This window comes from Strongylocentrotus purpuratus, unplaced genomic scaffold (assembly GCF_000002235.5).
Source record: "Strongylocentrotus purpuratus isolate Spur 01 unplaced genomic scaffold, Spur_5.0 spur5_scaffold_5, whole genome shotgun sequence".
Lineage (NCBI taxonomy): Eukaryota > Metazoa > Echinodermata > Echinoidea > Camarodonta > Strongylocentrotidae > Strongylocentrotus > Strongylocentrotus purpuratus.
The window spans coordinates 10672789-10733736 of NW_022145611.1; the positions used below are offsets into that span (position 1 = coordinate 10672789).

Consider the following 60948-nt stretch of genomic DNA (forward strand, 5'->3'; position numbering starts at 1 on the left):
CCACCATCCCTGATCCATGTGCAATATAAAATAGGGTGAACATGAATGCATTTGAGCTGTTTAAGAATCTTTGCTATCCTCGATATCCTGTGAATACCAGGCAGACACAGTTGCCTCTTTGATGGTTAAAACTGGAGCAAATCTGCTTACTTCCTGAACACATATTTTATTTGAATTTGAAAAAAGGGTTTGTTTAAAATCCTCCATGCATTTCACCATCAAAATCTGATAGTTGAGAAACTTTGCCACTTACCAAAACTTACACAATGGAGGGTTTATTCCTCAGGGAAGTATGTTCATTAGGGAGATACTATTTAACTTTTTAAATAAGATATACATTGCATGTCTCTTTTAGTGGAGTGAGTTAAATACTGATGGAAATTCCGGACTCTCCGGAGCAAATGAATCCATCACTAATTGGTGTAGAGATTAAGAAAAAAAACAACTAAATAATCATTGACTCATGCTCTATGATCATATTGGGTATTGTTTACATGAAAAATAAATATATTTGTAAAGAGAAAATATCCCCACTATATAAATGAAAATAGAAGAAGCTGGCTATGCAGATGATTTTTGTATTTGTTTCTGTTTCATTGAGTTTGGACATATATGCAAAAGGATAATGTCAAGGAAGATGTCGCTCAATGAATCTCTGTCTTCATGATGATGCTGTAAAAACACAAAAAATGTAAATATTTCCTTGGATGACTCTGTTGCAAATATGACAATGATGAAAATTTAGATTTGGTGCCCATATTTTACTCAGTAAACAGACAAGAGTTTGGGCAGCAATGGCACTCTATCATTCCATAGGCTTTTCATTTGGCGTCCACTTTTCATAATCGTCCAATTCCTCATTGTCTGTTCTTGATGGTAACACATCACTGCCATCTTCTTTGTTTCCTCGTTCTTTTATTCTATACACCTCATCCACTTCAGCTGCACCCTCATCATCATCAAAGTACTTCTCTTCCTCGTCCCATCCACGAATCGCCAGCGAGTCGTACTCCGTGTTGTTGTCAACCGCTCCGTAGTCAAAGTCTTGATCGCCTCCACTGAGGAACCTCTCCCTCATTATGTTTTGGAACTCTTCTCGCAGGAGGTGCTTCTCTGCTTCCGTGGCAGGGGTTGGTTGGCGCCGAGTCATGGGTGCCACATCTTCATCCATCATTTCATCTTCCTCCTCCTCCTCCTCTTCCTCATCATTGGCATCTCTCCCGACTTTGTTTTGCAGGGGATGATCCATGCCCTTGGAATGACCTGAAAACAACAACCAAATAAAAGTGTGTATGAGAATGTTTAGATCCTGTATACAAAGCTCTAAATTAGATTGTCTTTCAAATGCCGTTGGAATTTAGCCTTGTCATGTTTTTGGCCTGCAAATGGGACATAGTACCTTTAAATGATCATGACAATCAAATAACAAACTTAAAAAACAACAACAACTACTATCACTTATTGCATTTATTAGGGACACAAAATTCTGCAAAGCTGTGAAGAAAGATATATGAAGTATGCTTCTTAAAGGCAATGTGATACTATGTAAATCTTGTTTGCCATCTCAACTTGATGGGTGTGATATGATTAATGCACTTGTTATTTTCCCACACAAATATACAATTAATATAACTCCACGCTTACTCCAGTCAAAATTATTGACCAGATTTGATGAAGACAAAGACATTACACTGGACAATAAATTATTCTTTATTCTTATTACTGAGAAATCAATCATCACCTGTTCCTTTAAAGGTAAAGACCAGTTATGGTCATGCGATTGCAATGTGAAAGAAACGTTGTGGAATCGATCAGAAAAGGTTGATCATCTAGCATCTAGCATCTGCAAGGTTCTGGAATCATCAAAATGATAAGAAATTTGGCCCATTCTTCGTAAAGTTACAAGCACTATACACAGAAAGATGTATATGGGACTATCCTATATCTCTCATAGCCCATGAGAGAAACAAATTTACCAAATATATTAATTAGTAGGCGGTTTCCCGGCAAATTTTTTATCATCATGTATCAGTCAAAACATATTGTTTCACATGATTGGTAATGAGAGCTTCCATTTCATTTTTTGAAATTGGGGCATTTCCAATACTGGTCTTTACCTTTAACATCTGCCTTCTTCTCCTCCTTCTCGTCCTTGTCTTCGTCCTCTTCTTCTTCTTCTTCTTCTTCTTCTTCTTCTTCTTCTTTTGCCCCTTCCTCTTGATCCTGTTGTCTCTTGTAAAACTTTTTTATTTCCTGATCCTGCAGGAATGACATGAGGATCGTTGAAAACTTCAAGTCTGTCTGGTCAATCTTAGTCCTAGTCTCCAAACGCTCTTCATCCGTCAGATACTGTCCAATAAGCTGTTCGTACATGAGAGGATCTCTGGCTCTCATCTCGTCATCACTTAAATAACTCCCCTCCTTCTCCAATTTCTTGAGCGCTTCATAACGTCGGTTCTTCACGACCACAGACATTTTTCCAGCACCGAGTCTCCTCTTAGCTTCCTTGAGGTAAAACGATACCTCATACACATCAGAGACAGGGTTGAAACAAATGAGGTCGTCTTCACATAGGTATGGGTGGAAATTTTCAATGAATACTGCAGGAGAATGGTGAAACTGTTCAGAGAGGATTTTGATTCTTTCCCTTGTTGATAGTTCCACATCATCTCGTTGCTGGTTCTTGATGCGGGCATTGCTTAGTGCAATGTTCTCAAACATTCGAAGTTGGGCATTCAGCAGTTCATCATCATTTGGGTGGTCTGAGGTGTCTGGTTTAGGAGCTGTTATTGCTTCCATACTTTCTGGAACTTGGTTACTTTCCATACTGGAGACTGCATTTACCGGTATGTTTCCCTTTGATGTAGAAAATGACACAAAACATTTATTATAACATAAGTAATACAATAAATTAAAATGAAGATCTTTATCGTAATTACATACCATGAGTCATGAGCAGTAACAGTACCTATGCACAAATAGGTGTGGATGAGTACTAATATTTACGTATCAATCAAAAGTACACTCATACTAGGGATTGAAAGTCTGCACTGTACAGTCTGTACATGGAGGCTTTAGTGTTAAAGGTAATACAAAGTTTTGGGAAATATTGAAAATTGGCTGGATAGTGATTCTTCACAATTTTGATATATTTTTGATGCCGGGCAGGTCCAAGCTATTTGCTTTGTGACGTACGGGACATTCAGAGACTTTAAACAAGAAATAACAATGGATGACATTATTTATATGACTATCTTTTGGTATGAGTCTGTGGCTATTATGGGCTACATGTAGTTCATTTGTGGAAAGTTTTAGTTCTGACCAATTCATAAATTAATTTTTAATGTAATTAATGTGCTGCGTGACGTACGGGACCAGAGAATTTCTGACTTTTTCAAAAATAAGTTCATCATAAAAGTTCTCTGAATTTATTAAGTTATGAGATTTATGGTAATGATATCTTAATTCATTATGGAATCAAGCATTAATCACAACTATTACCATATTTTTCTGACCTTTCGTTATTATGTAATATACCAAAACATAAATGTGTGCATGTGACGTACGGGACACGTGACGTACGGGACAACTTTTCCCTATGGGAAAATGCATTGAAATGGAGAATTTTCGTCAAAATTTGTTAAATGTGAACAATTTTAACTTAAATCAGTGACAATTAGAGTGTTTTAGAACCCAATTAGATCCTCTAACCATCATTTAATATCATCTGTGAGGTAAATCAATACAAATATTACTTTAACAAAGAAAACAAATTGAATTAATATTCATACACACTATATTACCATTTTTATTCCATTTACCCATCTATCATGTGCAGTCATGCTTCTTTTCTCATTTCTTTTATCCATTACATTCAACATTGCAAAATGTTTTTAAACAATAATTAATGAAAAAGATGACTTGAACTTGAATTTTTTTATTCAAACTTGTTTGAAACACAGGGGCACACTCGGCACATCATATTTTGTCAAAGAACATTTCTCTTGTTCTAAGTATTTGTGAACAAAGATACATTAAAAATATGAAGTCTTTTCTTCATAGCTTGTTTGAATTATTTGATAGTCATATCATAGAATTTTGAAGGAATTCAAAGATAATGCTGGACATATTGTCTTTTTTATATCCTTTTATCACAGATTAGAACATGAATATGTTGCTGTCATATATTCAAGAATTTTGATGTACATTAATGTAGCCTACATGTTTGTGAAAGATGAATACAAAAATATAAATCTTGAATGTATTTCGTATTGATTAAAACATCTTATTAACACCACCAGATATAAGAAATTAAAACCCTAAAGGTTTGTGTGACCTTTTCCACAATTCAAAAGATTAAAGCAAAATCAACAAAAATGCATGAGTGTAAAAGTGATAAAAATCTTAAGTGGGTGAGAGTGTGAAATACTCAAAAAGGCTATCCTTCCTTAAAAGTTATGATTTAGTTTTTAGGAGATCAGAATTCCCGAGCTGGCTCCATAACATGTACAGTGCATGCTGTAATCCTTTACCATCATATAAAAATAGAATATAAAAAAACCTCACATGGAGAGCTTGATAGCATACATGTGCTATTCTTACCTGCAGCATCTATGAGTTGTAAAAGCCAGCTTCTGGTGCATCCACTACCATATAATTTCATTAGACTCATTCCAGGAACTAGTACACTATTATGATTTACGTATTTAGCATCCTGCCAATGTTGGAGACATCAACTGGCAAAATACCAAAGTTGATAATACCAGGGGTCTGGCTTGAAGACTAATTACATTAACAACAATTACATAAAACAACAACAAAAGTACAAGCAAGTAAATTCCTAGAAGGGATCCAGTTGTAATGTTCATATATCCCTGTATACAACAAGTTTCCTAACACAGTATATATTCTCCTTTTGGTCATTTCCTTTTTCACATCTCGCATTGGTTTTATATGGGGTTGTCCCGTACGTCACACACTTGTCCCATATGTCACATTTCTTAATTTGATTATGTAATCAACACAGAATTTTCGAAATTTTTGTTAAACCTATTTTTTGTTGGGTATTCATCTAAATTAGAACTTCCTAGAATATCTTTAAAAAAAAAAATTATTTTCATAATTAAAATTAAACAAATTATGATCAAATTGTGACGTACGGGACATCACACTTTGGAACCTACCTCATTTGCATAATTAATTAATTTTGAAAGTTTTTGTATTTTTTTCCTATTTTCTAGCATGATGGTCTTCATGTCCTGAGATATTTAATTTTAAACAAATAATTCAAATGAGATACAAAAATAAAAATGTAATGTCCCGTACGTCACGCTAATTAATACAAATCGAAGTTCGTGACCTTGGCACTCTTCGTATTTTGATAATTTTTTTAATTTTTTATCAGATTCATAAAATTCAGTTTCAGCTTTAAAATGAGGTATAGTTTGTTAAATATATATAAAGATGAAATTTGACCCCCAGAGGGGACAATAGCTTGGACCTGCCCTGCCCCTGTGGATGTATTATAAGCACTAGAAAATTTAGCCCCTAAAATAATTCTGCTTTCGAGAAAAATGGTATATAAAAATTTCAAATAGAGCCTACGGCCATACAATGGTAGCTGCGACCATGACAATTTCAGAATATGTAGTTGTGATACATACTTTTCAGAAGGGAATAGCCAATCGGTCTATTTTAGTCAAGAAACATTGTTTTATAGCTTAATTAATATCTTGACCTTAAGAGGGAGCTATACAACATAAAGAGTTTATTATTCACAATTTCATAACTTTAGACTCAATTTCATAACGAGGATCGGAGACATTACGGTAAATAACTTCACACAGGCGCGAGCCCGCCCGTAACCCACCATCGGTATATAGTCTACTTGTAATGTGCAGCAGTTTGCTGTGAAACCTGTGAAAAAGTAAATAGACCTATTAGTATTCAACGTTTATCCGAAAAATACTCCAAAAATAACAAGAAAATTGACACGAAACAGGTAATAAACATAACGACTTTTAACTCATGATCTTTATTTGGACATTTAATGAATATTTACTTCATTTTGGTATGTTTCAGTAGGGTATCTCCACGCCAGAGTTACGGGTCAAATTTTGGATAGGTTTCTGAACAAGCGCCGAATTCGAATTCGTGCATCATAAACAAGCGCAAGCGATGCCCAAATAGTTGGACACAATTATGAGTACGTGGGACAGCACAAAAGGTTAGTACTTAAAATGCATACAAATAACACATTCAAATGGACATAAACTATGACATTCTTCCTATATTTTTAATACCACTAACCTCATCTCTCATTTAAAAGACATTAGAGCACAGATACACGGGCGCAGAGATTCACTTCGCCGTCGGAAACGAGTCGTTGTCGATGAGACCTCTTGAAAAGGTGGATGATGTCTAAGATGATGTACTTTTACGTTTGAACGGATATGCCTAAGCCTAATACATGTACGTACCATACCACCAGGGGCGGCGGCGGCGGTGGGGAGGGGAAGGGGAGGGGGAGGGGGGAGGGGGGGGGGGAGGGGGAGGGGGGGGGGGAAACCAACAAATAAGGACCCTTTCTGGAGGGAAAAGGGCATCTTGAAAGGGATACCTCAGGCTCAAGCGAAAATAAGCAATTTTTTAGACATTGGTATTGTGATTATATTATCATGGATGATTTAATTCAATTATGTTTGTATCGGGCATCATACTTTGCAGTTGGGTGTGATATGGCAGGCGCGGATCCAGGATTTTCCATAATAGGGGGGGGGGGGGGGGGGGGGGGGGGCGGAAATTTGAACATTGCGCAGACCGTTTTTTCAACTCGACGTACCAATACTGACAAGGTCATATTAGAAGCACCATACCAGTACAATTTTTTGATTGGGGGGGGGGGGGGGGGGAGGGCTATAGCCTCTTGCCCGAAAAGTAATTTTCTGGTTGCACAATTCGGCTCATGAGCGATCGAGCGAAAATTTGAGCATATGTATTCTGTGAAAGTGTTATTTCCCAGATAGCAAAATATATGGGGCCCATCTGGGTTTTGTATGGGCTGACTAAAACCCACGTGGCCCATACAAAAACCAGATGTATACCAGATGGGCCTTCCCACCCAGAACCCACACATATGGGCCCCATGTGGGCCCCATGTGGGTTTTTGTTTGTGAAAATCGCACGTCGAACATCAGCTGGGCCCAGCTAAAAACCAGATGTATACCAGATGGCCCTTCCCACCAAGAACCCACAAGTACCAACACATATGGGCCCCATATGGGCCCCATGTGGGTTTTTGGTGGTGATAATCGCACGTCGAAGATTGTCTTCACCCATATGGGCCTTCCCACAAAGAACCCACAGGTATACGGAGCCCACGTGGCCCATTTAAAAACCAGATGTATACCAGATGGGCCTTCCCATCCAGAACCCACAAGTACCAACACATATAGGCCCCATATGAGCCCCATGTGGGTTTTTGGTGGTGATAATTGCACGTCGAAGATTGTCTTCACCCAGGTGAAAACCAGATGTATATCAGATGGGCCTTCCCACCAAGAACCCACAGGTATACGGAGCCCACGTGGCCCATATAAAAACCAGATGTATACCAGATGGGCCTTCCCATCCAGAACCCACAAGTACCAACACATATAGGGCCCATATGGGCTCCATGTGGGTTTTTAGTGGTGAAAATCGCACGTCGAACATTGTCTTCGCCCAGCTGAAAACCAGATGTATACCAGATGGGCCTTCCCACCCAAAACCCACAAATATATCCTATCATTTGCATAATGAGTATGGGGTGCGTGCACATCTATGTTTTTTTTTAGCAATTTATCTAAATTTACAGGATATTTCTTAATTACTGATGATTTAGTTATTTGCAATTCATTTCGAAAATACTACAAAATGTAAATTGCCAATTATTAGGAAATTTCACTACTTTGTTTAAATTACATTTAATTAAACATGAATTAGAAAAAAACACTAACTATAATCTAAAACAGATTCAATAAAATACAAGTATATGGAAATGTCTTATCACAGCAAATTAACCAAGTCTTCTTAACACCAATGCCTTTACATTGGAAATGTTAGACGATGTGTTGTTGCCATTGACGAAATTAATTAGTACAAGTGCTACATAACCTACTAATTATGTATGCTAATTGGAGCTTTCAATCAGTGGTTGAAAGTTGTGCCAAATGGTACGACTGGTCCAGTTAAACCCAACTGGTAACCCTGGAAATTGAAATGGGATAAATGAATTCAACTGGGAAAAATAGGAACCCATTTAAACAATATGAAGCCCATTTAAAACCACATTGGCCCATATGGGACCAGATCAAACCCACTTGGCCCATATGGATCCCATATAAAAACCCACTTATAGCCCATATGGGGCCCATATAGAACCCACTTGACCCATATATAGAATGTGGTAGGTCCCACATAAAACCCACATATGGCCCATCTGGTGCCCAATAGGCTAGGTAACCCTTGTGTATATTGATGGGCCAATTGTGGGGTACATCTGGGTTTCACGTGGGCCCATCTGGGCCAAGTGGGTACAATCTGGGCCGCCCATCTGGGGCCCTTCTATAACCCGGGTGCAGATTGCTGGGCCCCACATGGGGCCTATGTGGGACCCATCTGGGCCAAATGGGCCAAGTGGGCCAGCCCAGTTGTAACCAGATAAAACCCAGATGGGCCCCACAACATTTTGCTATCTGGGTTATCACTAAAATAAATGAGAAAAGATATCAAAAATTCATATTCGGGCAGCTCGCTGTTGCACCCCTCCCCCCCCCCCCCCATTACGCGAGAAGTGCAGAAGTTTTGATGTTTCATGAAATTATTAGATAAAGAAGAGGATTCGTTGTATCATTCTCGACTCTTAATCCTTGTTTGAATTCAGCCCCCCCCCCTTCCGCGCGTAGCGTGGAAGCTTTGACCTTTCATTAATTATTAGAGAAAGAAGACGATTTTTTGGTACCATTCTCGACTCTTATTCCTTGTCTGAATTACGTTCCCCCCCCTCCCCTCCCGCGCGAAGCGCGGAAACTTTGACCTTTCATAGTTTAATGAAATTATAAGAGAAAGAAGATGATTCGTTGTTCCATTCTTGACTCTGAATTCAGTTTCCCCCCTCCCGCGCAGACGCTTAACGTTTCATTAAATTATTAGAGAAAGAAGAGTATTCGTTGTACCATTCTTGAATCTTAATCCTTGTTCGAATGCAGTTTCCCCCCTCCCGCGCGAAGCGCGTGGAAGCTTTGATGTTTCATTAAATTATTAGAGAAAGAAGACGATTTTTTTGTACCATTCTCGACTCTTATTCCTTGTCTGAATTCAGTCACCCCCCCCCCTCCCGCGCAAAGCGCGGAAACTTTGACCTTTCATAGTTTAATGAAATTATTAGAGAAACAAGATGATTCGTTGTTCCATTCTCGACTCTGAATTCAGTTTCCCCCCTCCCGCGCAAACGTTAACGTTTCTTTTAATTATTAGAGAAAGAAGGCGTTTCGTTATACCATTCTCAACTCTTAATCTTTGTTTGAATGCAGTTTTCCCCCTCCCGCGCGAAGCGCGTGGAAGCTTTGATGTTTCATTAAATTATTAGAGAAATAAGAGGATTCGTTGTTCTATTTTCGACCCGTAATCCTTGTCTGAAGTCAGTTTTCTATCGCCCGCGCGAAGCGCGGAAGCTTAGACGTTTCATTAAATTATTAGAAAAAGAAGACGATTCGTTGTATCATTCTCGACTCTTAATCCTTGCCTGAATTTAGTTGCGGCCCCCCTCTCGAGCGAAGCGCGGAAGCTTTGACATTTCATTTAATTATTAGAGAAAGAAGACGATTCGTTGTACCGTTCTAGACTTGTCAGAATTTTCAAAAATGTTTCCTTGTCTGCTCTGTTTTCGTCCTACATGTATGTCCTCTTACTGCCCCTACCACCCTTGGCTACGCGCCTGCTTTACAGGGAAAATGAAACAATCATGATTGTGTGATAGCACACAATTAGGTTAGTAGAAATGAAAGGGGAAAAAAGAAAGATCTATTACACCAACCATGGATAAATCACGGCCGGGAGCGTCATATCATAGTTTTGTGTTATCGGGCGAGGCAGGCGCGGATCCAGGATTTCTTAGGGGGCCCAAATTTGAAATTATGCGAGCCAAATATTGGTACGTAATGGTGACCAACAGTGACGTAATGCCGGGGGGGGGGGGGTCGGTGTAGGGAGGGGCGAGTTTTCCCCACCCTCCTCCACGAAACGCGGAAGCTTTGACGTTTCATTAAATTATTAGAAAAAGAAGACGATTCGTTGTACCGTTCTCGACTCTTAATCCTCGTCTGAATTTAGTTTTTCCCCTTCCGCGCGAATTTTACGTTTTATTAAATTATTAGAGAAAGAAGACGATTCATTGGAGAGTTCTCGACTCTTAATCCTCGTCTGAATTTAGTTTTTCCCCTTCCGCGCGAATTTTACGTTTTATTAAATTATTAGAGAAAGAAGACGATTTGTTGTAGAGTTCTCGACTCTTAATCCTCGTCTGAATTCAGGTTCCCCCTTCCCGAGCGAAGCGCGGAAGCTTTTCATTAAATCATTACAGAAAGAAGACGATTCGTTGTACCGTTCTCGACTCATAATCCTCGTCTAAATTTAGTCTCCCCCTCCCCCTCCTGCGCGAAGCGCGTAAGCTTTGTCGTTTCATTAAACTATTAAAGAAAGAAGACGATTTGTTGTACCGTTCTCGGCTCTTTATCCTCGTCTGAATTTAGTTCCCCCCTCCCCCGAGCGAAGCGCGGAAGCTTTTACGTTTCATTAAATCATCAGAGAAATAAGACGACTCGTACCGTTCTTGACTCTTAATCCTCGTCTAAATTCAGTCCCCCCTCCCCTTCCTGCGCGAAGCGCGGAAGCTTTGACGTTTCATTAAACTATTAAAGAAAGAATACGATTCGTTGTAGAGTTCTCGACTCTTAATCCTCGTCTGAATTCAGGTCCCCCCCCTCCCGCGCGAAGCGCGGAAGCTTTTAAGTTTCATAAGATTATGAGAGAAAGAAGACGATTCGTTGTAGAGTTCTCGACTCTTAATCCTTGTCTGAATTCAGATTTCCCCCTCCCGCGCGAAGCGCGGAAGCTTTTACGTTTCATTAAATCATCAGAGAAATAAGACGACTCGTACCGTTCTTGACTCTTAATCCTCGTCTAAATTCAGTCCCCCCTCCCCCTCCTGCGCGAAGCACGGAAGCTTTGAAGTTTCATTAAACTATTAAAGAAAGAATACGATTCGTTGTAGAGTTCTCGACTCTTAATCCTCGTCTGAATTCAGGCCCCGCCCTCCTGCGCTAAGCGCGGAAGCTTTTCATTAAATCATTACAGAAAGAAGACGATTCGTTGTACCGTTCTCGACTCTTAATCCTCGCCTGAATTCAGGTCCCCCCCCCCTCCCGCGCGAAGCGCGGAAGCTTTTACGTTTCATTAAATCATTAGAGAAAGAAGACGATTCGTTGTACCGTTCTCGATTCTTAATCCGTGTCTGAATTCAGCCCCCTCCCCTCCTGCGCGAAGCTTTGACGTTTCATTAAATTATTAGAGAAAGAAGACGATGCGTTGTACCGTTCTCTATACTCTTAATCCTTGTCTGAATTTCAAAGATGTTCTTTGTCTGCTCCTTTTATTTCCTACGTCCTCTTCCGATTTGGGGGGACCGCCCCCCCCCCCCCCCTGGCTACGCACCTGCGCACAGTGGGCCAGAATCGCCTCAAAGTGTGCCAAAATTCAAAATTGGCGAATGTGAATTTTTATATTTTTTCATTCGCTTGGGGAAGAAAACATTCTAAAGAATATTTGTCCACCCATATTTTAATATTTAGCGAGTTTTAAAAGTGTCATATACCCCTGCGAACATGGGAAAATCTATATGTTGCTCCAAAAATGATAAAAGTGGCAACTTTACAATAGGTGTTGAGAATTTATGAAGGGAAAAGCAATCAACTTGATACTGCGTGCACTTCTTGCCTATTGGTAACCCAATTAGAAAATACAATGACCAAATTTATGAAAGCTTCATTTTGGGAAAAATAAGCATTAAATTTCACACAAAAAAGAAAAAATTGCAAATTTTTATAAAAGTAGCATGTTTATTAGGATTCCGGCCGATTCCCGCAGTGATGTTAATCTCAAAATGTCCGCCAAAACCTAAGCTTTCCATGTATGGTATTTCTTTTTGCGATTATTTGCTACTCTGCATGTGCAGGCACTTTTCCTCCCCACGTCCATCGATTATTATTAGGCATAATCGGTACACATTTGTACTGTTTCGTTTACGCACAGCCGATTCAACGCTCGTTCGCGTAACCATGGCAACGCACAGTGGGCCAGGGAGGAACCAAAGTGCGCCAAAACTCATTTTTGGTGATTTATTTCTCTTCAATTCTCTTCTTGACCAGTTGAACTGTAATACATTGAGGAATACCTCAGTAAAATATTTAATTCCGGTAAGCACAACTAGGGAATAAATTTACTCCTTCAAACAGCAAAATCCTACATATTCACAGTTTTAGTGCAAAAGTGACTTATTTTTATAGATCTTTCAATTTAACATGAAGTTCTTAAGTTATTGATATGAAATTGCTCTCACATATTCCTGATAGTTTATTTTGTTGCATGAATTGGTTAAAATGTATAGAAACACAATCTTCATGATATATTAAAGGTTAATTCACTGAAAAATTGACTAATTATCCATGTTTTTAATAAATCTAGAGGAAACGTTTAGATTTCCGCAGAGTTCCGCTTATATTTTAATACCACCATTTTGTCTGATGTCTAAGCTTTAAGTTGATACCAAATTTGGCTGCCCGATCTTGCCCGTTGTCATGTTAGAGCCGATTCCCCTTGCCACATTGTCTCGAAAAATATGTTTGTTTTTAGTCCGCGGCTGAATCATGAAGGATTCGCGGTCATAAATCACGGCGCTTGGGGGCGCGTGACACTTGTTCTGACACCGCGGACCAAAATAAACACATTTTTCGGGGCAATGTTGCAAAGAAAACGGCTCTAACATAATAACGGGCACAATCGGGCAGCCAAATCTGGTATCAACTTAAAGCTTAGATATCAGAGAAAATGTTGGTAATACTATTTAAGCGGAAATCCCTGGACATCCAAACATTTCCTATGGATTTATAGAAAATAAATCCCCAGAAATTAGTTTTGGCACACTTTGGTTCCTCCCTGGCCCACTGTGCTGCGGTCAGATAAACACATTTTGATAACTTGTCCGGCCCCGGAAGCTCAGGGGTTTAGGCGTTTAATTAAGGTCAGATGATCATTTTTTTTAATACCTATTATTTTGTGACACTGGCAGGTCACTATTTGGGGGGCGGATCCCCCCCCAAAAGAGGGGTTTTGGGCATTAAATTACCGTCAGATGAGCATCTAAGGGCCCGCCGTTGCACCCTAGGTGGAATCCAGGGGGCAGAGCCCCGGAAGCTTAGGGTGTTTTAGGCATTTAATCACGGTCAGATGAGCATATTTTGATGCCTCATTTTTTAACACTGGCAGTTAACTATTCTTTCTTTCTTGCTCTCATTCTATTTTTTCTTTTTAATATGCTTTTTCAAATAAAGTGGGTGGGGGGGGGGGGGGGGGGGGAGGGGAGGGAGTTCGAGGCTCCCGATCCCTGCCGTACCTCGGGCCCTGACATGTAGGAATCTCAAGAATCATATTTCGTGCCTGGCTGTAAATTTAGGAATTTGTCATTTTCCAACAAACACATATACAAACGTATAATTTACTAAAAAATGAGGACAAATCTGGGAAATTATGTCATTTCAGCATTATTTGTAATCCACCGTTGTGGAATTAGAAATAAACCACGTTTGAATTTGATTTCTCCAAAGCACCCCCCCTATTAGTACGCCAGTATCTCCTCTTTTCCTTTATTCTTTCCCTTTCCTTCCTTTCTCCTATTTTTTTAATTGGGGGGGGGGGGGGGGGGTCAACAGCCTGGGAGGCAAGGCCCTTTCGGTCCCCCCGATTTCCTTCTTCCCCTTTTCTTTTCTTCTTCTTCTTCTTCTTTCTTTCCCTTTCTCTCCTCTTTCCCTTTCCCTTCTTTTCCTTTCTTCTCTCTCTCTTTTTTTTTTTTTTTTTGCGGAGGGGGGGGGGGGGGGGGTGGGAGGCCAAGGCCCGCTCGGCCCCCCAGGATCCGCGCCTGGGGCGAGGGCCGGGGCGTAGCGGCCAATCGAGATTTTGCAATGTTGAATGCTGAAATTATGCATTCTAGAAAATACCTATGCCTAATATAATGTACCTCCTTTCCGCTATATTTCTTTCTAGCTATATTTCGAAATTTCCTGGGGGACGTGTCCCCCTATATCGGGCCCAGGATTGCCGCTGAAGAGTGATGACCTTTGTAGCGCAGGGGCTGTTTTTAACGTTTAACTTTGAATCCGCGGCTCGAGATTTTATGCGGCCGGCCCCGAATAAATATTTTTCGAGAGCGGTACAACAAATCTTCTTCTTTCTCTAATAATTTAATGAAACGTCTAAGGGGGGGGGGGGGGAACTGAATTTAGACAAGGATTAAGAGTCGAGAACGGTACAACGAATCGTCTTCTTTCTCTAATGATTTAATGACACGTGAAAGCTTTCGCGCTTTGCGTGGGAGAGGGGGGGGGGACTGAATTAAGATAAGGATTAAAAGTCATAACGGTACAACAAATCGTCTTCTTTCGCTAATGGTTTAATGAAAAGTAAAAGCTTCCGCGCTTCGCTCGGGAGGGGGAAACTAAATATTTTTCGAGAGCGGTACAACAAATCTTCTCCTTTCTCCAATAATTTAATGAAACGTCTAAGCTTCCGCGCTTCGCGCGGGAGAGGGGGGGGGGGGGGGGGAAATTGAATTTAGACAAGGATTAAGAGTCGAGAACGGTACAACGAATCGTCTTCTTTCTCTAATGATTTAATGAAACGTCAAAGCTTCCGCGCTTCGCGGAGGAGGGAGGGGGAAAACTCGCCCTCTCTGCACCCACCCACCCCTAATTACGTCACTGTTTGTCACCATTACGTACCAATATTTGGCTCGCATAATTTCAAATTTGGCCTCCCCTAAGAAATCCTGGATCCGCGACTGCATGGTGCTAACTTCAGTTAATTTAATCTCCTTGTTGTGATCATGCGTGCAGGCGTGTACTATAGTTCAATGTGCTTGTCACTACATCAGGATGTAGTGAATAAATATATATTTCTACTAGTTTTTAAGAGTCCTATTACGAGACTACCATAGGGCCTAATGTTTACTCCGAGTCACAAAGACAGAAAGTTCTTCGTTCTCTCCAACCATGAGTTATATGGGAGGAGCTAACTCCAGTCATTCTGAGTGTCGAAGTGATGCAGTAAGGTCCAAATTACATAACATTGCAGCAGAAAGTTTTGAGTTATTTTGTGGAACAATTAAACTACAGTTCGGTAAAAATACAATATCTATTTCCATATATGTTATTGGATATAAACTAGAATGCAAGGATGTATCTTCATGTAATTTCAGTAAAGTTTGGTAGAATTTTATATGAGTTTCGTGAAAATGATGCATGTACCTTTTAGGAGTAGACAAAGAGATGAGTGTGACAGTGTGTCTAATGTATAGTGTATGATTATAAGCTGAGTTCTAGGTCTTTGTCAGCAGAAATTACAGTACATTTTAGTGTTTCAAAGTAGCACAATTCTGCAACGATGTAGATGATTACTCGTTTACTATTATAGTTCATGTCAAATTTAGAGCAAAACTAAGTGTTTATAGGAAAGAAACAATTTTCTTTGTTAGTTATTTATGGCACCATCATATCCATATGGTAACAATGGTAATTCAATTATTTGATACCATGGTTACCTTGGTTGGAATGGTGTATGCATAATTTGGCAAAGAGCCAAGGGTACCATTGTACACTTTAAAAAAAAAATATGGGTTGGCATAAGAACTTAAAGGGATAGTTGAGCTCTGTTTTCAGATCGCAAATACCTTTAAAGTCCATGGTTATTGCTCTTATTCTTATCTATGCATTTCTAGTGCTCTGTTAGAACCTAAAATTGCTATTTTAGACCCCAAGATGTGTGACATTTAGCCAATACGACCATACGAATTCAGCTCCACTTTTAAAAAAATATGGTGACCGTTAATTAATTATTTAATTAAAAAGAAACAATACATGGGCCGGCTGGTTGTGCGTAATATAACTAACACGGAAATGCCAACAAAAAAAGCCAACATTGGCATTGGCTCTGAAATACGACGTAAAAGGCGCTATTTCGTTTGAACGGCTTTTTCACATTATCTAATATTTGTGGTGGAACACAAGTATTAGAAATCGTTATATTTATGGATATTCAGCCGTCTCTGAACCGATTTTGATCAAACAAAGATGATTTTGTCATTTAAATTGTATGTTCTTTCAAATTTGACACTCAGTTTTTCATTATCTCACAAAAAAAAAAAATCATTTTGTGTAGCGCCCTCTGCACCAGAACTCAACTATCTCTTTAAGTGACGGACCACGTCTAAATGTGGCCCTGTTCACACTCATATTTTTTCTTGTATGTACTGCGTAATACTGGTAAACATAGAGATTTGATCCAGTTTAAATTCAATCTTGTGTCATATCATAAATAGTCTTAACGTGTAGTAATCGATATATATATATCTTACTAATTTAGCTATAGGGTTGATTCATACTTACATACTGAAACATTTGTTTATTATTTGGTTGTTCGTTTATTATCATTACAGATTGTTATCTAAAGGTTTTACCGAAGATATTAAGGTGAAGTTTACACCATTGTTGGAGTTGCTGAATAAAACAGAAGTTTGTTGGAATTTAGCAAATTGTTTCTAGTGTTAATATAGGCCTACATCAGTGTGCCTTTGTGAATACTTAGAGCAGTTGGACATTTATTGTTAGACGACACTCCTCCATATAAAGATTTATGAAGGTAGCCATATCCATAATGATATTAAAATTCCGTTGTAAAATCCCTTTCAGGTTTGAAACGATTCTATGGTCTACCTTTGTTATGCATACACGGTAGATTGAGCACTTGGACTGAGAGATAGTAAGAGTATACTGTTCATAGATCAAGGCCGGGTTGTGCACTCCGACTGTATACGTGAGTTCAAATAGTACATCCTCTCCCCAGTTAAACACGATTCGTCCTAAATTTCCGCCAGCATCCACATAACAATCAATGCACTCGTAAAATCATCGCAGGTCTGTACCATTCTTGATCTAGAGGAGCATACCAAGCATTTCAGCTAAGGGAAATCCTGTTTCAAAATGGGAGGCTTGCTAGATTCACGGATGGAAGTACCTCATCGTCCTGACTAAATTCGTTTGGTATCATTTTTTGTGTGGTATGTGTTCACGCTTGGATGAACAGGAGGCATTGTTTGCGAGAGTGCAAAAATCGGCTTGCGCCAAAATGATGCCTACAGCATGTATTATGGTGGGATTTGCGGAGTGAGAGAATGGATTGAATGTATCAAATTAAATGCATTGCATATACCTTTTGCAGAAGCAAAGTCACACACACATACACACACGCACACAAATTTTCGTTGATATTTGATATTCGATATTTGATATGTGTGGCATGATTCATTTTGTTAGGGATGTTATTTGGATCTGCAAAGACCGAATTAAAACCCAAACCCCAATAGGCCATTTTCGTAATGTAACCAAATTTATTGCATATAAGTGTTTGTGAAGTGCCTCAATATCTGCTAGACTCCTGCCATTAGTTTGCTTTTTCAGGCCTCCCTACTTCAAGGTGAAATTCCTTCTTGGTCCTTCTCCCTGTACTGATAGGAATAATAGTATTTCAATAGTCAGAATGCAACTGCATATATTAAGTGTTGCTAGGTAGGTCAAGCCATACTTGTCCAACCTGACAACAACTAATGTATGCAGTTTGGATTCTGTCTACTGAAATACTATTATTCTTATCAGGTGAATGAAATAATTTGTATTGAGGCACTTCACAAAGACGTATGCATTAAATTTGGTTACATTACGAAAATGGCCTATTGTCCCAAATCAAACATCACACAAGCAACTTTGGTGCAAATCGATTTTTGCACTCTCGCAAACAATGCCTCCCGTTCATCTAAGCGTAAACACATACCACACAAAAATGATACCAAATGATGTGGGATAAAACACTCTTTCATAAGATGTATAATCATTTACTGTTCATAGATGATTTAAACAATAATTAGCAATTTTCTAGGTGTAAACTTTTTTTTGACTCACACTGTACATGTTGATGTTTATGATTATGTTTAGGTTCGAAAAGATGCCATGATCTCCCTTTGTTATAGGAATATACGGTAGACTGAGCAGTTGGACCGAGCTCCCTGTACTGAGGTAGTATGTTTTCGATGCGACTGTTCATGCGATTTCACATAGTACATACTCTCCCCAGTTAAACACGATTCGTTCTAAACTTCCGCCATCCACACGTACCACTCGTAACATCATCGCAGGTCTATACCATTCCTGGTCTAGAGGAGCATACCAAGCATTTCAGCTAAGGGAAATCCTGTTTCAAAATGGGAGGCTTGCGAGATTCACAAGATGGAGGGAAGTACGTCATCGTCCTGACTAAATTCGTCGTCCAGTTCGTTGAAATGGCGACGTCAAAGTCGTTCGGAGTCTTGATTCCTACCATGATATATGTGTTCTCGACTGAAGCTTCATATTTAGGCCTTGCGTGCAGCATGCCTGCGTCCATGATGTTTTTAGGATGTGAGTATACATCTTTTATGATTTGCATTTCACAAATATCTTACTACATTGTTTATTACCCAAATACCCACTTTGGAGCTCAACTTGGACTTCCATGCGATACTTCTTTTGCACAGTTGGCAAAATACAAAGAAAATGCAATAAATTATCAATAATTCATTGCATTTTCCCCCAGTCTCCAACAGGAAAAATTCCTCTGTAGGGCCATGCATTATGGTTCAAGACTTCAAGGCATGGCCACATAGAGGATTTTTTTGTTCTGTTGGAGATCGGGGCATAATGCAATGAATTATTGATAACTTATTGCTTTTTTGTGTATTTGTGGGGGCGGCCCCGTACACTAGGCCCTAGCCCCCACAGCGTACAGTCATGATTCAGTTGCTAAGCAATGGCGTCGTTACTGTGAGGCCCCAGGATCAAAACCGTGTCAATGTGCTATAAATTGTGCCCTTTTATGAGGCATGAATCCTCATTACTGTCATTTATGACTTAAGGACGTAGGTCCCCTAGTTGATTAGCATAGTAGCACACACATGCTACACAAATTATCATTCAATACAATCTCAGAATGTATACTATTATCTAAATCTATTAGCAATAAATCATTGTCAAAATCATTCCATAAATTGGGGTAACAATCATTATTCCACCATTATGACCAACAGTGTATATCTCTTGTCTATCTCGTACATCAAAAGGCAGGAATACATCTTACATGTCAGCATGCCTAAACTTATCGTTCTGGTGAGTTTTCCCTAAATATCTAGCAAATACTATTATGTACTGTACAGTCTGAGACATATTGGTCAAATCCAAAATGGCCGCCATCTGATAGTTACAGGTCAAGTGTAGTTACGAAAGGAAATGGGCTAGTATGATAAAAAGTTTATATAGTAAGGGGGTTTTCGGGGTCATAGAATCTGATTATGATGTGCTTGTATCAATTACAAGTTTCCTTGGGACTGTTATGCATGCTGGCCATATTGGCCAATAAAAAATGGCCGCCATCCGAGGTAAAGGTCAAGCGTAGTTCCAATAGAAAAAAGACCAGCATGATAAAAGTTGATAAATTCACGGGGTTTCCGGAGTCGGATAATCTGATTGTGATGTTCTTTTATCATTCAATTCAATTCAATTCAAAAATGGTTTTTATCATAGCAGAAACATGGTTCATACAAATACAATTTTACATAAAGGACAGCCTTGGCTGGAATATTCATGTTTACATGTTCGGCACAATAGATAACACTTTTAAATACATGTATATACATGTAAAAAACTAGCAATATCAAAAATAAGACTTAGATTATGTAACTAAAATCCATAAACACATTGCACGAGTTTCCAGAAATACAGCTGTAATTGTTTACAAATGTCCTATAAAAGTCAATACAAGCATGGTAAAAAGATTAAAATAGGTACATTAAAACAGCCTGCTGAGGGGAGGCGACAAGCACTTAGTATACCTGAAATGACAGTGGGCTATTTTTAAATCTTTTTGTTTTGAATTGAAATTGTTGCTAAATGGGAATACGGCGAAGAGTGATATTGGTGTTTTTTTCTTAGGTAACCAGGTCTGACAAATAAAGTTATTTGAAAGGGATTTTGCGAATTTTCTACAAAGTGCTAGTCTCCTCTCCGCAAGAGTTGGTAAATTGCATACTTGACATGCATTAGAATAGGTAATGTAACTAGGCCCTAAAATAATCTTACATACTCTACGTTGTATTTTTTCAAGATTATTATTTTGTTCTATTGTAAGACTGCTATGGAACGCTGGAGCACAATATTCTAAAATTGGTTGTATATAACCTACGTATATTGTCACTAAATCCTTAAAAGGTAAATTGAATTTCTTAAGTTTCCTCAACATGTACAGCTTTCTATTGCACCTTTTGACTAAATCATTAACATGTAAATTCCATTTTAAATCAGATTGTATAATAACCCCAACAATTTTGAGAGTTTGTACATTGCATAGAGTAGAGTCATTAATGGAAAGAACTTCAGGAGGAGCAGGATTTTTCATAAAAGTAACTTGCAGGGTAAAACACTTCAATCTCCCTGCTTTGCCGCTGCCTGTTATTAAACCTTGGGATGTCTACTGGGAATTGCAACATCTTAACAGACGGAAAGCTCCCGGTCCAGATAGCATCCCAGCTCGGATCATTTCCGAATTTGCGTTAGAACTGAGTAGCCCTCTTACGGCCATTTTCAATGGATCTATCAGAGAATCGGTGGTGCCACACCGCTGGAAACGTGCAATTGTGGTACCTATCCCCAAGACCTCCAAACCCACCATAGGAGACTTGAGACCGATATCGCTCACAGATCATTTCGCAAAGATCCTGGAGAAATTCATCTCAAAGTGGCTGGTGGGTGACATTGGATCTGCGATTGACAAGTCACAGTATAGGAAGGGCTACTCGACTGCACATTATCTGATAGATATACTAAATACCATCCATCGGAATGCCGAAAATCCGAAAACGGTCACAACACTGGTGGCAGACAGTAGAAGCAGTGCAATTTAAATATCAAAGGATGGTTGGTAGGGGCTCTTCCAGGCCCCTCAAGCTGTGCCATATTGTACGGATCTATTGGAAAGCTAAATAAGCCCAATAAATAATTCGTATATACATACTTATATATATATATATATATATATATATATATAGTTCTCCTATGCAGACTTTCCTCTCTGAAATGCATATAATAAATTCGTTTTCGAGGGTTGGCAAGGAAAACAGACCATGAATAAAGAAATAAACAGCTTGGTCGATTTGTTTTGAAGCATTATCTTCAAAAACCCAGACAGCTTAAACTGTATTATCCTTAAAAACAATCTCTCTTACATTGTTATGTCACTAGTCAAGTTTAGCCCAATTTAAAACTCAATGATCTATTAAATTAAATTAATCATTAAGAACTATTAAAAATAATCATTGAATAACAAAGAAGTATTTTGATATTTCCACTAACCTAGACAATTTTGATTGAATTTTGAAACGCTACTATTACGACTACTCATAATATTATTATCGCTCATTTAGGAGCGCTAAAAACAAAAGTACCATAGTTCTTACAAAATCGCAGAATGCGAAGAGAAACTTAAAATGTCTACGTTATCAATTAATATACCATTACAATAAATTTCGGCGATTGCACTCTCTTTTTAAGATATTGGCACATAAAATGCTGGACTTAGCCCATGCTGCAATCATAATTATAAACCTTTAGTTCAGTCAGGAATAACATGACGTGTATAAGAGTGTTCGACGCCCCCCCCCCCCCCACTGACAATAATAATAATAATGATAATAATGATAATAATAATAATAATAAATAAATACATTTTTAAAAAAATTGCTTATTCACCGGCTGGCTGGGTCGCCGCTAAAGATTTTCTCACGAATGAGGCCCCCCTTGATAATCGTTAAAGGCAATGTGAAATTAATAAATATAATATTCATTTATTCAGCCTAATCAAAGCTTGACTAAATAAATTTAAATTATAGTTTGCTTTAATTTAAATAGTGAATGACTTTAATAGACCTACTAGATAAATTGGCTTGACTAAATAAAGTAATAATCCATTAAACACGCGCTTTGGTGGATAAAATTTTGGAAATGCTTTTTCAGAGTAAAAAGTGTCCGTGGATCCTAGCCCCTGGGGACTTGGATCACGATAATACCGATAATACTTAACCGATGACCAGATTCCAAGTAAAGTTTACTATAAAGAACCAATTCCAACATTCAGAAATGATTTTCGGTGACTGATGTGTCAGATGTGAACATTCACAAAGGAAAGGCCAGCACACAAACAAATTACAGTCCCTTTCTAAGTTCTCTTTATGTTCATGTGACCTTTGGAAAAGTTCGTTCCCGATTTTGGCGCATGCGCAGTGTGCAATTACGAACTCGCTTCATAATCATCATAATCAGATTATCCGACCCCGGAAACCCCATGAATTCATCAACTTTTATCATACTGGTCCTTTTCCTTTTGAAACTACGCTTGACCTTTTACTCAGAGGTGGCAACCATTTTCGATTTGACCAATATGACCAGCATGACAGCCCCAAGTAGACCTCAAATTGGTAAAAGAACATGATAATCAGATTTTGTGACCCCGAAAACCCCATAAATATATAAACTGTTATCATACTAGCCCATTTTCTTTCATAACTACACTTGACCTGTAACTCAGATGGCGGCCATTTTAGATTTGACCAATATGACCAGTATGGCAGCCCCAAGGAGACCTCAAATCAATGAAAGGCCAATAGTATGGTATAATCTACCTCTGGGCCAAATTTGGTGCTTTTAGAAGAATCTGCACCAAAATATCCCTAACAGCCCCTACTAATTCCGATGGTTCGTATTTCCGATAATGAAATAGGGTCCATTATTCCGAAGGTTCGTAATTCCGAAAAAGAAATAGGGTTTGTAATTCTTAAAATAAAATTCGAAAATGAAATTTTCATTTTCGGAATTATGAACCCTATTTCATTTTCGGAATTATGAAATTTTTTCATTTTCGGAATTATGAACCCTTTTTAAAAAATTTTTTAAAGGAAATTCGAACCTTCTGAATTATGAACCCTTATTCATTTTCGGAATTATGAATCTTTGGAAACATGGACCCTAATTCATTTTCGGAATCAAAAACCTACGGATAAACGAACCTTCGGAATAATGCAACAAATGTTCGGAATTATGAATCATGGGAAATTTGTGTTTCGGAATTATGAACCTTCAGAAATACGAACCTTCGGAAAAACGAACCTTCGGAAAAACAAGTGCCCCCAAATGCGGTAAACATAATTATGCTGCTTCTGGCTGTCTGTTTCGTGAAGTAGCAGGGGTTTTCGGTCTACTGGGATCACCCCATTGTAACTTAACCGTTTCCATTTCGCATTCTGCAGCTTTACCCGTTGCGTATATTCTGAAGAGCGGCTACATAACACCTCGAGTGATGGCGGTCACTGGAGCTATCATATCATCGTTAGGGATCATCATTTCCGGTTATCTCACATCTGTAATCCCTCTCGGATTCTGCCTCGCCCTAACAGGTAAATACATAGATAGCGAGAATTTTGTTTAAATCAATCAATAGGCCTAATCTACTAATTCAACACTACGCTGTAATTGACTGAATTGTGCATGTTTTATATTAGTAATGAAATACATGTATCACACTCCATCATATAGGATCGTTGATATCCATGTGTACATAATTCGTATAAAATCAGCACATCATACAAATACATACGCATAAAATAAATAAACGGCGGATAACATATTTTGAAGCGTATTATCAAAATACGCCTGTTCTTTCATGGGGTCCGGATATTCAAATATCTTATCCAATCATGGGGAAATATGAATTACAAGTAAATTCAATATAAACATTTCAATAAACATAACATAAACGATATAACTGAACAAAAATATATAATATATTTTGGAGTCTAATAAATTCAATTTACATGTATAATTCATATTCAATGTATTGTATAAGGCACACAGAACCGCACGAACCCTGAACAAATAAAGTAAAGGGAAAGAGAGGTAAACAGATTCTTGAGCACATTTGTAAGATACTTGAAATAATTTTTCAGATTAGATTTGAAATTTTGAATCGTGTAAGCACTCCGGGTATTAGCTGGTAATTTGTGGTACAATTAATGAAGCTCCTCTGTAATTAAATATTCTTTTTACAATTATTGGTTCTCGGCCTAGGGAGATTCGGGGCGTGTTCACACCGCAAGGGGGGGGGGCCGTGGGCGGACCGTGGATCGCGCTATCGTAGCGTGACCCACGGTCCGCCCATTAGCATTCGCCGGATCCACACCGCAGTGAGATAGCGCGGTCTATCGTAGCACCCCCTTTTTTGAGAGGTCCTGTTGCCATGACGCGTGACGTCATGAGGTCAGAGCGGTCAAAGATTTCGCGCGCTATTACGAACCCGGAGTGTTGAGTTGTACTGATTCAGATTCAGATCGCACCAAAATAGAATGAGTATAAAATTCCCCGCGTGTTGAACGATGACTTCGGACGGCCTGCTATCGTAGCTCGGGTTCACACTGGCAGAGATAGCGGGGTCTAGCGCGCGCTTGACCACGCTCTCTCTCGTGGACCACCCCCAAGAGGTGCTCCAGTGTTGGCTCGCCGTGGCTCGCTGTTGAAATGAAATTGCTCCTGTACTTCAACATCTATTTCAGCAATCACTCGACCTGGGTGACCTCCCGCAGGACTGGAGAAGAGCAAACATCACACCTATCTACAAGAAAGGGCCCACAACAAATCCAGCGAATTACCGTCCGGTCTCTCCGACGTGCGTTTGCTGTATAAGCTCCTGGAACGCAATCATTGATTCAAATCTTATGAACCATTTATCAAAATGGGACATAGGCCTACCCTCTGACAACCAGCATGCTTTCAGAAAGGCAAGATCTTGTGAAACTCAGCTTATCTTGACAACCTAGATCTTACAAACAGTGTTAATGCTGGACTGTCAACTGATATGGCTATACTTGATTTTTCAAAGGCCTTCGATGTGATGCCTCAGCATAGCCTTCTCACTAAATTGGACTTCTGTGGAATTAGATCCTTAACCAAAAAGTGGATAATATCATCCTTCCTTACTAAGAAATCCCAGAGGATCATGATTAACGGCGAGTATTCTGACTGGGTTCCCGTCCTCAGTGGGACTCCACAGGGTACAGTCCTCGGGCCACATCTGTTCCTCCTTCATGTCAATGACATTGATAACGGTGTGAAGAGTACTACCATACTCTTTGCGGATGATTGCTTAATCTACAACACCATAATATCACCCAAAGATGAGGAAGTACTGCAAAAAGACCTTAACACCTTGGTCAACTGGGTTCTGGGGAATGATTTTCGACCCGCGGAAATGCACAACACTTACTAGGCGAGTCACGAGGGGCAGGAAACCAAACAGAACATCCAACCAGATAATGGGAGTCAATCTCGAAGAAACCACACTCACCAGATATTTGGGTATACTCCTACAAAATGATATGAGATGGAACAAGCAGGTTAAAAATTGAAGACGTAAGGCCATGAAAGTAGTCACATTCTTGAAAGAAACTTCTATCAATCTTCAACAAAACAAAAACAAAGGAGAAGCTGTATTCTATGCTGGTTAAACCTCATCTTAATTACGCTTCTTCAGCCTGGGATCGGGCCTGGGATCCATATACGATCACCAACATCAGCAACATTGAGAGAGTCCAGAATACAGCAACTAGATTCGTCAAAATCACTTATACAAGCTATTCAAGACTGTCACTGATTTGCAAGCACATCGCCTGTCTAATTATTAAGATATTTATGAATGGAAATCGAAACCAAATTTTGCGTTTTCCTAACGGTTTTCATAACACTACAGTCTATTGGGAAAAACGAGTACGATAAAACCGGTCACTCAAAGATTTTTACTTTTTGGGGGCACTTCTTGATCATTTTTAAGCACAATTTTTTTCAGGGCTTCAAAAAACCATATCACAGACACTGATAACACGTAGGACCGTGCATCTCAGATTTAACATTGTTAAACGATGCCTTTAAAAGCTTCAACATCTACAATAGTACACTTTCTAAAAGTAACGTATTTTAAATTCATATTATTATCATCACAATTAGATTTCCATACATTGAAACTCATTGAATGGTCACTTAATAAGCCGCTGTGAATCACGATTCAAGGACACCTACCCCCGGATAACCACCCCCAGGCACCTACCCCTCGGACAACTATCCTAGGATTGAACGTTCCTTTTTAGACCTACATGCTTTCTCTCGTCATATCAATAAATAGATTATGTGATTTTGTTGTGGCACAAAGTGGCACCTTACATTATGAATATTTGTAAAGGTAAGGTCCAATGATGAGGTTTTGCACCCCTGTCTTCTCGGAAAAGGATGTTCGTCTCTATTTCATGCAACTGCTTATTTAAATGCACATCATAACACAAGAAATCTTGCATACAATCATCTCGTAAAGCTCAAATTATTTTGCCGAACGTAATGTTAGCATGTGTTTCTAACGCTTACACTGTGTTACCACAATCTGTCACAAAACATTTTGACATGCCATTTTTTAAAATAATGTTGCTTGATGAAGCCTGTATGAATTATTGCAACCCCTCCCCTCGCCTCCTCCCCCACCCCGGAAATGTTCCGCCACAGCAGTAAATGGAAGTGTATCCAAGTTTGGAAAACTTAGACTCTACTAAGATTAATAATATTTTCATAATTTACTTTCTTTCCACATACTTGTCTCAAGGATTTGGACTGTCGATGGGGTACCTACCAGTCAAAGTCTTACTCAACGACTACTTCCAGGATACATTCATACTTATGAACGCTTTAGGCAATCTAGGAAAACCTGCAGGTGCATTAGTTGTTCCAGTCATCATCGAAGGGGCGCTAGATGCGTATGGGTTCAGTGGTGCCATGCTCATCCTTGGAGGGATCAGCTTGCATGCAATTCCTGCCAGTTTAGCTCTTAGGACAGTAAAGGGTTCTCCCAAAGCCACAAGTATTCAGAAAAGAGAAGGTTGTCAAGAACCTTTAATCGATCCTAATGGTGATAATAAGAGTGTTCTTATGGCTGTAGATGATGGTGAAATAGTTAGCTCGGACGACCTGGCTTCATCGTCAAAAGAAATTAGCCAATATCGAGAAGATCACATTGAGAGAAAATCTGCAGACGTTTTACCTTGGAGGCTACGATTGTGGCGGTGGTTTCGGCACTGCATTATTGTGGAAGAACCTCTCCTGTTACTTTCACTTCCTATTCTTTTCCTCACGTCCTTCGTTGCGCAATCATGGATTTTATTTCTTGTTCCAAGAGCAATATGGCACGGAATTCCAACTTCTAAAGCCGTTTTGTTGTCATCAATTGGAGGTGGAGGTGGCGTCCTAGGGAGAATTCTATGCATTGCGATTCTCTTCTTCTTAAGAGTTGACTTTATTGTCGTTTCCCTGATCCTGAGTGTGATATCATCAACTACCTTCTTAATTGACAATTAACATCGTTCCCAGTCATGTGCGTCACGGCGTTTGTCCAAGGGTTGTGCGTCTTCAGCTCAGGAATATCTTCTGCTGCCTTCCTCAAGGGCTCTGTGTCTAATAAAAACTTCACTATTGCCGCAGGGATCTTTGGTTTGGTGACCGGCATCGGAGGGAATGTCGGAAGTTTGTTGTCAGGTAAGCTACAAGTAAAAATAGATTTTGATAAGTTAACTTAGATAGGAAATACAATAAAGGTTTGGTGTTTTTGTTGAAATTGTATAGACTGGAAAGTTGATATTTCCAAGCATAAGAATCTGGCCCTAGAATATTCTACTCGTGCCGTGATGGTTATAGAGTACCGAGGTGTTAAATCTTACTGGCCAAGTTGTCAAAGTTGCTGGTTCCAAACAATTTTGTGCTAAACAATGGAGTGGTCATCACACAAGCCCCAAACACTGAATTTACCATGCTCTGGCCCGTTTTTTGAATGATTTCGCGGTTAACCTCATGCGCAGGGTCTGTTGTTTAAAGCCAATAACCTGGACGTCGAGCGAACATGTCGTTAGCACTTCGGTACTTTAAGCCACTGCTTATTGTAATTGGATGGAAGATCTCAAGTGTAAAGATGTTATGGTATGTTGTTTCTACAGTTAATGAAAACAAACACCATATTAACCTTGCAGTCATATTACTTTTTGTCTATTAAAAAGTCACGGAGCATAAAAATGTGTAACCGTTGTTTTTATAGTCCCTTCTTTCTTTTACTTTTCGTCTTATTTTGTAGGTATGATCAAGGACAAGACTGGATCCTACACAATAGTGTCTCTTGCTCTTGGTTTCACCAACTGTCTAACTGTGATCCTCACAATTGTCTTCTTGGCTGCCCGACGGGGACGGGATCATCTCACATTACAAGACAAACGAGAAAAATGATCAAGGATTTGATGATCACCGCATCTTGCTCTTAGAAATGTTGTGGTCTAGTCGATAGGTCAACAGACTGTAGATCAGAAGTTGCGGGGTTCAACCCCCCCCCCCCCCACTCCGAGAACGGAGGGACACCATGCGTGTTACCAAAATATCCGGTAAAGGGGTACTGTGCGACAAAGTCCGGCCCGAGAATATTGTAAAAAAAGGGGGTGTATTAACTTTTATCTCTCAACTCTTTGGACTCCTGAGAAATTATTCCGAATTTAGGGGGGGGGGGGGTACATTGAGCATTTTCCGGATTTAGGGGGGTCTCCAAGGCAGGAAAAGCCCGCGAAATGGGGGTTCGGAAATGTTGGTAGTCTTTAGATAGGGAGTGCTTTCAAAAGAGGGAACAAGCATACGCGTACCCTCAATAACACTGAGTGGGGGGGGGGGGGGGGGGGGGACGGGGGTTCAAATCTCAAACCCGACACTAACGTTCTTTGGCAAGACGTTAATCTGTATTTGCCACTCGAGACCGAGGTGTTAAATGGATACCTGCGTAGAATGCGGAAGTCAATGTAGTTTGCTAAGCAGTGTGAGCGTCTGTAAAATGGCGCCTGGCTGGAATGCTTCATAGGGAGTGGAGAATGTGAATACTTTGTGTACGGGCAAGCCTTAATCGAATTACCGGGGTAATCATGATCAATAGAGCGCATAGAGACATCGTTGGACAGTTGAGTTCTAATTGTTTAAGACCTTAAATGCCTTCAAAGTGCATGGTTATTGCTCTTATTCTTATTTATAACATTTCTAGTGCCCTTGTATAGGACCTAAAATTGCTATAAAGGTAATTTTAGACCCCAAAATTTGTGGAATTTAGTCAATACAATCATACCAATTAAGCTCTACTTTCAAAATAATATGGTGACTATTAATAACGTGGTCAGGAGTTAATATGTCACCGGACTGTGGATCACTAGGTCCGCGGTTCAAGTCCTATCGCGGCACTTATCTCATTTGGCAAGACATTGATCTACATTTGCCACTCTCCTTCCAGGCCGGGTGTTTAATGAGTACCCGGTAGGATGCGAAAGTTAAAGGGATAGTTGAGTTCTGTTGCAGAGGTCGATACACAAATAATTGTTTGTGAGATAATGAAAAGCTGAGTGTCAAATTTGAAAGAACATACAATTTAAATGACAAAATCATCTTTGTTTGATCAAAATCGGTTCAGAGACGGCTGAAATATTCATAAATATAACGATTTCTAATACTTGTGTACCACCACAAATATAAGTTAATTTAAAAAAGTAGTTGAAAAAAAATGAAATAGCGCCATTTACGTCGGATTTCAGCCAATGCCGATGTTGGTTATATTTAATACGCACAACCAGCCGGCCCATGTCTTGTTATATTTAATCATATAATTAATTAACGGTCACGGTATTTTTTTAAAAGTGGAGCTGAATTGGTGTGATCGTATTAGCTAAATTTTACACATTTTGGGGTCTAAAATTACCTTCATAGCAATTTTATATTCTAAAAGGGCACTAGAAATGTCATAGATAAGAAAAAGAGCAATATTTGCGGTCTGAAAACAAAACTCAACTATCCCTTTAATATGGTTGGATTAGCAAGTTGCGCTTGTTAAATGGCGACTGGGTAGAATGCTCCGCAGGGAGTGGAAAATGTGCCTGCATTGTGTTGCGGGTGTTGCAGTTTTTAACTCATCCGGCCCGAAGGGCCCGATGAGCTTATGCCATGGCGTGGTGTCCGTCGTCCGACGTCCGTCCGTCCTTCCACAGTTTTCAAAATGCTTCTTCTTCGTTATTTTTCAACCGATTTTGATTTTGATTGTATCATAATTATGATCGGGCTAGGAGGGGGATTTTAAACTTCTACACAGCATCGTGAAATTCATTATCTATGCTAATTTATTCAAATTTATTCGAAATTACAAAACCTGCTTCTTCTCCCTCATTTCTTGACCGATTTTGATTTTGTTTGTCTAAAAATCTGGTAGAGCTAAATTTGGAACACTAAACTTTTACACAGAATTTTGAGATTTAGCTCCATTGATTATTTATGGTAATTTATTCAAATTTATTCCAAAAATAACAAAAAATGCTCCTTCTCCTTCATTTCATTTTTAAAGTTTTGTGCAAAATATTAGGATGATTATTTGCAAATTTGATCTCTCACAGAAAACACTTGATTTGTGGATTAAAAAGAGGAGAAAAGAGATGTTGAAAATTAAATGTTCAGAACGCATTTTGTTTTCAGCAAAGCGCTACTCCTGGGCGCTACTATAGCGCAAGGCCAGGATAGGCCTAGGCATGGCAATCACACTGCATACCCCCCCCCCCCCTTGCACACACACTTTGGATAGGTAGAACTATGGTAGTAGGGTCCATAGTAAAACAATGCTCAGTTATTGTTTATGCTGGTGGCCAAATCTGGCAAAAATTTTATAAATGATAGAAAATATATTTTGCCATATTTTTCTGTTGACAATTTACTGACTATTTATACCTCTGTCCTTTCCATATTATAATAAAAGGTGAGTATGTTTACATTTATCTCTTACTAAGTTCGAGTCCTGCTTATCATAAAATATATATTTTTCAACCAATTTTTCATTCCATTTCCTTTAGTTTCTATTTAATCTTGTACAGCTAAATGAAATTATGTCCCTTCCAGGGCATCACATTTTTATTTTTTGAACAGTTCAAAAGTGTACAACATAAAATTTACGATATTTGTTGTTGCGAGATGCGGATGAGCGCTACGTCATTGACGTTCTGGTTCATAATGTCACAACTTTTGTTGTGTGTAGCGCCCTCTATACCAAAACTCAACTACCCCTTTAATCGCTGTAAAAAAGCGGAATATTAGTTATAAATTCAACAATCACTAACAGTTATCATCATTTTATTGACATATTGGTAGACAAACGAGACAAATAATCGATCACTTGGGGGTTGCAGTATTTGTTGCTCACCTTTTTAACATTATTTATAATTTATTACATGATACAAACATGTTCTTATAGACAATCGATAAATAGTAAAATCAAATTTACTAGTTAACTCATCAACAAAATTACGTAACATATATTCCCCTTTCTTACTTTGAAGAGCAAGACGATTTTTAGTTAAACAAAGTGTACGTTCCATATTTTCTAAATGTTCAAGAGATCGTAGAAAAGAGCGAAATAGTGAAACATTGTTTTGCGTTTTACACGTATTAGTATAAAATATTTTACCGAAATAATAGTAGTATTGACAAAATAGAAATAATTATTAAACGGAGTACGAAAAAAAAAAACACATTGTGAACAAAACATTACGTATATTTTGTTACTCTTGGTGACCAGCTGTGTAACTGTGATCATCAGCGATGATCTTGGCTACCGGGGGGGGGGGGGGGGGGGGGGGGACGGGGGTTCAAATCTCAAACCCGACACTAACGTTCTTTGGCAAGACGTTAATCTGTATTTGCCACTCGAGACCGAGGTGTTAAATGGATACCTGCGTAGAATGCGGAAGTCAATGTAGTTTGCTAAGCAGTGTGAGCGTCTGTAAAATGGCGCCTGGCTGGAATGCTTCATAGGGAGTGGAGAATGTGAATACTTTGTGTACGGGCAAGCCTTAATCGAATTACCGGGGTAATCATGATCAATAGAGCGCATAGAGACATCGTTGGACAGTTGAGTTCTAATTGTTTAAGACCTTAAATGCCTTCAAAGTGCATGGTTATTGCTCTTATTCTTATTTATAACATTTCTAGTGCCCTTGTATAGGACCTAAAATTGCTATAAAGGTAATTTTAGACCCCAAAATTTGTGGAATTTAGTCAATACAATCATACCAATTAAGCTCTACTTTCAAAATAATATGGTGACTATTAATTACTTAATAACGTGGTCAGGAGTTAATATGTCACCGGACTGTGGATCACTAGGTCCGCGGTTCAAGTCCTATCGCGGCACTTATCTCATTTGGCAAGACATTGATCTACATTTGCCACTCTCCTTCCAGGCCGGGTGTTTAATGAGTACCCGGTAGGATGCGAAAGTTAAAGGGATAGTTGAGTTCTGTTGCAGAGGTCGATACACAAATAATTGTTTGTGAGATAATGAAAAGCTGAGTGTCAAATTTGAAAGAACATACAATTTAAATGACAAAATCATCTTTGTTTGATCAAAATCGGTTCAGAGACGGCTGAAATATTCATAAATATAACGATTTCTAATACTTGTGTACCACCACAAATATAAGTTAATTTAAAAAAGTAGTTGAAAAAAAATGAAATAGCGCCATTTACGTCGGATTTCAGCCAATGCCGATGTTGGTTATATTTAATACGCACAACCAGCCGGCCCATGTCTTGTTATATTTAATCATATAATTAATTAACGGTCACGGTATTTTTTTAAAAGTGGAGCTGAATTGGTGTGATCGTATTAGCTAAATTTTACACATTTTGGGGTCTAAAATTACCTTCATAGCAATTTTATATTCTAAAAGGGCACTAGAAATGTCATAGATAAGAAAAAGAGCAATATTTGCGGTCTGAAAACAAAACTCAACTATCCCTTTAATATGGTTGGATTAGCAAGTTGCGCTTGTTAAATGGCGACTGGGTAGAATGCTCCGCAGGGAGTGGAAAATGTGCCTGCATTGTGTTGCGGGTGTTGCAGTTTTTAACTCATCCGGCCCGAAGGGCCCGATGAGCTTATGCCATGGCGTGGTGTCCGTCGTCCGACGTCCGTCCGTCCTTCCACAGTTTTCAAAATGCTTCTTCTTCGTTATTTTTCAACCGATTTTGATTTTGATTGTATCATAATTATGATCGGGCTAGGAGGGGGATTTTAAACTTCTACACAGCATCGTGAAATTCATTATCTATGCTAATTTATTCAAATTTATTCGAAATTACAAAACCTGCTTCTTCTCCCTCATTTCTTGACCGATTTTGATTTTGTTTGTCTAAAAATCTGGTAGAGCTAAATTTGGAACACTAAACTTTTACACAGAATTTTGAGATTTAGCTCCATTGATTATTTATGGTAATTTATTCAAATTTATTCCAAAAATAACAAAAAATGCTCCTTCTCCTTCATTTCATTTTTAAAGTTTTGTGCAAAATATTAGGATGATTATTTGCAAATTTGATCTCTCACAGAAAACACTTGATTTGTGGATTAAAAAGAGGAGAAAAGAGATGTTGAAAATTAAATGTTCAGAACGCATTTTGTTTTCAGCAAAGCGCTACTCCTGGGCGCTACTATAGCGCAAGGCCAGGATAGGCCTAGGCATGGCAATCACACTGCATACCCCCCCCCCCCCTTGCACACACACTTTGGATAGGTAGAACTATGGTAGTAGGGTCCATAGTAAAACAATGCTCAGTTATTGTTTATGCTGGTGGCCAAATCTGGCAAAAATATAACAATTTTTATAAATGATAGAAAATATATTTTGCCATATTTTTCTGTTGACAATTTACTGACTATTTATACCTCTGTCCTTTCCATATTATAATAAAAGGTGAGTATGTTTACATTTATCTCTTACTAAGTTCGAGTCCTGCTTATCATAAAATATATATTTTTCAACCAATTTTTCATTCCATTTCCTTTAGTTTCTATTTAATCTTGTACAGCTAAATGAAATTATGTCCCTTCCAGGGCATCACATTTTTATTTTTTGAACAGTTCAAAAGTGTACAACATAAAATTTACGATATTTGTTGTTGCGAGATGCGGATGAGCGCTACGTCATTGACGTTCTGGTTCATAATGTCACAACTTTTGTTGTGTGCAGCGCCCTCTATACCAAAACTCAACTACCCCTTTAATCGCTGTAAAAAAGCGGAATATTAGTTATAAATTCAACAATCACTAACAGTTATCATCATTTTATTGACATATTGGTAGACAAACGAGACAAATAATCGATCACTTGGGGGTTGCAGTATTTGTTGCTCACCTTTTTAACATTATTTATAATTTATTACATGATACAAACATGTTCTTATAGACAATCGATAAATAGTAAAATCAAATTTACTAGTTAACTCATCAACAAAATTACGTAACATATATTCCCCTTTCTTACTTTGAAGAGCAAGACGATTTTTAGTTAAACAAAGTGTACGTTCCATATTTTCTAAATGTTCAAGAGATCGTAGAAAAGAGCGAAATAGTGAAACATTGTTTTGCGTTTTACACGTATTAGTATAAAATATTTTACCGAAATAATAGTAGTATTGACAAAATAGAAATAATTATTAAACGGAGTACGAAAACAAAAACACATTGTGAACAAAACATTACGTATATTTTGTTACTCTTGGTGACCAGCTGTGTAACTGTGATCATCAGCGATGATCTTGGCTACCGGGGGGGGGGGGGGGGGTACAATGTGCAAAACAGCTTAATTTAAAGGCTAATTAAGAGTTTTCACGATAATGGGGTGTCTGGATTCCAGGACATTGGTGTATCCATGCAGTATAGAACGAAACCGCCAAAGCCTCCTTCTTGTTGGGGCCACAACCCCAATAAATGGAATCAAAAGTGCCGATTGTTGGGCATATAATTACGCGGCCTCATGTACATTTGCCGCAAGATGTCGTGAAAATAATTTTCCGCCACAGCTTTTGTAAAGCTATAGCTTTATTCATGCATTTCACGAGTTATCAAAAGATATTAATAACTATTTAGCAATGGATTGAATACATACTGAGGCAAAAATGACCAAATCTAAGGTATATTTGGCCATCTTGTGTCCCATACGCTACCAATTACATGTATCTTGAAATAATAAACGTGACGAATATTGAAACTATAGTTTATTTCTTGATAACTTTCTTCCTCTTATTCTTCCTTCCCTTCTTCAACTTCTCCTACTTATCATTATTATATTATTTTCTTTACTCTTTTTTCTATTTTTCTTTTCTTCTCAAATTCACACTCATTATACGTCTCTAGAATCTCATACTATACTACCCCGTTTTCGCCTCCTACAATACACCCTCATCCCACTATTTAAGAAATTGTGTACACCTAAGCTTTTATATATAATCAAACTACAATTATGTTTCCTTATGCAAAGATTCAATACCCACACTCTGTTTTTATATTTAATTAATATGTTTTCATTAAAATCTCTTCAAATATTGGTAAAAGGGGAATGAGAGAGAGAGAGAGAGAGAAAAGAAGAAAAAAGAAAGAGGGGTGTACATCAAGATTCACAGATATAGATAGATATATAGATAAATGGTATTTATTGATTCATTTCCATGTATCGCAGTTAAAAGTAACTGAATTGTGCATATGTGGTACAATGTAGTTGGATTTCAGTTTGATATGTGAAGATAAAAAAGAAGATGCACATTTGAATGTTGGATGGCTAACTTGGGATGCATTGTCGAATCAGAAGAAAGAGGGGGTGTACATCAAGATTCACAGATATATGTGGTACAATGACTTGTAGTTTGATTGCAATGTCACAGTTTTATATTGTTTTGATTGCCCATTGACTGTATTTTTACACATTGTTTTAATTGATGTTGGAATTTAGAAGTAAATGATTTGAATAGAATAGCATAAATAATCTATCTTACAGGCTGAAACATTTGTTTGGTATATATGTTTGTTTGTTTATTATCATTACAGATTGTTTTCTGAAGGTTTTACCGAAGATATTAAGGTGAAGTTTACACCATTGTTGGAGTTGCAGAATAAAAGAGAGGTTTGTTGGACACAAGCAAATTGTTTCCAGTGCTCATTTTCATCGGACATTTATTGTTTGCTAGACGAAACTCCTTCATATAAAGATTTATGAAGGCAGCCATATACCGTGTGAGTCAAAGAAAAGTTTTCACCTTGAAAATTGCTAATTTTTTTAAAAATCATCTATGAACAGTAAATGATTATACATCTTATGAAAGAGTGTTTTATCCCAAATCATTTGGTATCATTTTTGTGTGGTTTTGTGTTCACGCTTGGATGACAAAGGGAGATCGTGGCATCTTGTCAAACCTGAAAGGGATTTTACAATGGAATAATATTATTATGAGCATATACATGTACAGTGTGAGTCAAAAAAAAAGTTTACACCAAGAAAATAGCTAATTATTTTTTAAATCATCTATGAACAGTAAATGATTATACATCTTATGAAAGAGTGTTTTATCCCAAATCATTTGGTATCATTTTTTGTGTGGTATGTGTTCACGCTTGGATGAACAGGTGGCATTGTTTGCGAGAGTGCAAAAATCGGCTTGCGCCAAAGTGATGCCTATACAGCATGTATTATATTTGGATTAGCGGAGTGAGAGAATGAATTGAATGTATCAAATTAAATGCATTGCATATGCCTTTTGCAGAAGCAAAGTCACAACCACATACACACACGCACACACATGTTCGTTAATATTTGACAATCGATATTTGATATGTGTGGCATGATTACTTTTGTTAGGGATGTTATTTGGATCTGCACAGACCGAATTAAAACCCAAATCCCAATAGGCCATTTTTGTAATGTAATCAAATTTAATGCAAACGTCTTTGTGAAGTGCCCCAATACAAATTATTTCATTCACCTGATAAGAATAATAGTATTTCAATAGACAGAATCCAAACTGTATACATTAGTTGTTGTCAGGTTGGACAAGCATTATGGTTTGACCTACCTAGCAACACTTAATATATGCAGTTGCATTCTGACTATTGAAATACTATTATTTCTATCAGGTGAATGAAATAATTTGTATTGAGGCACTTCACAAAGACTTATGCATTAAATTTGGTTAAATTACGAAAATGGCCTATTGTCCCAAATCAAACATCACACAGGCGCAAATCGATTTTTACACTCTCGCAAACGATGCCTCCTTTTCATCCAAGCGTGAACACATACCACACAAAAATGACACCAAATGATTTGGATAAAAAACTTTTTCATAAGATGTATAATCATTTACTGTTCATAGATGATTTAAAAAATAATTAGCAATTTTCTAGGTGTAAACTTTTTTTTGACTCACACTGTACATGTTTATGCTTATAATATTCCATTGTAAAATCCTGTTCAGGTTCGAAAAGGTGCCATGATCTCCCTTTGTTATAGGAATATACGGTAGACTGAGCAGTTTGACCGAGCTCCCTGTACTGAGGTAGTATGTTTTCAATGCGACTGTTCATGCGATTTCACATAGTACATACTCTCCCCTGTTAAACACGATTCGTTCTAAACTTCCGCCATCCACACGTACCACTCGTAACATCATCGCAGGTCTATACCATTCCTGATCTAGAGGAGCATACCAAGCATTTCAGCTAAGGGAAATCCTGTTTCAAAATGGGAGGCTTGCGAGATTCACAAGATGGATGGAAGTACGTCATCGTCCTGACTAAATTCGTCGTCCAATTCGTTGAAATGGCGACGGCGAAGTCGTTTGGAGTCTTGATTCCTACCATGATATATTTTTTCTCGACGGATGCTTCATCTTTAGGCCTTGCGTGCAGCATGCCTACGTCCATGATGTTCTTAGGATGTGAGTATACATCTTGTATGATTTGCATTTCACCAATATCATACTACATTGCATTAACCCAAATATGAGTCAAAATTTATTGAACTTCACAATCATTGAAAGATGATCTAAATAGGTCAGATTTGTCGAATAAATTTTGTGAACGTGCAAATCACGTAAGCCCATTAAAATGTTATGTCTTTGTTTTTTTTATTTCTACTCAGGGTGCATGCATAATACCTTTATTTAGAAGTATGTATATCACCCCCTCGTATCATTCTCTGGTGTTATTTTTCCACAATTGGCAAAATGTCACAAAACCTTCGAATAAAATAACATTCAGACCTTCATTGGCACTGTTTGTAATTTGTATTTTGAAACTACAGCCATCGGAAGTATTCTCAGCAGTCCCATAATTTTCTTTAATTTACTTCCCATACATAGAATAAGGAAGGTCGATATTTTGATTAAAGGAATCCTAACCACAAGAATATTTTTAGTTAATGAGAGATTTATTGTATTGTTGCCTTAATTGTCCATTAATCTACAAGATTCCCCCACCAAAGTATATGAACGAGGTATAAAGGAAGATATTTTTTCATCATAATGTACATTTTCTCAGGACATCTTGCATCGCCATTTTCTAGATAATGTGACGTACTATGAAGTCATTTATCAAGTAAATGTATTCAAATTTATGGATGCTTCTTCCCAGGTGTGTATGGTGATGAAGTATTTCATTCAATTGCTATTATTCTAGTATTACATTGTCAGAACGCAAATTGCATTTTCAACCGCTTTACTTTAGTATTTATAAAAGAATGACTTAGGATGGTGCCCCTCTTATGTTTTTGTCACCAGATCTCATTTTTACCTTCTCAGCATCGATTTACCCTCATTGAAAAATAAACGTTAGATTGCTGAATTAAAAAGTATTTGAACTAGAGCTTGGTGCACGGTACATAATACAAGTTTGTCTGGTACATCATATTATCAAGAAAATGGCTGCACGCATGACATGTTAATAGGCGTTACATCATGCCAAGAATATCTTCATTTATATATCTCTTGTACACTTTCTTAAGGAGTGTTGTACATAAAAGACAGGAATATATCTTACATGTCAGCAGGGCTCAAATTATTTTTTTGTCCACGGGGGCTCTTTCAAAATAAAAAGCGCCCCCGTGAGCCTTCTCACGGGGGCTCTTTTAGTACAGACGGGGGCTCTTTTTCCATTGAATTGGTGGTACCCATGAAACTCCTAAATAATTTTGCTATTTCATCATTATCATTAATAGTCGGCATTATTTCTCTTACAACTTTACAAGTTATAACATGAAGCTAATGGTCAGATCTCTTCCCTTTGTACGAAGTTTCTGGTCCAAGCCCGTATACATACGTATTACTCAATCTGTATAGTGGATATGATCGTCGCAATGTAGTATAGTCAAATTGAAGTTTCCTTTGTTCGTTAGGACTAGTTATCTTAAACATATACAAGTATTATATCATTTTATGAACACTTGTGAATGCCAGAGGGAAAGACCGTTGCAATCGACTGAACTTTAGCCTATTTTTTTTTTTTTTTGTCGCGCCCATATCGCCTTTGTAGTTGATTAAAAGCTGAAATAAGGAAGTACTTGAGCTCGAAAATATATATCTTCACTGTTCTCACGCGGGGGTGATGTCGAAATAGAAACTTGGCCACAAAACACAACTACACTTCACAAAAGTAGAGACCTAGACCAGACCCCCTGATTTCGCGGAAGAAGAAAAAATGGTTTTAATGGTATGGTCGACATAAAAACTCTGAGCTCATCCTGTTTTCTATTTAATTATGAATCGAAAGAGAAAATTAGCGCCACCCTCGTAGTTAGTTTCGAAAGATGGATGATGTATATACTGGGCTGTTATCTTATTCTTATTTTGTCCTCGTTGCACGTGCGTGCTTTTCTATTATTTTTTCAAGTCATGTCGTTTAGTGGAAGCACCCGTAGACATGTCGATTGTACCTTACTATATTTAATTTTGACTACATATTATTTATTGGGATTTAAATATGAATCTGAAAGTTTATTCCTCGAATAACCTTATCTGGATTAACATGACTTTGACATAATATAGTTGTCCTCGCGGTGCACTAAAAGTATAGCACGTAAACAGATTTCGACCTTCCCCTCTTTCCATATTTTTTTTTCTCGCTTCCGGAAACGCATTTGTTTTGCTTGATCCAAACACAGAGATATATTAATTTATGGAACTATTTTTTATAGACTGTAAATGCTTAACATAGTTATTTATAGATGATTCTGCGAACTGTATTTAATAACATAATATTAATGAACAATCTCAGATTTACATGTGTGTGCACTGCAAATTCGTTGTGTAACGACTTTACACAACATTGAATGGTTCACTCCTTAAACACGGGTTGTGTTAAGTCGTGTAATAAAACATTTCACAACTTTACACCCTGCAACATCTTTGGTGATCTTCTTCTCAATATTGATTTACTGGTCGAGTTACATTATTTGTTGGCCTTTTAGAATAACCAGATTTCAGAGGATTCACACTTTTCACAACAAAAAACTTCTCCATGTTTCAGTCCTTGCGCCATCTAAGTTCCATTTCATTGGTTTAAGGTTTGAAAATTGATACTTAATATTGTGTTAAAGTTATATCAGAAAAGATCATCTTTATTTTATAATTCCACGGGGGCAACTTTTAATTTTTCAATCGCCCCCGTGAGCAACCTGACGGGGGCGATTATGGAGCTCACGGGGGCGAATCGCCCATCGCCCCCGTGTATTTTGAGCGCTGCATGTCAGCATGCCTACGCTTATTGTTTTGGGTGACTTTTCCCTAAATAACTAGCCAATACTCTAAGTTACTATCTGAGACTTTCGGTCTATTGGGTCTTCTGTTTTATTTTAAGAGCGAGGATGGCAGGAGCAGTATACATGAAATTATGTGCTGCTTCTGGCTGTCTGGTTTGTGAAATATCAGTATCGGCATGATCGGGGTTGTCGGTCTCCAAGGATCACCCCATTGCAATTTAACCGTTTCCATTTCGCATTCTGCAGCTTTACCCGTTGCTTATATCCTAAAGAGCGGCTACATATCACCTCGAGTGATGGCGGTCACTGGAGCTATCATATCATCGTTAGGAATCATCATTTCCGGTTATCTGACATCTGTAATCCCTCTCGGATTCTGCCTTGCCCTAACAGGTAAATACAGAGATTTAACAAATATTTAGTTTAAATCAATCAATATAGGCCTGTCATTGATTGAATTGTGCATAAACGGTGGATAACCCATTCCAGGCGTATTATCAGAATACGCCTGTTCGCTTCCATGGGGTCCGGATAAAAAAGCTATTACATAAAAATCAAATATCTTATACAATCATGGGGAAATTTGAATCGAAGGTAAATTCAATATAAAAATTTCAATAAACTAAACATAAACGATAAACTGAACATGTATAATATATTTTGGAATCTGATAGATTCAATTTACATTTAGAATTCATAATCAGTGTTTTTTTTATAAGGGATACGTACAAAACCGCACGAACCCTGCACAAATGAAGTAAAATGAAAGAGGGTAAACAGATTCTTGAGCACATTTCTAAGATACTTACAGCTAAATCAATTTTATTTTATTTTTATTTTTTATTTTTTTTTGCAAATTGATAATTTTTCTCCTATTTTTGTTGTAGTGGGGGCTGTTAGGGCTAAATAGGGGTTGTTTGGTGCAGAGTCTTCTAAAAGCACCAAATTTGGCCCAGATGTAGCTTATAGCATACTCTTACGATTTCTGCCGGACGCCCAGAAGGGCGCCCTCTGGGTATGCCATATTGGGCAAATTCAAAATGGCCGCCATCTGAGTTAAAGGTCAAGCTTAGTTCCAAAAGGAAAAGCGCTTGTATGATAATAGTTCATATATTTATGAAGTTTTCGGGGTCAGAGAAACTGATCACGATGTTCTTTCATCGATTTGAGATCTCTTCGGGTCATACTGGTAATATTGGTCAAATCCAAAATAGCCGCCATCTGAGTTACAGGTCAAGTATAGTTGCGAAAGGAAACGGGCTAGTATGATAACAGTTTATATATTTATGGGGTTTTCGGGGTCAGAGAGAGTGATCATGATGTTCTTTAATTGATTTGAGGTCTACTTGGGGCTGTCATGCTGGTCATATTGGTCAAATCCAAAATGGCTGCCGTGACCTTTGAGTAAAAGGTCAAGTGTAGTTCCAAAAGGAAAAGGGCTAGTATGATAAAAAGATTATATAGTAAGAGGGTTTTCGGGGTCAGAGAATCTGATTATAATATGCTTGTATTAATTACAGGTCTCCTTGGGGCTGTCATGCTGGCCATATTGGCCAAATAAAAAATGCTATTGCCCTCGGCACGCCTCGGGCAATAGCACAATTCTAACCTTCACTTGAGCGTATAAAAACAACTATTTCTCTCAAAGCAGTCATTAATACTATAACCTCTGGGCCAAATGTGGTGCTTTTTAGAAGAATCTGCACCTAAATATCCCTAAAAGCCCCCACTATTGTATTTTTGTCCATTGTATGTTTATCCTGTTTTCGTTTTCTCTCGCTAACAATCTCCGCTTTGTACTGTCTTGTGTATTCAGACAGTACCCTAGGATAGAATGTCCCTTTTTACAGACTTTTTCTTGTTATATTCAATAAAGGAATTATGTGATTTATTGTTTAAAGTGGCACCTTACGTTATGATAATTTGAAAAAGTGAGGTCCAATGGGCACATTATAGGGCAGAAAAAAAAAATCATCAGAATAGGTAACTGCCCTGTTAGGACAGGCACTATTTTCAATCACTGAAGGGAAACTTTTTTCATGGCTCGAGGGATATTTAATTATATTGGGAAATGTTGAGGTTTTGCAACCCTGTCTTCTCGAAAAAGGATGTTTGTCCCTATTACATGCAAATGCTTATTTAAATGCACATCATAACACAAGAAATCTTGCATGCAATCATCTTGTAAAGCTCAAATTATTTTGCCGAACGTAATGTTAGCATGTGATTCTAACGCTTACACTGTGTTACCACAATCTGTCACAAAACATTTTGACATGTCATTTTTAAAACAATGTTGTTCGATAAAGCCTCTACTAAGATTAATAATATTTTCATAATTTACTTTCTTTCCACACACTTGTCTTAAGGATTTGGACTGTCGATGGGGTACCTACCAATCAAAGTCTTACTCAATGACTACTTCCAGGATACATTCATACTTATGAACTCTTTAGGCAATCTAGGAAAACCTGCAGGTGCAATAGTTGTTCCAGTCATCATCGAGGGGGCGCTAGATGCGTATGGGTTCAGTGGTGCCATGCTCATCCTTGGAGGGATCAGCTTGCATGCAATTCCTGCCAGTTTAGCTCTTAGGACAGTAAAGGGTTCTCCCAAAGCCACAAGTATTCAGAAAAGAGAAGGTTGTCAAGAACCTTTAATCGATCCGAATGGTGATAATAAGAGTGTTCTTATGGCTGTAGATGATGGTGAAATAGTTAGCTCGGACGACCTGGCTTCATCGTCAAAAGAAATTAGCCAATATCGAGAAGATCACCTTGAGAGAGAATCTGCAGATAATGACGTTTTACCTTGGAGGCTGCGATTGTGGCGGTGGTTCCGGCACTGCATTATTGTGGAAGAACCTCTCCTGTTACTTTCACTTCCTATTCTTTTCCTCACGTTCTTCGTTGCGCAATCATGGATTTTATTTCTTGTTCCAAGAGCAATATGGCACGGAATTCCAACTTCTAAAGCCGTTTTGTTGTCATCAATTGGAGGTGGAGGTGGCGTCCTAGGGAGAATTCTATGCATTGCGATTCTCTTCTTCTTAAGAGTTGATTTTATTGTCGTTTCCCTGATCCTGAGTGTGATATCATCAACTACCTTCTTAATTGACCCACTGCTAACATCGTTCCCAGTCATGTGCGTCACGGCGTTTGTCCAAGGGTTGTGCGTCTTCAGCTCAGGAATATCTTCTGCTGCCTTCCTCAAGGGCTCTGTGTCTAATAAAAACTTCACGGTTGCCGCAGGGATCTTTGGTTTGGTGACCGGCATCGGAGGGAATGTCGGAAGTTTGTTATCAGGTAAGCTAGAAGTAAAAATAGATTTTGATGAGTTAACTTAGATAGGAAATTCAATAAAGGTTTGGTGTTTTTGTTGAAATTGTATAGACTGGAAAGTTGATATTTCCAAGCATAAGAATCTGGCCCTAGAATAATTCTACTCGTGCCGTGATGGTTATAGAGTACCGAGGTGTTACATCTTACTGGCCAAGTTGTCAAAGTTGCTGGTTCCAAACAATTTTGTGCTAAACAATGGAGTGGTCATCACACAAGCCCCAAACACTGAATTTACCATGCTCTGGCCCGTTTTTTTGAATGATTTCGCGGTGAACCTCATGCGCAGGGTCTGTTGTTTAGAGCCAATAACCTGGACGTCGAGCGGACATGTCGTTAGCACTTCAGTACATTAAGCCACTGCTTATAGTAATTGGATGGAAGATCTCAAGTATAAAGATGTTATGGTATGTTGTTTCTACAGTTAATAAAAACAAACACCATATTAACCTTGCAGTCATATTACTTTTTGTCTGTTAAAGAGTCATGGAGCATAAAAATGTGTAACCGTTGTTTTTATAGTCCCTTCTTTCTTTTACTTTTCGTCTTATTTTGTAGGTATGATCAAGGACAAGACTGGATCCTACACAATAGTGTCTCTTGCTCTTGGTTTCACCAACTGTCTAACTGTGATCCTCACAATTGTCTTCTTGGCTGCCCGACGGGGACGGGATCATCTCACATTACAAGACAAACGAGAAAAATGATCAAGGATTTGATGATCACCGCATCTTGCTCTTAGAAATGTTGTGGTCTAGTCGATAGGTCAACAGACTGTAGATCAGAAGTTGCGGGGTTCAACCCCCCCCCCCCACTCCGAGAACGGAGGGACACCATGCGTGTTACCAAAATATCCGGTAAAGGGGTACTGTGCGACAAAGTCCGGCCCGAGAATATTGTAAAAAAGGGGGGTGTATTAACTTTTATCTCTCAACTCTTTGGACTCATGAGAAATTATTCCGAGTTTAGGGGGGTACATTGAGCATTTTCCGGATTTAGGGGGGGTCTCCAAGGCAGGAAAAGCCCGCGAAATGGGGGTTCGGAAATGTTGGTAGTCTTTAGATAGGGAGTGCTTTCAAAAGAGGGAACAAGCATACGCGTACCCTCAATAACACTGAGTGGGGGGGGGGGGGGGACGGGGGTTCAAATCTCAAACCCGACACTAACGTTCTTTGGCAAGACGTTAATCTGTATTTGCCACTCGAGACCGAGGTGTTAAATGGATACCTGCGTAGAATGCGGAAGTCAATGTAGTTTGCTAAGCAGTGTGAGCGTCTGTAAAATGGCGCCTGGCTGGAATGCTTCATAGGGAGTGGAGAATGTGAATACTTTGTGTACGGGCAAGCCTTAATCGAATTACCGGGGTAATCATGATCAATAGAGCGCATAGAGATCGTTGGACAGTTGAGTTCTAATTGTTTAAGACCTTAAATGCCTTCAAAGTGCATGGTTATTGCTCTTATTCTTATTTATAACATTTCTAGTGCCCTTGTATAGGACCTAAAATTGCTATAAAGGTAATTTTAGACCCCAAAATTTGTGGAATTTAGTCAATACAATCATACCAATTAAGCTCTACTTTCAAAATAATATGGTGACTATTAATTACTTAATAACGTGGTCAGGAGTTAATATGTCAACGGACTGTGGATCACTAGGTCCGCGGTTCAAGTCCTATCGCGGCACTTATCTCATTTGGCAAGACATTGATCTACATTTGCCACTCTCCTTCCAGGCCGGGTGTTTAATGAGTACCCGGTAGGATTCGAAAGTTAAAGGGATAGTTGAGTTCTGTTGCAGAGGTCGATACACAAATAATTGTTTGTGAGATAATGAAAAGCTGAGTGTCAAAAAGAACATACAATTTAAATGACAAAATCATCTTTGTTTGATCAAAATCGGTTCAGAGACGGCTGAAATATTCATAAATATAACGATTTCTAATACTTGTGTACCACCACAAATATAAGTTAATTTAAAAAAGTAGTTGAAAAAAATGAAATAGCGCCTTTTACGTCGGATTTCAGCCAATGCCGATGTTGGTTATATTTAATACGCACAACCAGCCGGCCCATGTCTTGTTATATTTAATCATATAATTAATTAACGGTCACGGTATTTTTTTAAAAGTGGAGCTGAATTGGTGTGATCGTATTAGCTAAATTTTACACATTTTGGGGTCTAAAATTACCTTCATAGCAATTTTATATTCTAAAAGGGCACTAGAAATGTCATAGATAAGAAAAAGAGCAATATTTGCGGTCTGAAAACAAAACTCAACTATCCCTTTAATATGGTTGGATTAGCAAGTTGCGCTTGTTAAATGGCGACTGGGTAGAATGCTCCGCAGGGAGTGGAAAATGTGCCTGCATTGTGTTGCGGGTGTTGCAGTTTTTAACTCATCCGGCCCGAAGGGCCCGATGAGCTTATGCCATGGCGTGGTGTCCGTCGTCCGACGTCCGTCCGTCCTTCCACAGTTTTCAAAATGCTTCTTCTTCGTTATTTTTCAACCGATTTTGATTTTGATTGTATCATAATTATGATCGGGCTAGGAGGGGGATTTTAAACTTCTACACAGCATCGTGAAATTCATTATCTATGCTAATTTATTCAAATTTATTCGAAATTACAAAACCTGCTTCTTCTCCCTCATTTCTTGACCGATTTTGATTTTGTTTGTCTAAAAATCTGGTAGAGCTAAATTTGGAACACTAAACTTTTACACAGAATTTTGAGATTTAGCTCCATTGATTATTTATGGTAATTTATTCAAATTTATTCCAAAAATAACAAAAAATGCTCCTTCTCCTTCATTTCATTTTTAAAGTTTTGTGCAAAATATTAGGATGATTATTTGCAAATTTGATCTCTCACAGAAAACACTTGATTTGTGGATTAAAAAGAGGAGAAAAGAGATGTTGAAAATTAAATGTTCAGAACGCATTTTGTTTTCAGCAAAGCGCTACTCCTGGGCGCTACTATAGCGCAAGGCCAGGATAGGCCTAGGCATGGCAATCACACTGCATACCCCCCCCCCCCCTTGCACACACACTTTGGATAGGTAGAACTATGGTAGTAGGGTCCATAGTAAAACAATGCTCAGTTATTGTTTATGCTGGTGGCCAAATCTGGCAAAAATATAACAATTTTTATAAATGATAGAAAATATATTTTGCCATATTTTTCTGTTGACAATTTACTGACTATTTATACCTTTGTCCTTTCCATATTATAATAAAAGGTGAGTATGTTTATCTCTTACTAAGTTCGAGTCCTGCTTGTCATAAAACTATATATTTTTCAACCAATTTTTCATTCCATTTCCTTTAGTTTCTATTTAATCTTGTACAGCTAAATGAAATTATGTCCCTTCCAGGGCATCACATTTTTATTTTTTGAACAGTTCAAAAGTGTACAACATAAAATTTACGATATTTGTTGTTGCGAGATGCGGATGAGCGCTACGTCATTGACGTTCTGGTTCATAATGTCACAACTTTTGTTGTGTGTAGCGCCCTCTATACCAAAACTCAACTACCCCTTTAATCGCTATAAAAAAGCGGAATATTAGTTATAAATTCAACAATCACTAACAGTTATCATCATTTTATTGACATATTGGTAGACAAACGAGACAAATAATCGATCACTTGGGGGTTGCAGTATTTGTTGCTCACCTTTTTAACATTATTTATAATTTATTACATGATACAAACATGTTCTTATAGACAATCGATAAATAGTAAAATAAAATGTACTAGTTAACTCATCAACAAAATTACGTAACATATATTCCCCTTTCTTACTTTGAAGAGCAAGACGATTTTTATTTAAACGAAGTGTACGTTCCATATTTTCTAAATGTTCAAGAGATCGTAGAAAAGAGCGAAATAGTGAAACATTGTTTTGCGTTTTACACGTATTAGTATAAAATATTTTACCGAAATAATAGCAGTATTGACAAAATAGAAATAATTATTAAACGGAGTACGAAAAAAAAAACACATTTGTGAACAAAACATTACGTATATTTTGTTGCTATTGGTGACCAGCTGTGTAACTGTGATCATCAGCAATGATCTTGGCTACCGGGGGGGGGGGGGGGGGGGTACAATGTGCAAAACAGCTTAATTTAAAGGCTAATTAAGAGTTTTCACGATAATGGGGTGTCTGGATTCCAGGACATTGGTGTATCCATGCAGTATAGAACGAAACTGCCAAAGCCTCCTTCTTGTTGGGGCCACAACCCCAATAAATGGAATCAAAAGTGCCGATTGTTGGGCATATAATTACGCGGCCTCATGTACATTTGCCGCAAGATGTCGTGAAAATAATTTTCCGCCACAGCTTTTGTAAAGCTATAGCTTTATTCATGCATTTCACGAGTTATCAAAAGATATTAATAACTATTTAGCAATGGATTGAATACATACTGAGGCAAAAATGACCAAATCTAAGGTATATTTGGCCATCTTGTGTCCCGTACGCTACCAATTACATGTATTGAAACTATAGATTATTTCTTGATAACTTTCTTCCTCTTCTTATTCTTCCTTCCCTTCTTCAACTTCTCCTACTTATCATTTTTATATTATTTTCTTTACCCTTTTTTCTATTTTTCTTTTCTTCTCAAAATCACTCTCATTGTACGTCTCTAGAATCTCATGCTATACTACCCCGTTTTCGCCTCCTACAATACACCCTCATCCCACTATTTAAGAAATTGTGTAAACCTAAGCTTTTATATATAACCAAACTACAATTATGTTTCCTTATGCAAAGATTCAATATCCACACTCTGTCTTTATATTTAATTAATATGTTTTCTTTAAAATCTCTTCAAATATTGGTAAAAGGGGAATGAGAGAGAGAAAGAGAGAAAAGAAGAAAAAAGAAAGAGGGGGTGTACATCAAGATTCACAGATATAGATAGATATAGATAGATAAATGGTATTTATTGATTCATGTCCATGTATTGCAGTTACAAGTAACTGAATTGTGCATATGTGGTACAATGTAGTTGGATTTCAATTTGATATGTGAAGATAAAAAAGAAGATGCACATTTGAATGTTGGATGACTAACTTGGGATATATTATCGAATGAGAAGAAAGAGGGGGTGTACATCAAGATTCACAGATATATGTGGTACAATGTAGTTTGATTGCAACGTCACAGTTTTATAATGTTTTGATTGCCCATTGACTGTATTTTTACACATTGTTTTAATTGATGTTGGAATTTGGAAATAGTTTATCTTACAGGCTGAAACATTTGTTGGTTTTTTGTTTGTTTGTTTATTATCATTACAGATTGCTATCAGAAGGTTTTACCGAAGATATTTAGGTGAAGTTTACACCATTGTTGTAGTTGCAGAATAAAAGAGAGGTTTGTTGGACATAAGCAAATTGTTTCCAGTGTTCATTTTCATCAGGGTGCCTTGTTCATACTGACAACAGTTGGACATCTATTGTTAGCTAGACGAAACTCCTTCATATAAAGATTTATGAAGGCAGCCATATGCCGTGTGAGTCAAAGAAAAGTTTTCACCTAGAAAATTGCTAATTTAAAAAAAATCATCTATGAACAGTAAATTATTATACATTTTATGAAAGAGTGTTGTATCCCAAATCATTTGGTATCATTTTTGTGTGGTATGTGTTCCCGCTTGAATGAACAGGAGGCATTGTTTGCGAGAGTGCAAAAATCGGCTTGCGCCAAAGTGATGCCTATACAGCATGTATTATGTTGGGATTTGCGGAGTGAGAGAATGAATCGAATGTATTAAATTAAATGCATTGCATATGCCTTTTGCAGAAGCAAAGTCACACACACATACACACACGCACAGAAATGTTCGTTGATATTTGATAATCGATATTTGATATGTGTGGCATGATTAATTTTGTTAGGGATGTTATTTGGATCTGCAAAGACCGAATTAATACCCAAATCCCAATAGGACATTTTCGTAATGTAACCAAATTTAATGCATACGTCTTTGTGAAATGCCTCAATACAAATTATTTCATTCACCTGATAAGAATATTAGTATTTCAATAGACAGAATCCAAACTGTATACATTAGTTGTTGTCAGGCTGGACAAGCATTGTGGCTTGACCTACCTAGCAACACTTAATATATGCAGTTACATTCTGAATATTGAAATACTATTATTCCTATCAGGTGAATGAAATATTTTGTATTGAGGCACTTCACAAAGACTTATGCATTAAATTTGGTTACATTAGGAAAATGGCCTATTGTCCCAAATCAAACATCACACAAGCAACTTTGGCGCAAATCGATTTTTGTACTCTCGCAAACAATGCCTCCAGTTCATCCAAGCGTGAACGCATACCACACAAAAATGATACCAAATGATTTGGGATAAACACTCTTTCATAAGATGTATAATCATTTACTGTTCATAGATGATTTTGTAAATAATTAGCAATTTTCTAGGTGTAAACTTTTTTTTCCTCACTCTGTACATGTTTATGCTTATAATATTCCATCGTAAAATCCCGTTCAGGTTCGAAAAGGTGCCATGATCTCCCTTTGTTATAGGAATACACGGTAGACTGAGCACTTGGACCATCTCCCTGTACTGAGGTAGTATGTTGTCGATGCGACTGTTCATGCGATTTCACATATATAGTACATACTCTCCCCAGTTAAACATGATTCGTTCTAAACTTCCGCCATCAACACCACTCGTAACATCATCACAGGTCTATACCATTCCTGATCTAGAGGAGCATACCAAGCATTTCAGCTAAGGGAAACCCTGTTTCAAAATGGAAGGCTTGCGAGATTCACAAGATGGATGGAAGTACGTCATCGTCCTGACTAAATTCGTCATCCAGTTCGTTGAAATGGCGACGTCAAAGTCGTTTGGAGTCTTGATTCCTACCATGATATATTTGTTCTCGACAGATGCTTCTTCTTTAGGCCTTGCGTGCAGCATGCCTACGTCCATGATGCTCTTAGGATGTGAGTATACATCTTTTATGATTTTCATTTCACCAATATCATACTACATCATACTACATTAGTCCAGTAGACGGTACCATATACCATGTACATGACCTGGAAAAGTTGATAAGTACAAGGTTTTTTTGTTGATGTGTGTTCTAGATGGGTATTGAAGTAAATTCAGCTTGGTTGCCAGCTTGGCAACCTTGAGCAACTTTTTTAATGGCCATATTAGCATAATCATCTAATTAGCATAATGTGCAACATGTAATAATGTTGCTAATCTCAATCCAGGAAGCCTGAAAACATGGATAATACGACTTTTTAAGTGTTTTCTATGAAGAGGAATTCATCTATGACACCAGTTTTTGATTCCAAGTAATGCAATTGTCTTAAATAGCATAATTAGCATAATGAGCTAATAAGCATGTGTACAATATATGGACTTCATTGTCATTGTTTATCTATAAAGCCTAAAAATGGTGCAATGCAACATTGTAAATCACTTTTGAAAGACTAATCATTAATTCATGAGAAGATATTCCATGTAGATGTAGTATAATTACCCTAATTAGCATAATAATCGAATTAGCATATATGTGCAATATGTAATAATGTTGCTAATCTTAATCCAGGAAGCCTGAAAACGTGGATAAGGTGACTTTTCAAGGATTTTCTATGAAGAGTAATTCATTTATGACACCAGTATTTATTTGTAAGTAATGCAATTGTCTCAAATATCATAATGAGCTAATTTATTATGTACGATATATGGATTTCATTGTCATTGTTTATCTATAAAGCCTAAAAATGGTGCAATGCAACATTGTAAATCAACTTTTGAAAGACTACACATTAATTCATGAGAAGATATTCCATGTAGATGTAGTATAATTAGCCTAATTAGCATATACACTGTATGTGCAATATGTAATAATGTTGCTAATCTTAATCCAGGAAGACTGAAAATAGAGCTAACATGACTTTTCCGGGATTTTCCATGATAAGGGATTCATTTGGGACACCACTTGTTATTTTTAAGTAATGCAATCGGATTAATATGTAATTATTGTACTAATAAGCCTAATTAGTATATTTGTAGAATATCAATTATTTGGGACTCTATTGAGTTTCACAAATTGTATGTCCAATGTGGTGGTTATCATGGTCGCAGGGCAATGTTGTCAAACCTTATGAAATGTCGAGGAAATGACGGGGTCATCTTACGCATTGATGGTTGGGCTTCAGTCCTTGGATTAAAGAGACTGTCCGAAATATACTGAAGATGGTTAAAGCAGATGATAGTGGTGGAATTGATGATGTGGTGAGACAGGTATGTACATAGGCCAGGGATGTTGAATACAACAGTGCAAAATATGATCTGTCTATGTTTACCAAAGCCAGAACCATTGAGAGTACAAGCCCGACGTTGCTCAAGCTTGTGACAGAATTCCTGGAAAAGTCATATTATCCATGTTTTCAGGCTTCCTGGATTAAGATTAGCAATATTATTATATATTGCACATAATATGCTAATTAGATTATTATACTACTTAGAGTAATTATACTACATCTACATGGAATATCTTCTCATGAATTAATGATTAGTCTTTCAAAAAAGATTTACAATGTTGCATTGCACCATTTTTATGCTTTATAAATAAACAATGACGATGAAGTCCATAATTGTACACAATATGCTTATTAGCTCATCATGCTAATTATCCTATTTAAGACAATTGCATTACTTGGAATGAAAAACTGGTGTCATAAATGAATTTCTCACCATAGAAAACCCTTGGAAAGTCGTATTATCCATGTTTTCAGGCTTCCTGGATTAAGATTAGCAACATATTACATGTTGCACATAATATGCTTAGGCCTATTAGATTATTATGCTAATTAGGGTAATTATATTACATCTAAATTGAATATCTTCTCATGAATTAATGATTAGTCTTTCAAAAGTGATTTACAATGTGCATTGCACCATTTTTAGGCTTTATAGATAAACAATGTCAATGAAGTTCATATATTGTCCCGCCCCCCCCCCAACTCCGAGAACGGACGGACCTCATGCGTGTTGCCAAAATGTCCTTTTCGTAACAAAAGAAAAAAGTCGACCCGTATTGACTTTACACACCGGACTTTTGCTGAAAAGGGGGGGGGGGGGGGTGCTGAAAAAGGCTCGTATACAAAAGAAAAAGGTCGAGCCGTATTGACTTTACACACCGGACTTTTGCTGAAAAGGGGGGAGGGGGGTCGGTTGGAACACGCACATGCGTACCCTAAATAACACTGGGTGGGGGGCCGGGATATATTGTACACATGCTTATTAGCTCATCATGCTAATTATCCTATTTAAGACAATTGCATTACTTGGAATGAAAAACTGGTGTCATAAATGAATTCCTCACCAGAGAAAAACCCTTGGAAAGTCGTATTATCCATGTTTTCAGGCTTCCTGGATTAAGATTAGCAACATATTACATGTTGCACATAATATGCTTATTAGATTATTATGCTAATTAGGGTAATTATATTACATTTAAATTGAATATCTTCTCATGAATTAATTATTAGTCTTTCAAAAGTGATTTACAATGTTGCATTGCACCATTTTTAGGCTTTATAGATAAACAATGTCAATGAAGTTCATATATTGTACACATGCTTATTAGCTCATTATGCTAATTATGCTATTTAAGACATGCATTACTTGGAATGAAAAACTTGTGTCATAAATGAATTCCTCACCATAGAAAACCCTTGAAAAGTCGTATTATCCAAGTTTTCAGGCTTCCTAGATTTAGATTAGCAACATTATTACATATTGCACATATATGCTTATTAGATTTATGCTAATTAGGGTAATTATATTACATCTACATAGAATATCTTCTCATGAATTAATGATAAGTCTTTCAAAAGTGATTTACAATGTTGCATTGCACCATTTTTAGGCTTTATAGATGAGCAATGTCAATGAAGTCCATATATTGTACTTATGCGTATTAGCTCGTTATGCTAATTATCATCTATTTAAGACAATTGCATTACTTGAAATAAAAAAAAAATGGTGTCATAAATGAATTCCTCACCATAGAAAACTCTTTAAAAGTCGTATTATCCATGTTTTCAGGCTTTCTGAATTGAGATAAGCAACGTTATTACATCTTGCACATATGCTAATTAGATGATTATGCTAATATAATGGCTATTAAAAAAGTTGCTCAAGGTTGCCAAGCTGGCAACCAAGCTGAATTTACTTCAATACCCATCTAGAACACAAATCAACAAAAAAAACCTTGTACTTAACAACTTTTCCAGGTCTGAGAAACTTCTACAGGACTATATTGTATTAACCCAAATATCTCATACTTTGGAGCTCATCGTGGACTTCCATGCGACACTTCTTTTATAAGTCTGAATTTATTGAACTCCAAAATCTTTGAAAGATGATCTAAAAAGGTCAGATTTGTCGAATAAATTTTGTGAACGTGCGAATTACGTAAGCCCATTAAGTGTTATGTCTTTGTTTTTTTAAACTTTTTACTCAGGTTGCATGCATACTACCTTTGTTTAAAAGTATGTATATCACCCCTCCCCCAATGTCTCTCTTTATCATTCTCTGGCGTTATTTTTCCACAATTGGCAAAACGTCACAAAACCTCCGAATAAAATAACATTCAGACCTTCATTGGCATCGTTTGTAATTTTTATCTTGAAACTACAGTCCTCAGATGTATACTCAGCAGTCCTGTAAAGAAAATGCTGCCTTTAATTTACTTCCTAACAATAAAATAAGGAAGGTCGATATTTTGTTTAAAGGAAGCTTAACCCCAAGGATATTTGTAGTTAATCAGAGATTTATTGTATTATTGTATTATTGTATTAATTATCCATTAGTCTACAAGATCTCCACCAAAGTATATAAAAGAGGTATGAAGCAAGATATTCTGATCATAATGTATATTTTCTCAGGACGATCAGGCATCATCGCCATTTTCTAGATAATGTGACGTAGATGCAAAGTCGTTTATGAAGTAAATGTATTCAAATTTATGGATGCTTCTTCCCAGGTGTGTATGGTGATGAAGTATTTCATTAAATTGCTATTATTCGTTGTATTACAATAAATTGTCAGAACGCAAACTGCATACATAAGTTGGTGCTCTTCTGGGAAGAAGGTTTCGCATTTATATGGGGACTTTTAGATTTGCACGACGAGAACGTGGACCGCCACGTGTGACATCCTTTTGAGGTTATGTGACGTCCTTTTAAGGCACTGCCGGGCACGGCCTAGTGCCTTATCACAATGTCGCACGCGGCAGTCCACGCTCTCGTCGTGTAAATCTAAAATTCCCTAATAAAGATTTGTCAACTGCTATACTTAAGTATTTTTAAACGAATGACTTAGGATGGTTCCCATTTATGTATTTGTCACCAAATTTAATTTTTACCTTCTCAGCATCGATTTCCCCTCATTGAAAATTAAACGTTTGCTGAATTAAAAAGTATTTCAAAAAGAGCTTGGTGCATGGCACATATATAAGTTAGTGTGGTACATCACATTATCAAGAAAATGGCTGTACCCATGACATGTTAAAAGGCGTTACATCATGCCAAATATATATATTTTTTGTATATATCTCTCGTACACTTTCTTAAGGAATGTTGTCCATCAAAAGACAGGAATACATCTTACATGTCAGCATGCCTACACTTATTGTTTTGGGTGACTTTTCCCTTAATAACTAGCAAAAACTATAATTTACTATCTGAGACTTTCGGCCTATTGGGTCTTCTATTTGAATTTAAGAGTGAGGATGGCAGGAGCGGTATACATGACATCATGTGCTACTTCTGGCTGTCTGTTTCGTGAAATATCAGTCGCAGGGGTTTTCGGTCTACAAGGACCACCCTGTTGTAATTTAACCGTTTCCATTTCGCATTCCGCAGCTTTACCCGTTGCTTATATTCTGAAGAGCGGCTACATATCACCTCGAGTGATGGCGGTCACTGGAGCTATCATATCATCGTTAGGAATCATCATTTCCGGTTATCTTACATCTGTTATCCCTCTCGGATTCTGCCTTGCCCTAACAGGTGAATACATAGATAGCGAGAAATGTATTTAAATCAATCAATAGGCCTATTCTATTAATACAACACTACGCTGACATTGACTAAATGTTGCATGTTTATTTGGGAAATTCCATAAATTAGGGACCCACTTTAATCGTGACATTTTTTGTTTCCCACTTACATAAGGCATAAGGTATTATAATTATATGTATTCTTTTCCCGCTTTGTACTGTCTTGTGTATTCAGACAGTAGCCTAGGACTGAATGTTCCATTTACATGCTTTCTCTTGTTATATTCAATAAATAAATTATGTGATTTTGTTTTTAAAGTGGGACCTTACATTATGATAATTGGTACGGGTAAGGTCCAATGGGCACATAAGGCAGAAAATAAATGATCAGAATATGTAACTGCCCTGTTAGGACAGGCATTTTTCATCCGTGAATTAAATCAGTGAAGGGACACCTTTTTCATGGCCCGAGGGATATTCAATTATTCTGGGAAATGTTGAGGTTTTGCACCCCTGTCTTCTCTGAAAAGGAAGTTGGCTCCAATTTTTAGCAACTGCTTATCTCAATGCTCATCAGCACACAATGCAAATCTTGCATACAATCATTTTGTAAAGCTCACATTATTTTGCCGGACGTAATGTTTGCATGTGATACAAACGCTTTCACTCTGTTACCACAATCTGTCACAAAACATTTTGACATGCCATTTTTTAAAATAATGTTGCTTGATGAAGCCTGTATGAATTATTGCAACCCCTCCCCTCCCCTCCTCCCCTACCCCGGAAATGTTCCGCCACCGCAATAAATGGAAGTGTATCCAAGTTTGAAAAACTTAGACTCTACTAAGATTAATAATATTTTCATAATTTACTTTCTTTCCACATACTTGTCTCAAGGATTTGGACTGTCGATGGGGTACCTACCAGCCAAAGTCTTACTCAACGACTACTTCCAGGATACATTCATACTTATGAACTCTTTAGGTAGTCTAGGAATCGATGTAGGTGCATTAGTTGGTCCAGTCATCATTGAGAGGGCGCTAGATGCGTATGGGTTCAGTGGTGCCATGCTCATCCTTGGAGGGATCAGCTTGCATGCAATTCCTGCCAGTATAGCTCTTAGGACAGTAAAGGGTTCTCGCAAAGCCACACGGATTCAGAAAAGAGAAGGTTGTCAAGAACCTTTAATCGATCCTAATGGTGATGAAAAGAGTGTTGTTAAGACTGTAGATGATGGTGAAATAGTTAGCTCGGACGACCTAGCTTCATCGTCAAAAGAAATTAGCCAATATCGAGAAGATCACACTGAGAGGGTATCTGCAGAACATGATGTTTTACCTTGGAGGCAACGATTTTCGCAGTGGTTTTGGCACTGCATTATTGTGGAAGAACCTCTCCTGTTACTTTCACTTCCTATTCTTTTCCTCACATCATTCGTTGTGCAATCATGGATTTTATTTCTTGTTCCAAGAGCAATATGGCACGGAATTCCAAGTTCTAAAGCCGTCTTGCTGTCATCAATTGGAGGTGGAGGTGGCGTCCTAGGGCAAATTCTATGCATTGCGATTCTCTTCTTCTTCAGAGTTGACTTTATTGTCGTTTCCCTGATCCTGAGTGTGATATCATCAACTACCTTCTTAATTGACCCACTGCTAACATCGTTCCCAGTCATGTGCGTCACGGCGTTTATCCAAGGGTTGTGCGTCTTCAGCGCAGGAATATCTTCTGCTGCATTCCTCAAGAGCTCTGTGTCTAATGAAAACTTCACTGTTGCCGTAGGGATCTTTGGTGTGGTGTACGGCATCGGAGGGATTGTCGGAAGTTTGTTGTCAGGTAAGCCACAAGTAAAATTAGATTTTAATAAGTTGACTTAGATAGGAAATACAATAAAAGATTGATGTTTTTGTTGAAATTGTATGAAATTACACAGACATCTTAGATCTTCATGCTCACAACGAAAATGATATAAACACTGTAATAAATACTGTTGAATAATAAATATTTTTTTAAAAACAACGCAATGCAGGATCATTTATACCCATAAGCGTACGAGGTAGGGGTGACTAAGGGCTGCAGCCTCCGAGAATGACTTACCAATATTTGAGCATCCGTAATCCAATATTCGAGTTTCGACGTGGTCTGATTGTAATCATCGAGAGTTTGAAAGTGTCAATTGTTTTGTTAGCGCGCAAATTTTATAGACCGGAAAGCTGATATTTCCAAGCCTAAGAATCCGGCCCTAGAATAATTATTCAACCCGTGCGATGATGGTTATAGAGTACCGAAGTGTTACATCTTACTTGCCAAGTTGTCAAAGTTGCTGGTTCCATCCAATTTTGTGCTAAACAATGGAGTGGTCATCACACACGCCCCAAACACTGAATTAGCCATGCTCCGGTCCGTTGCTTGGATGATTTCGCGGTGAACCTCACACCCTGGGTCTGTTGTTTAGAACCAGTATCCTGGACGACGAGCGAGCATGTTGTTAGCACTTCGGTACTTCAAGCTACTGCTTATTCATTGTGATTGGATGGAAGATGTCAAGTGTAAAGATGTTATGGTTTGTTGTATCTACCTTAAAAAAACAAACCCATATAAACCTTGCAGACATGGGCAGACATATTACTTTTTGTCTGTTAAAAAGTCACGGAGCATAAAACTGTGTAACCGTTGTTTTTATAGTCCCTTCTTTCTTTCTTTCACTTTTCGTCTTATTTGTAGGTATGATCAAGGACAAGACTGGATCCTATACAATAGTGTTTATTGCTCTTGGTTTTACCAACTGTTTAACTGTGATCCTCACAATTGTCTTCTTGGCTGCCCAACGGAGACGGGATCATCTCACATTACAAAACAAACAAGACAAATAATTAAGGAATTGATGATCACAGCATCTCTTACTCTTAGTCTTGCTCTTGGAGATGTGGTCTAGTTGATAGATCAACAGACTGTAGATTAGAAGGTGCGGGGTTCAAATCATAAACCCGGCACTAACGTTCTTTGTCAAAACGTTAATGTACATTTGCCACTTGAGACCCAGGTGTTAATGGATACCTGGTAGGATGCGGAAGTCATTGTAGTTTGCTAAGCATTGTGAGCGTCTGTAAAATGGCGCCTGGCTGGTATGCCCTCCCAGGGAGATGAGAATGTGAAATCATTGTTTACGGGCAAGCCCCTGGATGACCGGGATAATCATAATTAGTAAAAGCGCGTAGAGACATCGTCGATGTATTAAAGGGACAGTTGAGCTTTTATTCTATTGAAATATTTTTAATCAGAATAATAAGAATTGAAATATTTGTAATCAGGATAACAAGAATCAAATATACATTGTAGATACAAAATATGTTTTCCATCCTGGTTCTGAACACAATAAAAATGTAATACTATAGTATACGGAAATATAAATAATGAAAATCACCAAAGCTCACAAGCAAAATGTAAAAACAGTATGAAACTAATATATAAGAATAATACGCATCAGAAGTGGTAAAAAGTTCTTGTTTAAGCTTGCAAATGCATTCAAACCTGCATGATTATTTCTTTTATTCTTATTATGACATTTCTAGTGCCCTTTTAGGATAAAAAATTGCTATGAATGTAAGTTTAGTCCCCAACATGAAATTCAGATTAAATCCGATCATACCAATTCAGCTTCACTTTGAAATATACTTTAACAGTTAATTAATTAACTTAATAATATCAAATGATTCAAATGATTTTATTTCTCATGCAAAGCATAATACAAGTGAGATAATACAAGCTATTCCATGTGAGATTAACGTACACTTATACTGATACATTACTAAATACTCGACATGCAGGGTATTTCAAAGCTGATTGATCTGAGCTTTGTAAAAACTCTATTATTTGGCCAATCAGTCCATACAATGAAAACAAGCATGCATCCAATTAAGTGCCTGATCGGAGAGGGTGTGGCTGTACACGCATGATCAATCCCTTCTTGTTATGATACTCAGTTGATATACTCGAGAGGGCAAACAAGTGTTGATTCAGAGTAGTAGATCCATGATACCACAACGTACAGAATATATTACACTGATTTATTGAATGTGCATACTACAATGCGGATCGCATTCTATATTCTGCGTTTATTCCCCCTTTCAATTATCTCTGCAACTCATGCACTATAGGCCTTTAATGCAGAAGACTGACCCAATCTACCCTTTTGTATTGTTCACAATCTCAACTATTTTATACGATTTTACTTGAATTGTAATTCCTAATGCCCGACTTGGCACGTACAGGTATCTTAATAATGTTTGTTGTGGCCTCACAGTTACCTCACCATTCACCCCTTGTCAAACTTTCGTCACTGCATATATCATGTACTCTCTAATCAGAGGGGTG

At 37.8% G+C, this 60948-nt stretch overlaps 4 protein-coding genes across 4 annotated transcripts; 3 read left to right on the forward strand and 1 right to left on the reverse strand.

The window, feature by feature from the left end:
* Positions 1–180: 180 nt before the first annotated feature.
* On the reverse strand, positions 181–6447 carry LOC762786 (coiled-coil domain-containing protein 97). The gene is made up of 3 exons (XM_030998563.1): positions 6310–6447; positions 2125–2856; positions 181–1357 (listed from the first exon to the last, which is right to left on the reverse strand). Exons 1-3 carry the CDS (start codon positions 6319–6321, stop codon positions 806–808), a joined length of 1296 nt encoding a protein of 431 aa, XP_030854423.1. The 5' UTR covers positions 6322–6447; the 3' UTR covers positions 181–805.
* Positions 6448–23503: 17056 nt separating this feature from the next.
* LOC115918201 lies at positions 23504–28201 on the forward strand. The gene is made up of 2 exons (XM_030999594.1): positions 23504–23893; positions 27136–28201. The coding sequence occupies exons 1-2, from the start codon at positions 23545–23547 to the stop codon at positions 27882–27884; spliced, it is 1098 nt and encodes a 365-aa protein (XP_030855454.1). The 5' UTR covers positions 23504–23544; the 3' UTR covers positions 27885–28201.
* Positions 28202–38285: 10084 nt separating this feature from the next.
* LOC105439115 lies at positions 38286–45296 on the forward strand. Its single transcript, XM_030999814.1, has 4 exons — positions 38286–38345; positions 41408–41554; positions 43531–44466; positions 45058–45296. The coding sequence occupies exons 1-4, from the start codon at positions 38318–38320 to the stop codon at positions 45204–45206; spliced, it is 1260 nt and encodes a 419-aa protein (XP_030855674.1). The 5' UTR covers positions 38286–38317; the 3' UTR covers positions 45207–45296.
* A 5758-nt stretch (positions 45297–51054) lies between these two features.
* On the forward strand, positions 51055–59893 carry LOC105439116 (monocarboxylate transporter 6-like). Its single transcript, XM_011667709.2, has 4 exons — positions 51055–51496; positions 56441–56587; positions 57475–58410; positions 59299–59893. Exons 1-4 carry the CDS (start codon positions 51301–51303, stop codon positions 59445–59447), a joined length of 1428 nt encoding a protein of 475 aa, XP_011666011.2. The 5' UTR covers positions 51055–51300; the 3' UTR covers positions 59448–59893.
* Positions 59894–60948: the final 1055 nt, after the last annotated feature.

What these genes read in the sequence shown, in the direction of transcription:
- LOC762786 (XM_030998563.1), bottom strand. An exon ending in AGGAGGAGAAGAAGGCAGAT is followed by an intron (nt 1,358 to 2,124) that starts GTTAAAGGTAAA and finishes TGACAAGGCTAA; the next exon opens with ATTCCAACGGCATTTGAAAG.
- LOC115918201 (XM_030999594.1), top strand. Translation starts at nt 23,545, where the DNA reads ATGGGAAATTTGTGTTTCGGAATTATGAACCTTCAGAAATACGAACCT. An exon ending in ATTCTGCCTCGCCCTAACAG is followed by an intron (nt 23,894 to 27,135) that starts GTAAATACATAG and finishes ACTTGTCTCAAG; the next exon opens with GATTTGGACTGTCGATGGGG.
- LOC105439115 (XM_030999814.1), top strand. Translation starts at nt 38,318, where the DNA reads ATGCCTACGTCCATGATGTTCTTAGGAT. An exon ending in GTCCATGATGTTCTTAGGAT is followed by an intron (nt 38,346 to 41,407) that starts GTGAGTATACAT and finishes CGCATTCTGCAG; the next exon opens with CTTTACCCGTTGCTTATATC. An exon ending in TGTCGGAAGTTTGTTATCAG is followed by an intron (nt 44,467 to 45,057) that starts GTAAGCTAGAAG and finishes CTTATTTTGTAG; the next exon opens with GTATGATCAAGGACAAGACT.
- LOC105439116 (XM_011667709.2), top strand. Translation starts at nt 51,301, where the DNA reads ATGGAAGGCTTGCGAGATTCACAAGATGGATGGAAGTACGTCATCGTC. An exon ending in GTCCATGATGCTCTTAGGAT is followed by an intron (nt 51,497 to 56,440) that starts GTGAGTATACAT and finishes CGCATTCCGCAG; the next exon opens with CTTTACCCGTTGCTTATATT. An exon ending in TGTCGGAAGTTTGTTGTCAG is followed by an intron (nt 58,411 to 59,298) that starts GTAAGCCACAAG and finishes TCTTATTTGTAG; the next exon opens with GTATGATCAAGGACAAGACT.